Below are 70,371 nucleotides of genomic sequence, written 5' to 3' on the forward strand. Positions count from 1 at the left end.
TAGATAGCGCTTTTCAATTCCACTATTCATTCACTCTCACATTTACACACTGGTGTAGTTGTAGCCACAGCTGCCCCTCTGGCCATCACCAGTAGGCAAAGTGTCTTGCCCAAGGACACAACGACCAAAACTGTCCGAGCCGGGGCTCGAACCGGCAACCTTCCGATTACAAGACGAACTGCCAACTCTTGAGCCACGATCACCCCTTAATTCTTACCAATTTAAAAGCCATCTAATACATCACATTAGTCTTGATACAGCTTCTTCCACCACATTTGATCAATCCCTCTGGGCTCCTTTGATCGCCTTCATCGCCTAGTGGGGGTGGAAGGGGGGGGGGTGTCATGGTTTGGTCCTGCCTTCGCTATTGTGGTTGATATGGGGGTAGGGGCAGGCTTAGTGCGTCTGGGGATTCCCTAGGGAAATTTTTCCCTGGAGGGCCTAAAAAAGAGCTCTGGTGGCTCTTAGATGGTGTTTTCCTTGTGGCTGCGTATAGCGTAGATGGGGGAGGGTCTGTGCTAGCGGACGATGGTTACTGGCCTGGTAGCCTGGCTGCCCCTGGGTGGGTCTGGGACAGGCGTGGGGGCTTGGGGGTCTGGGGGTGCCCCGCCCCCGGGCCTTGGGGGCTTGGGTCCTGGTTATTGTGTCGCCAGGGTTGTGGGTGGGCGGGCGGTGCATGGGGACTGAGCCCTGATGTGGGGGACCTCTAGTGCATTGGCCCAACTGGAGGGCTCTCCAACCGGTGGGGAGGCGGTTACATCTTTGCAGGTGGTCTCCTCTCTCCAGGAGCTCACCCTGCAGGTGGGGGAGAGATATTGGAGAGTTGGAGAATGAACTCAGCCTGGGTGTCTATTGTCTTGTGTAGTCTGGGAGATGAGTAGATGATGGAGTGGGTGCAATTTTCTCTGCGGTGGGGTTGGGTGGGATGCTCCGGAATCTGTGGGGCTGGGTGGTACTGCTGCTGTGGGCTCAGGTCCAGATGGGCCTGGGGGCCCCCTTGCCCTGGTGGGTTCCAGGGTGTGGGGGTGCTTCTGGGGTCAGTAGGGGAGCTGTGGGGAACCACATGCCCCTCCCTTTTTTCCCTCCCCATCCTCAGCTGCCTCCCTCTTCCCGCTCCACCACACCCACCTACACATGCAGGGCTTGGGGTGCAGGTGTGTCACCAGGGTGCAGGGGAGGCACTCCCCCTCTGTCCCCTTCTTGCCCCCTTCCCCTGTGCCCCAATTTTATTCCACAACCTAGACATCCGCATTACTCATACATATAGGGCCTTGGGGGTGGGCACGTTATACAGCATCCAGAGGATGGTCTGTGTATTCAAACCCACCTCTGGCGCTGGTGCCCAACCCTCAATTTTAAATGCATATAGACACTGAGGGTTTTCGGGAGGAGCCGTGCTGCTCTCTGGCAGGAAGCACCATGCCCTCCTGTGTTTTAAATGCACTTTAGTACAACACGCAGCAACACTACATATGAGCGGGCGGAGGGAGGTTTGGGGTCTTCACTCACCCCCGTTCTCTGTTAACCATCTGGGCTGGGAGGCTGGGAGGAGGTGTTGGCCATCAGATTGGGGTCTGAGATGCGGGGCCTCCCTGCTACTGCAGATAAGGTGGCCGTCTGCTTGCCTCCACCCCAGGGAAAACGGTTACATCTCCTGGGTCTAGGTATGGTTTGCCCCTCTGGGAGCGAGGGTGCCTGAACCTGGGATATAGAGTATGTTTGGGGAGTGTGATTGTGTGTACAGTGTCTATTTCTGTCTGTCTCCACATCGGGTGAGTGCTGAATATTTGCTTATGTGTATATAGGGGTGGGAATACATGTTTGTGTCTGTGTGCGCCTGTTCGTCTGTGTCTATATGTGAGGTCGGGTCTTAGACTCCACCTCTCTGGGAACATCTTGGGCTCTCCAAGGTATGGAGACCTATCTCCCCTCACCACACTCCCTGGTGGCTGATGCCCTCAGACGTCGGTGCATTGGTGGTTCTTGGTGTCTGGGGCTGGGAGCTCATGTATGTACTGGCTCACTCCTGGTGGCCGATTGGCGGGGCCTGGCGCCTGTGGCCCGGCTTGGCCCCTTCTCGGGGGTGGGGCGCCCTCAGGCCTCTGGCCTCTGGGCCTGGGGCTCAGTCCTCTCTGGCACAGCTGGCTGCTGGCAGAGCCCGCGGGCACGTCACTGCAACCCCCTCTGGCCTCTGCTCCGTGGCTGCTGGGTGACCCCTCGTCTGGGGCTCTCCTCAGCTCTTCCCAGGAGGGTGTGTACAAATGTTATATTGTCTTTCAGGATGAAGATCTGTGTTTAACACGAGTTGTTTTCCTGTCTCAGGACGCACAAACACACCATGACAAAGAAGAAATAAATAACTAGCTTTGTCTTTAAGCTATATTTATAAGGTTTACAATCAAAAGTACACATTGTTTTTTTTCAATCTCTCATTTTTGGTAACTCTGTCACTGTGTTTTTGTCATCATTCCTGCAGTCATATATGTTCTTGGCTACTTCTTGATTAAAAAAATATATACACCGCGTTCCAAATTATTATGCAAATTATATTTTTCTCTGTTTTTCCTAAATAGTCAATTCAAATGACAGTCGGCATAATTTTCGAGTCATCGACCAATAGAGTATATTTCAAATGTTACTGAACAAAACTCCCAATGAAAACAGTATGTTTTTCAAAAATAAAAAACTTAAAATGCACTGTTCCAAATAATTACGCACACAGAGTTTCAAAAGATTTAATAGGTTGTAGACAATTGAAAATGGTCATTTGTTGAATTTGCAGCATTAGTAGATCAATTACACTGACATCAAAAGCTATTTCAATCAAAAACATCTTAACAGGTCAAGTTACATATTAACATAGGACCCCTTATTTGATAGCAGTTTTACAATTCTTGCATCCATGGAACTTGTACGTTTTGGGAAAATGTCTACTTGAATGTCTTTGCAGGATGTCAGAATAGCCTCCCAGAGCTGCTGTTCGGATGTGAACTGCCTCCCACCCTCATATTTCTTTGCTTGAGGATGCTCCAAAGGTTCCCAATAGGATTGAAGTCAGGGAAGAATGGGGACCACACCATGAGTTCCTCTCCTTTTACGCCGATAGCAGCCAATGATGCAGAGGTATTCTTTGTAGCATGAGATGGTGCATTGTCTTGCATGAAATGGTTGTGTTGCAGAAGGCACAGTTCTTCTGTTTCTACCATGGAAGAAAATGGTCAGTCAGAAACTCCACATACTTTGCAGAGGTCATTTTCACACCTTCAGGGACCCTAAAGGGGCCGACCAGCTCTCTCCCTGTGATTCCAGTTCAAAACATGCCTCCACCACCTCCTTGCTGACATTATACCCTTGTTGGGACATGGTGGCCATCCACCAACCATCCACCACTGCATCCATCTGTACCATCCAGGTGTGCACTGCACTCATCAGTGAACAAGACTGTTTGAAAATTAGTCTTCATGGAGTTCTGGGCCCACTGCAGCCATTTCTGCTTTTGAGCATTGGTTAGGGGTGGCCGAATAGAAGGTTTATGCACAACTGCAAGTCTCTGGAGGATCGTACACCTTGATGTATGCAGGGCTCCAGAGGCACCAGCAGCTTCAAATATGTGTTTGCTGCTTTGTAATGGCCTTTTAGCAGCTGCTCTCTTAATCTGATGTATTTGTCTGGCAGAAACCTTCATCATTGTGCCTGTGTGCTCTGACTCAGCCACAAATCTCTTAACATTATGGTGATCACGCTTAAATTTTCGTGAAATATCTAAGGTTTTCATTACATGTCCAAGGCATTCAACTATTTCATGCTTTTCAGCAGCAGAGAGATCATGTTTCTTTCCTATATTGCTTTAAAATGGTGGTCTGCTTAATAATGTGGAACATCCTTCTTTAGTAGGTTTTCCTTTAATTGGGCTCACCTGGCAAACTAATGATCATAGGTGTCCGAGATTGATTTCAGTGATACAAAGAGTCCTGAGACACTATTCCATCCATGGGCTTAATTGAAAAACAACTTATTTAATCTTTATGACACTTCAACACAATTTGTATAATAATTTGGAACGTGGTGTATATATAAATTTTGCATGTTGAATAAGCAATATACTTTACAAAGATTTCTGAAAACAATATTTTAAAAAACAACAACAAAGTTTTACAGGTGGACAGGTAATATGATAATCATATCACAGCACAAGGTTCCTGCTTTGCACCACCTGGAAAGCTTAAGCCTTTTCTGTGAGTAGCGTGTATATTTTATGGTGAGCGAGCAGGTAGGTCCTGACCCTGCAGAATATAACACTACCACTAAAAGTCATGGAAAATTAGCATGATAGCTTCAGGAAAGTCTGTGCTATTTTAATGCAATATATGATAGTCAATTACAAACTAAATAATGCATGTGTGGTTTATATTCTCCTTTGACACTGATCTCATCTTGCTGTTTGGTATAATTGCTTAAAGTATGACAAAAAATAAAACAGTCATTAAATATTAACAGATGCACTCTCTTACACCTAACAAAGGTAAAAACTAACTGCCATACAGTTTGCTACTATAATCAACTCTGGCTGCCTGACTGTTTAATATTTCATTTGTATCTTCTTTTAGTTGCTGTTTTTTATGACTTTGTTTTTGTGAGTTTAGTATCTGACCTGTTTACTCTTTGAGTAAGAGTTTGTGGACAGAAAGAACAATGCAGCATGTCAAATTAATCTTAATCTAATTAAACAAGCTAGAATTAGACAGTATTCAGAGCAGTAAGTTTGGAAGGTTTTACTGAGTAAAAGGAAGAGGGGAGTGGGAGAGGGAGGGTTTCTGATCCCTCAACATCATTCAGAAGCATCACATGCTGACCTAAACAATCCTGACATCTATTGGAGATGACAGGTAATGAACTAAAAACGTCTTAACAAACACTTCTCTCAACAGTCAAAGCTAAATTATATTGTTTTCTTGTCCTCAAGTGATTGCTGGAAGTTTGCATCATGATATATATTCTTCATTTTAATGAACCTGTAATGCACTGTAGGGAAATCCAGACTGTACAGTTTTATCTTTTTATGATTTTTAATGAGTTTCCGTGTAACTGTGTATGTAGGTTCCTCTCAAATGCAAGAGGAGTATGGCTGCTGCAGTGACAATCTTTACACTGACTGTGATTTTAGTGTAGTGTTTTTGAGCCATTGCAGTTGCTTCAGTTACAGAATTGACTGCTTTTATGTAGTGCTCTCCATGGAACCAGAGATTACAGCTTTTTAATAATGGTTTTAAGAGGTTTCAGTAAACATTTTATAATCATGATGTGTCCTGACCATGATATACTTTGATACCACAAAACGGAACTTGAGGATCTTTACATTATTCTGTTGAATTTTAATTGAATAAAATATTCAGGAGCCAGAAGTCTTGTTGGCTATCCTGAAACACTTAGTTTTCAAAAAAATAAACTCTAAAAATAAAAATTAGGAGGTCATTGTCTGCTTCCAAAAAGTTCATATCTGTGATTTTCTTCTTGACATCAAGGAAGTGCAGTTCACTTTAAAGGTAGGTCTGCTTATTATGCAAGTGGGGATTACCAATATTCTGCAATTTTGAAGTATTTTTTTCACAAATGACACATTTAAGATGCTGTAGTTATTTTCAGGATTTTATTTTAACACAATGGACAGCATTTTTAAATTTTACCAAATTTGTAACCTGAGTTATCATCAATTTCATGTAAATCAGTAAATAACAGCCCATTTATTCATGACACAGTTAATCAGTTTTTCTTTGCAAAGACAGGGGAAAACATTTTACACTCATGGTACTTCACACTGAAACAACTTACAAGCAAAAGTGCGGTTCTCTTTGTTGTAGCATCAATCTGAGTTATTTGTCCCTCGGGTTCTGGTGGTAAATACATTTTTGTTGTTCTTCTATACATGAACAGGTCAGCTGTTCCTGCATGATAATAATAATGCACCCCTCTCAATACATTCTATCTGAATCTTAGTCATCAGGACCTAACACAGTCCCTAGAAATTTCAGAAGAGTTATCTCTTATATCATAAACACATTGTTTCTCATTCAGCCTTCTGTTATTTATTTTCATTTCCACAGTTTTCAGAGAGAAACACATGTGTAAAACCTCAACTTATAGATTATTATTTTTCTTATGACATCACTGACCCCCTTCATCAGGTCTGCTCACTTTGAGCAAGTACTTTGGACTGCTCGTGGCATATGTTAGTTAGTGTACTGTTTGCATTTTTGTGAATGCATCATCAGGTAGCTTTCCTGATGCGAAAAGAGGGTTTTGCACTGTTGCACACCATTGCCAAATCTGGCTCTAAATATCATGATGACAGCTGTGACCACTCATTTTGTTATTAATGGCTTTCTTGCAAGAATTAGACCGAATTTCAACCAATTAATCCAACTGTGAATATTTTATTTCCTCATTTGGAAAAATAGCGGTGCAGTGTTGTTCCTTTGCACTCAGCAGCACTGCACCTCTAATTACAACTGGTATAAAAAATACTTAATTATTGAAGAAAAATCTTCATATCTGAAGCGCTTAAATAAAAAAACTAAGTTAAAACAAGAAAATGATTTAATGCCTGAAAACAATTAATGATCTTTAATCATTCAATAACATAAACAATTTAGAAATTAAATATGTGATTCTGTGATACATTAATTTCAGAAACTAAGACAGCTATAATATTTTTTTTACATTTGTTGTTTTACAAAAAATAAACTAATAAACTATGCTTGTAAGCTATCAAAGCAAAACAAACAAACAAAAAACATAAGGACAATTCTTAAAGAATAAAAACTATGATTGTCTACTTTGTGAATCCTGATCCATTTCAAATCTTGCTACTCACTTATCTACTTAATTTTTTCTGCCTAACACAGAAGTAGTCAAAAATCTTCCATATTAGCAGTGCAAACAGTCAGCAATTTCATTTGCGACAGTGCATCAGGGAATCATTTTGTCTACTTTGTTTAAATCTATCTGAAGGCCGTTGTTTAACCACACATCAAAAGTGCTGATGGCGACTGTAAATGCCATTTAATTGCAAAGGGGCTAAAGAAAATAATACTGAACCATCTACAAAAAAAGTATAGTATGAAACTATTACAAATATTTGTTGTATAATAAATGATTCTTTATTGTGCTGCATATTTTTAGTCCAGAGCTAGTCAGCTGTCAAACGTGTTTAAGGACTGTGGTAATTAAAATTTAAAAAGAAAAATAAATGGGTAAATAAAAACTGTCTCTATTTTAATGATAATTTAAAAGCATGGAGTTTGACCCTAACCCCCTAAACCCTACACAAAATTCAATTCCAGTTCCTTTAAATTGTCCTTTAATTTTGATATGTGCATTATGCAGCTGTACTAAAAATTTCTCAAAAATTTCTAACTAGTAAATTTGGATAAGTTTAGGAAGGTAAATTTAATTCGGACATCACAAAGTTGAACTCAGTTTCTTTTGCACAAGAAAGTGTTAACTTTAGCACTGTATTAAACAGTTTTGATTGAGTTTCTAACGTTTAAAATGAATTTAAGAATTACCACTGTCATACTGGAAAGCAGCATGTGTTAAAACATTTAATCCTTCAACCACAGATAACTATAAAAAAAAATCTAAACTACTATATCAACCATGTGTCTATAAGACTTAGTTTAGAAAGTAAAACCAATTACTAGTTAGTTTGTTTTTTGTCATTTTGACTCTGTAGGAGTTTAGATAAAAGAAGATGGGGTTGGCTTTGAGTCTTCTTTTAAGGAATAACAGCTATTCTATAAACAAGATGGTCAAAAGTAACTGGATACATGTCCGATATACAGCTTCAGAAAACATATAAAAGAGCTTAAACAGTTTTGGTACATATGTATATATATATATATAGAAAGACCCACAAACAAACAGAAACCTAAGGTGGTTGCAGTAAATGCTTGGCAGAGCATCTCAAAAGATTAAATGTAAAATGTGGTGAAATCCATGTGTTTTACATTTCATTGCAAGTCATTAACTAAAAAGGACTTTCATCCAGGGATTAAAAACAGCCCTTATCTTAATCTTAACTTTAACCTTAACTACTTTTGATTACCCCTAAAATTGGGATAGCGTGTATAATAATATAATGACTCCAGTTCCTTAACAACTAATGCAACACTATAGCTGAACCCCTTGAGCAAAAAGATTTGTAAAACCTTGACTACTGAATGTCATCAAAGACAATTCGAAACTCAGTTTCTATAAATTGTTCAAAAGAAAGAAAGAAAAAAATCAGCTGATTGCCAGAGTTTCCAAAGAGCACTTTAAAGCTTCTCTGGACTTGACTCATTTTTCTTTTTAAAGAGATTTTTGAGCTTTAAAGGTTTCTTGCTCTTTTCCTTTTCCTTGTTCCTGTCATCTGTGGCCTCCGAAGGCAATGAGGGAGCAGGGAGGACAACCCTTGGTTTTGGCAGAGATGGCTCCATCTCTGCTCGCAGCCTGCCAGCAGAGAGGTTTGTTGCTGAAGACATGGAGCTGCATGATTTTTCAAGGATTCCATCATAAACAAGCTGGCTCAGTGGCCCAACAGTAAAAAAGTCTGATGAAGACTTCCATGGCACCTGGGAAGTTAACATGAGATCAGGCTGCACATTGTGAGCTGCCAATGAACTTGATTCTGATAACTCTTCCCTCAAGATGAATTGTTTAGGCATTTCCCTTGGGATATCAACTCTATCCCAAGAGATTTTTCCAGTAGGAGTGTCTATGGTGCTTTCAGCATCCTCTCTCGGCATTCTTGGCATTCTCCTTCTGAGAGAACCAGCAGACATTTCAAGTTCATTTCTCAGTAAACCTTTACTTGTTGATGGCTCTAAACAAAACTCTTGCATCTCTGTAGAGGATGAGGTGTCCACAAGTGCTTCGAGTCTCTCTCTGGGCAGTATCTTCATTGAAGCAACATCTGTATAATACTCCAGCTCATCTCTAGATAATTTTCTTGTTGGTATTCTGGTTGTCTCAACTATCTTGTCTTTTGCTGATCCCCTCACAGAGGAATCAAATTGATTTTCCCCTTTATGGAACGCATGTTTCCTTGAACCTGTGTCTTGGGAAACTCCCATTGAATCTCTAGTAATCCTTCTGGAGTCAAATAGATGCTCAGGATCATCCCTTGTCATCTTTCCTGAGGAAGTGTCAGTTGAAGCGCCCATCATATCTTTTGATATCTTCCTTTTTGCTAGATCCACTGATGCTTCTACTTCATCCCATATCATCTTCCTCACATCTATTCCATAATCACTTCTTTCTCTGAATGTATTCTTTGAGGGAACTTCTGTCAAATCCCCCACTGTGTCCTTCTCTACTCTCCTGGGTGAAAACTCTGCATCTGTCTCATTTGAAATTCCCTTTTTAAGCGCAACATCAGTGGAAAGTCCAGTCCTGTTGCGTGACATCTTCCTTGATGTTGAATCTATACATGACTCTTCTGCAGACATTTTTAAAGAAGATGTTTCCAACGAAGTATCCAAGGCTTTGTCTCTAACCATCTTGCTACAGGCAATATCAACAGAAGTTTCAAGGTCTTCCACTGACATTTTGTGAGCTGGCAATTCAACAAGAGCCTCTATTTCTTTAGTTAAAGTTTTTGTAACAGGGCTCTCAGCAAGCAGCTCAGTGTCATCGTGATAGAGCTTTCGAGAGGAGATGTCAACAGCAGAACTAGGGAACAGTTTGCTGAGAGGAGGAGAAGTCATATACTCTGAATCTGAGAACCTTTCTTGGGAATCTCTATTAGTGAGAGAAAGGAAAAGAAGCATAAGCAAAGAAAACAGGAAAGGAAAAAAAATCAAAGGACAGCTAAGGCTGGTATAAAGTTAGGGTAAGAAAGTTGGGAACAGGCAGACATACTGTTTTTTTAGTGTTTTTCGGAAATGTTCCTCTTCCTCGTCATAGGGAGAGTAGGGAGTTCGGATGGGGATAAGAAGGTCAGGGTCTGGGGAGATCATGGCGGCTGATGGTTGAGGAATGATTCCGGAGCGGCGTGACCGACGTATGGATACCCGTGCTCGAGGAGACCGTTTAAGTGGTGCAACTGCAACTGGTGAGAAACAATTATTAAAAATGAAGAATCTATGCAGAGCAGATCCTGTAAGAGCAGAAATTAATATGTACCCTAATTTTCATTCCAGAACACTACTAATTAAACTTTGTCTGTGAAGCTGCAGTAAACGTACGGTTAGAGAAGTTTGGAGATGTAGGAACAAGGATGGTATGTACATATATGTGTACGTATACTAATAACACCCATTAACAATATAGTTAACAATTTATTTTACCTCTTTAGTATTTCTGTTATTTGTGAAGCGTTATTAAGGAAGGAACCTGAGCACCTGTTATGAGCGCTTGTTTTTCTTTTTCAGTCAATGAGTTTGTGTATTCTTAGCAAAACACAAACTTATCAGCTACTTAACAAATCCTTCACTTTGGAAATATTTCAGTTTTGAGGTTGAACACTGCATACACTATTGTACTTTGATTCTGATCACAAATTGATTTACTAGAGTTATTTATCTTTCATTCTAAAAAGTTTTAAATGTGCTGTAACTGGGATCCATTTAATATTGGAATATTTTTTGAGACAGAGGATAGTTTTGTCATATATCAGGTTGTCATTAAACTCATATTTGCAGGCAATACAAACCATATAACTTAATCCGAAATATTAAATTCAACACCTATTTGCATACTTCTGAATGCATTGATTGGAAGTGTGCAAATCACATATCATGTTCCAGATTCCAATCAAATCTAACGCTGTGTGACACTGACAATAACAAGGACTCAACTAAAGCCTTAAAAGCTCCTCCTTCCTGTTTCTTACCTGGTATCTGAGGTAAAATAGGAGAGGTAGGCTCATCTAAAAGATCCTCTATGGAGCCATGAATGGAGCTGTGGCACGAACAAGATGACTGGCACACTCTAGGCAACCCCAGGGCAATTGAGTCGGAGTAGAGTTGAGCAGTGAGTTTTGCTAAACCCGGATTCCTGATGATGGGAAAGCCACAGAGGAGCTCAATATGTTGCCAGCGATGAAGACGCTCCCGCAGGCAGGCTGTTACTTCAGACAAGGCATTCCTTTAAGAGATCCAAAAAGCTTTGTGATGTAATTTGTTGAATCTTTATATTGACAGACACAAATACCTGCACAGAGGTAACTTTGTGACTCACTTGGCCTCCAAAATCTTGTGGTCTACTTGGTCTAGAGAGGAGCTGTGGGCCACGTGGAGTGTCCCCAGCACAGAGCTTCTCTTCTTCTTAATCTTCTCTGCCTAGAAAAAAGCATACATATGAGTCTGGGCACTTACATATGAAGGATAGTCACTATAAACATTATTACTCTTATGTTGCTATGCATTACCTCCTCCTTGGCAGTGGCAAGCTGTAGTTCTGCACTCTGCTTTTTAACATTGTAGTACTGCACCTCTACCTCATGTGTCAGCTGCAGCCACTGCTGAAGCACCTCTGTGACAGTCCAGCTGGCTTGCATGTCCTTCTCGGCCTGCTTCAGCGCTCCACGGACCTGAAGAGGTGGCAAATGTTAAAAATCATCAGTATGCAGAAAATAATTTAGGGTAAAATCTTCAGGCCTGCCAAACTAGGATGATGAGTGTCTTGCATTTGTGAAGCTGCTTGCTCTCGCTGCAGCATTTCTACCTGTTCCAGCTCCTCCTCTGCATATCTGAGGCGGCTCAGCTCACTAACAGCTCCCTGCCTCAGCTCATGCAGACGGTGAGCCTCTTCCTGTGCCCCCATGATCTCATCTCTCATCTTCTCCTCTAGGCTCTGTTTTTCTTCTGCCACATTACGCTTTTCTTCCTGGGCTCGCTCCAGTCTGAGTAAATCAAAGCGTGTTTAGTTCAATCACACAAAGCAAAGGCAATCCGGTAACTTACAGTAGCTAAGAGACTGACAGAGAGAAGAAGAAAAAAATCACAGTTCTTACTGTTCTTGTAGTTCTATGAGGCTCTGTTCAGCCCTCTGGAGACTTTCTAAATCTTTCATCATTTTGGATATGTGGACTTTGCTGGCTTTGTTCTGAGCCTGGGCAAACCAGCAGCCGCCGACTCCCATCACAACCGACACAATGAGCAGCAGGTCTTTCATGTAGTTATGAGGGGGCCCTATGATTGAATGGACATCAGATCACTTTAAATAATAATCACATCAAAATGTGTTTCTATAGCACATAATAATACAACAAAGTTGAGCAAAGTGCTTCACACTCAGTCAGAGCAATAGCATAAGACAGAATAAAAGAAACAGTTAAAAGGAGGGCAGGATACAATATGAACACTATGGGTAAAAAAAAACACATAACTAGCCACAAAATAGCGTACTAATTTGAATCAAAAGCCAGACTAAAATAATAAGTTTTAAGACGCAATTTAAAAGACTGGACTCTGAGGAACGAATATAAGGAGGGAGGTTATTCCAGAGTCTGGAAGCTATGACAGCAAAGGCCTGATCACCTCTGGACTTCAGACGAGACCTCAGTTGCATCAGGACCATTTGATTGGAAGATCTAAGTGCCTTATTAGGGATAGACAAATGGAGGAGTTCGCATAGATAGCTGGAAGCCAAATTGTTTAAAATTTAAGGTAAATTAAAAGGTAAGCAAGAGAATTTTGAAATTGATGCGATATTCAACAGGGAGCCAATGTAGGTTGGCTAAAACTGATGTGATGTGGGCATAATTTCTAGTACCAGCTAAGAGACGTGCAGCTGTGTTTTGAAATAACAATATGAACATTAAGTAAGTAGAAACGAAAACCGATTTAGCAACTTTGCTGCCTGATCCATCATTTAATGCTGATTTTAGATTAAAGGTTAAGAGGAAAAGTAATACAAAAGTAGTTATGCAATGTAAAGAATGGCAACAGGACATGAATGTATCTTTCCTGCTTCAAAGACATCAAAGATACTGTCTGAGGGAATAAAGTGAGGATTTCTTCTTACGTGTAGGTGGTCCGAACAGAACAACATCCAGAGCTTTGATGGTGAGCTTCTGTTTGTCTCTCTGGTCCTGAACTCTTAGCTGGCCACTCAGGAATGAAGGCTCATTAGCTGCAATCCTACAAATGGATTTTATGTTTTTTATTTTAATGGCTTATTTGGGCTTACCAAAATATGCATACATGTGTGTTTTTAGGGTTTCCAGGGTGACGAGCCCTGCCTTGTATAATATATGTATGGTTGCCAGAAGAGAGTTAACAGTAGCAAAAGAAGAAGAACAATGGCGATACATGTTGACTACAGATATCACTGTGAATCAAACAAACGAGAGAGAATGTGGTTCCTTCAAAACTTAATCTGAGAATATAGTTTCTAGAAGACCAACTTGTTTATGTGGCGAATTGCCTGTACACCCTCTTCAGTTATTCTCACCTGGGGAGTGTGTTTCCATTGACCTTAAACTCTTTAAAATTTCTCTCATACTGTGGCAATTCAACAAAATCCTTCAGCCAGCGGAGCACGTCATCCTGAGTCCAATTATGTACTAAAACAAAACAAGATAAAGTTTCAGATAAAACATGATACTGGACACAAACACACACACACACACACTCTGTTACACCCGGATACCTTCGGATGACTTCCAGCTTCTCCAGAGCTCCTCAACTGTGATGTGCTGGTCTTCTCTGTGCAGGTTGCTGTGTTTGTTAGTCTGTTGCTGCTTCATGTCTTCAATAATGAACTGCGACATTGGAGAAAAACAGTACAACAGAGTGAAAATAGGACTTTTTAAAATTTTATTATGAGGTACAACACTAAAATGCGAAGATAAGTGTCACAAGGACATCATATTGTTTGAACTTTATGTCCAGGATAAATAGAGTGAGTGCTGGTGTGAGTCATGTGCTTAGATTTCAATCTAGGAATAAGGAGCGGTTGTTTTTAGTTTGCATTTATTTAGAATGGTTGCAGAACCATAAGTGTGTGTTGCAAACTTCAGGGATTGCGTGTGTGTGTTGGTGCTGTCTTGGAATGTGTGCTTGGCTCTAGACGAAGGCTTCATATGATGGCTAGAGGAATTTTGGGACTTTGATGAGCCCAGACCCCTCCTCTGACATCTCTATGGTAACTGCAACCTGAGCCCCTGGATACTGTATCCCTGAGCTGCATTCTGGAAGGCAAAGGCATTAGAGAAGTCTAGGTTGATTACCTGACGCACATACAAACAGTATAGCAGCATATTAACGTTGAGGTAGTTTACTATTCAAAGAAATCTGAGGGGGAAATAAATTGTCATGACACACTGCTTACTGTTACGAATGACTACAAAGGTCACCAGTGTAGCGGTTTTCTATTTGTGCAAACCAATTTTTGTCACTGAGCCAAAGGCAAAGTTATACTGCTATCCTTGAAGGAGCATTTGACTCTAGCAGCAGTGATGACACCTGTTGTTGCACTGCTAAACACTGTGTGCATCAATCATGCAAAAACTTACAAGCACATGGATTAAGTAAAATAATTCAATAAATAAATAAAATAAGAAAATGGGTTACATATTTCATGAAGAGCAAGGTGTCTACCTCCACACTCTCTTCCACCTCAATCCCCCCATCTTGGTCATCGTCCATCATCTGATGGATGCTCCGAAGGGCCTCCAAGCTGAAGCGATCAGCCTCGCTCATGCATGGTGGAGACACTACGGCGCAGGGGTCTGCATGGGTGGGAAAGGCAATAATAATACATCTCATTATTTTGCTGAGTTTATTCCAAAATAACTTTAATTTGCCAACTTTACATCGTTATTTAAGCTGATCTATAAGAGCTTTTCATTATTTTGGCTCACATAGCATCATCTATAATGTCCACAAGATCAACATGGAGAGCCTGGGATATCTTACTGTCTCTTTTGTGCATTTGGTAGTTATCACTATATCTCAAAAAAAAAAAATCCCATGTAATAGCTTTCTAAATTGCATGATCATCCGCTGGGAATTACACTGTTCTGTTTAAAAATGGCTAAGAGTCCTGAAGTAAAGTACAATAAATCTCAGTGTCCTCTGTCTCATTCTGGAGAGGTACATTACTTGCATCCTTTTCACTCTTAATGTTTGCTTTGTTTTGTGTATGTATCCCTTTTTTCCTATCAATATACTTAAAATACAATCCTATCAACCTATTAAAATAAAACCAAAGTAAAAGCAACACCCATTTCAACCCAGATAAATTAGAATAAAATGGAAGACAAAATGGAAATTAAACCAAGTGCCCATACATTAGCTGAGAGTTAACAGTTTCCCTTTAAAATCTACTTATTAGTTAAACAGACTGCGGAGGTGGTTTTGTCACTGGCTGCATTCAATGTCAAGAATCATTGAATTTAATCGTTATGTGGTGTTTCTAATATAAATAATCTCATAAATACTGTACTCAAATTATTTTTTGGTACTTTTAGTACTTTTTTATGACATTAGGAAACTACCCAAAGTCTAAAGTTCCAGTTTTCTGAATGAATTTATTAGAGTTAAATGGGCTTAAAACAGCTTTAACAAATTTTAGCAAACAAATAAGGTTTTAGGATCAAGCCTTCACTCCATGAAGCAACACACTATGAGAAAATGTGCAGGAAATACATTTCATTGAATCATAATGATGACTCAGTGGAGTCATTATAATCAAATCGACCGTTGTAATTTGGTTTAAATCGTACAGTGAGTTCCTGCTTGAGTACAAGTACACTGATGCATTAGAAGATGACGCATAGCTTTCCGTCATCTGTCAGTCTGCTGAGTCACAGCCCATTTTCGCCTCAGTGACTCTCAAGTCTCAGTGTTTCAAGGGGCAAGAGGCTGAGAGTCAAAGGTCTGCTAGCTGAGCCCACCTTGAGCCACCTCCAGTTATGCTAACCACTCTGTGCCAAAAACGTAATGAAGAAATGATCCATGAGTAAAGAGAGAGAGGTGGGAGAAAGCAAGAGGCAGAGAGACTTCTATGGAAAAAAACAAACAAACAGAGGATTCCCATTTTGCTGCATCCTGCCCTTAATCTTCTTACAAAAATATCGGCATTTATCTCTGAAGGTTCTTGTTTTGTTTTTTCCTATGAAGCAAATCCTCTGGGAATTTTTTCATTTTTAGACAGTTACAACCACATGAGCCATATGTTTTCTTCATGTGCAAGATTCTTAAAACATACACAGGTACATAAACACAGGGTGTGTTTTCAGAAGGTTTCTCAAGTAAGGAAGAACAGCAGAAAGTAGGAGTAAAATGATTTCAGATTATTAACTGTTTGAATGATGTAGGCATCTCTTACTCAACACAAGTGATGCGCTCTTTTCGTGATAAGTAGGAGGGAAAACTCATTTAAAATGTTATAGCAGAACATTTGGTAACCCGATGTTTCACTTGCTGCTGTCATAACAGAAATCTATGACAGTTACAGGCTATATGTTTTTTTTTTCTCTTATCATCACCACAGGCAGGAGAATCTACAGTAACAACATTTTTTTTAAAGCAAAGATATTTATCCCTGTTTGCTGATGAAACCTGAATTCCAGAATAACGAGAAGCTGCTTCGATGATGGAGCTTCTTCTGCCTCACAAGGTGGTGTAAACAAAGGGACCTAAAACAGTGTTTGTGCCTTTACTGCTCACTTTGTGTGAGAATTGATGTGTGGTGCTGTTAGAAATCACTTATATTTAGGGACAACAATTAAAATTAATTAATTACTGCCAGGGTTAAGGTTGGGGCAGCAACGAGTAGAAAAGGACTCCAGGAAATAACTGTAGGACGACGTAAATGTCCTCTGTAGCGATGGGAAACACAACTGTGAGTTTGTGCGCAGGGGATTGTGTGGGTTTAACGATGTCCCTGTAGGACCTCCACATAAAAACTTTCCACAGGTGAGCGGAAGCTGCTGGAATCCTGTGAGAGTGGAGCACATTGTGGCACATGTATATTTAGATTAAATTGTCACAACGCTATTATTAACCCTGTAACAAGTTTGTGCCCGATTAATGGGCACGTGTTTGTTTGCTTTTAACAGATAAACAAAAACAACAAACAAAAAGTTCCTGTTTCCTAAATATATTTTTGGCAGCTTGTGCAGGTTGCACAAGCTGCTTCCCAAAACGGAATTCTACTAACAGATGCTCTGATAACCTGATGGTTTTCTTTTAAAATAAACAAACAAATAAATGATAAAGGTTACATTTTCAGGTTAAATTTTAAAAAATGAGTCTTTCCTTAAGTTTAAGTGTCAAACATCCGACTATCACCGCTATAATCGGCGCAACATCAACAGTGATAGTGCAGATTTAAGATCCAGTTTAAATACTTAGTCATGCTTCACTTTCTTTCGTGTTTTCTCTTTTGTTGGCGCCATGCATCGTTCAGTACATACGAAACTTGCGCTCTCACCGGGGATGGTAACACCCTCGAGGTCCCCGGCAACTTGTGCGGCCCAGAAGAGCGCAGCGGGGAAAACGAGCAGTAGCGGGGACGGAGGGAACATTTCACACGGATGGCAATGTTGTCGTCCAAAGCTGAGAAAGTTCTCAAAATAAACGAATAAAGAACGTATACATAACCAAACCCCCGTTTCGGAGGCACCAGCGACAGTCTGCGAAAAAGTGTTAAGCGATCTGCGTTGCTATTATGGGTACATCCAGAAGGGAGATGTGATAGGCTGCTGATGTTCACTGGAGAAATCTGGCAGAGGCACTGGTGTGCAGATTGAAACGTAAAGTTTAGGTGGGTAAAAATGATATATGAAAAAGTTTTAATAAAAGCGTAATTCAAACACAAAAAGGATTAATCAAAGTTTTTCAAACTTGCGCATGATATTCCAGGAAAAAGACAAAAACAACATCAAAACATCTGATTCTGATATAACAAATCCATATTCAGTGTGATATAATCATCAGAATAAATGGTCCTGGGTGAGATACAATTTTTTTTTAAACAATCCAGTTACAACTTAAAGGCACAGCAGTTTAAATGGTGGTTGATCTGTTTTTCTGATTTTTATAATCCAACTAGTTGTACAAAAGGTTCCCCGGCCTCTCTCTCCCTGCAGTCCTTTCCCAGAGATGTCATGTTCCTCCTCAGAACTCCACCCCCTCACTCCATTTGCAGCATGGGGACCTCTTAATTAGTTTTCCTAACATATTTCCCACCCATACAAACGGGGGTCAGAGTTCGTTTCCTTTTCGTTAAGGTAGGGACAACCGCTATAATACACTGTACACTGTCGAGTGTAACCCTTAATGTTTGGATGAGGATCAATTAAATCCCATAGATCTCACTATTGGAAGTATTTCCTGAGATCAGCTAATGATTGGCTGTCCTGATATCATCGCCTGACTGTCTGGGTGAGGGAGTCGTATCTGTGATTGGAATTCTTCAAGCTATGTGAAAGGGTTTTGCCAATGTTTGCACAGCTGTTCATTAATGATGTCTATATGTAGCTATGCCATTTATTACATGCTTACAGGAATGCTCAGATGCACACTCTTGTTAAAGTAAAAGTATTGCTAGAAGCATAAAGAGAGATGGACTAAAGCAGACCACACAGATACACAGGCATACACACCAAACACACAAACATTAACAGCAACAAGGTGTCAGGTTTCATTCCAGCAATATGGCTCCCAGTTTAAAAATAAGTCAGACAGATTTGACCTCTATCCTGGGTAGCATGCTTCAGTGAGTAGTGTCTAAGCAGGTCCCAGCAGGAAGTGAGTATACTGCATGTCTGGTTTACATGATAGACAGAAACAGGAAAAGAGTGCATACATATTCATCAAGATTATGCACAGACACTGATATTATCAATTCACCAAGACATGGACACTGGAGGAAAACTGAGTCAGGATATTGTGACTTGGTGATGCAGTAATTCACAATTAAATATTTCATCAGGGAGGTATATTTCCAAATATTTTAAATACCTCTGCTCCTGCAGACCAAGACAAGGATCAAAGACATCAGTTTTTTGGGGCAATTGAAGTTGGAGCTTCTGATTTCATCATTGGTGTTAAAAAAAAAAAAGAAAAGAAAAGAAAAAGAAATTAAGAGATGATTCACCTATTTTACATACCAGATGAGTCCAGTTGTTGTATGCTTAGAGGATGGTCACAGAAGGAACATTTACACTTTGTTTTTACAGTCTAGCCCTTTACTAGAAGCACCTTTTGTCACATCAACAGCTATTTTGAAATAAGTAATAATTCAATTTAAGCTAACATGTCTTTGAAACAGAGCACCAAGTAAAAAAAGAATCATGCATATACAGACAGAACAAAGCCCACATAGAACAGTCTCAGGAAGGTTTGACTCAAGACTGTTCACGCAGGGCTTGAAACAAATAATTCACACTGGGAATTCTCCTACCCATACCCTTCTCTTCATCGTCTCACTCTTCTTATCTCTTATTCTTGGTATAACTGATACTAAACTAGTTGTTATTGCCATGAAAACGCATTTACAACTTATACAGCATAACAGCATAATGCAATAATATCTTGTCAGCTTGTACAAAATTAAGCAAGTCAGATCCTGTAGGACTAGGATGTTACCACCTTGGTATGATTGTTCAAACGTTTATCCTGTACCTCATCACTTAATGACCCAAAGGGCGGCCAAAGATGACTATTAGCTCTGCTGAACTTTTGTTCAGGCATTGTTTGAAAAAACTAAATTCAACATAAGGTCAGCAGCAGTATGACACTAATGATAAATTGGTTTACTGGGAAGAGATAGTATTTCTTTCCCCCAGTACATAAGCTCACTTTAAAACCCTTTAAATCTCAGCTCAAACTAAAGATCAGCTCTTCAAGAAAGCAAGACATTTTTGACATTCCTCCTTTGCTTCTTGACTTTCTCTGAAAATATGCAAGAGATAAGACACTTTTTATAAAAGGCTTCACTTATATGTGGGAGAAAAAATGACTGCTGCTGTATGCATTGCTATGGTAACAGGAGGAAGTGCTTGTTTAGATTTGAGACCCAGTACAGAGAGTACAAAAAGAGCAAAATCATTAAAGAGAGAACACTGACAGTGTATTACAGGCTGGCCTCTCCCTCTCTCTCTCTCACACACACACACACTCTCTACATTCATTAAAATTTCATCTTTGATATAAAAGAGAAACCAAAACTGTTCAGTGGCCTGGAAAACATAAAACAGCCAAGCCAATAACTGCAAGCAGACATAGAGATATCTTCATTTTCTAAAGTGCTTCCAAAGACTGACTGACTCTTTTTCATTGCAACACACTGAACTGTTAACGACAGCAAGTAAGCTTTAAAAAAAAAAGAAAAAGGTGAGAAGCTGTTGTCTGACTATTACACACATGAAAAGCAATTTTCATCTTGACTCAACTGAGAGAAAACAGGAATGGGAGGCAACAATATGAAAAACTATCTTGGTAACAAACTGATCTTACTATGCAGTGTATCATACAAAAATGTACCTCAGAAAAAACGTATAAAATACAATATGAATAAAATAATATAATAATATTCCTTGGTCCATAAAACTATGTTATTCTTACAAATTTTCCCTTGCTCGATGCAATTACAAGTTTGTGTTCATCTGCAAACATAATGCTGGTAGTAAGAAAGCAGTTAAAGTAGCTTCCAAACCTGCCAAGTATATAAAAACAAAACAAAAAGGTTATTTTACAAATGATGTTGCTATGGGAGTTAGATAGTTCACCTTCTTTTAGATGAAGAGCATGGATATCACGTTACTCTGAGTGGAGCTTATGATATGTCCACAACAATCCACAAGAGGGTGATACAGTACAGTCAGAAATCACAACTCTTGCTTTTGAAGTTGTCTTTTTCTTCCTCCTCATAGTTTCACAGTTCCTCTAACAAAGAACTTCTTAGCTTCTGTGCAATTCTTCACAGGTCCATGAGCCTCTTTGGAGAACATGCTCACATTTTCTCACTCAGTCACTGAGAGCACAATCACAAAACATGTTTTACTATGACAGCACCGACATAGCTGAAGTCCCAGACGACATGCCCGAGTCACTACTGCTGTAGGCTCCGTGGCCATCCCCGAGCCCACCCATCAAAGATGAAGGTGAGGATGAAGATGCGGGTGATGATGAAGAGGTGCTGTGTGACCGCAGAATAGCTCCAGCAGCACTGCAGTGAGGTCTTGGCCCTGGTTCGGGGGTATACGTGAAGGTCAAGGCAGTGGCGTAGATGATTCCATCACTGCGAACCAGCGTGACAGGGACCTGAACTGGCTGTCTCACCCAGCGCCAACCCTCCCTAAAGGCAGAGATGTCTGGCACCACGCAAAGGATGCTCTCCCCACATCTAAGGAAGCAAGCGGATGGGACAAGGCTTAAAAAAAATGAAATGAAAACACGCGGGCACAAAGTTAACACTCGCAGACATATTTACCTGTACATGGTGTCTGCCTCCACATCTCCAAACCAAACTCTGAGGTTAGGGGTGAAGTTCTGTCCTGTCAGCTCCAACATAGCAACATCTCCTCCACCATTTAACTGGACAGAGACAAACATAAAATCAATCAAGTCTTAGAAGATTCATAATAGTTGAATAAAAACAAAAGAGACGTATACTTGGGTATCAAGAGTGTCACTCGTGTTTGCTGGTAACTAGAGCATATCTTCACCGGAAAAGGCTGTATGTGTACCTGCAGGCTTTCAACCACAGGGACAGGTGTTACTGGTGTGGGCACGGGGCCCATGCCCTCATAAAAGGTGTACTCTGCTTTGTCAGTACTAATGATAGTCCATGAAGCACCATCATTAATCATCTCCTTGTTGGTCTCTTTGGAGCACGGTGTAGCCTGAAAAACAAAACAAAAGAAACACAATTAATTTTAATTCCGTACAGTTATGTCCAACTAAGCAAAAAAATAAAAAAAAATCTCAAGCAAGCCATCATGGTGGCTGATAGAGGCTCGGACTGTTTTGTTTAACTCTAGAAACTGGTGCTCAAATCATACAAATGACTGCTGTAAGTATTGCTCTAAAACAGCTCTATTAATATTTATCCGTGACAAACAGATTCTTCTAATTATTGGTTTGTTTCAAACACACCAACACTGTTTATATTTATACGACCAAATCTGTCTTTGCAAGAAAAACAAAACCAAAAAAAAACTAAAACCAAAATGTTTCTAATAACAAACTCTTAGGTAGCCCCATGCCAAATAAAATCATACATAGTTTTTATTTTTAAATTACAATTTCTCTGGATAAGAAAATAAAAATGTCCAACTCTTATCTGTAAAGAAAAAAAACCTTCAGTAATAATTACCTATATTTTTAACTGAACTATATACTGATTCTTTGCAGGAGTATATAGATACATTAAAAAAAAAGTAGGAAAAGCCACATATGCCACATATAACACAAAGCAGGTCATCTATGGTTTGATTTCTCTGCATGTGTCAGACTGGATGGGTTGTTACCAACATCTGGTGAAAATATCATGTCAACAGCACTTTTAGAAATATATTTACTTTGAAAACTGATGACGTGTTCAGTTCTCATTTTACCTGCTGTATACAAAATATATGAAGGAAAACGTGGCAGTTAAATATTATTCACACAGTCATTAAAACATTTGTCAAAATCTTTGACAACATTTGGTATTCACGGTCCTGGTCAAAAAGGTAATGCAAGTTCAACATTACATTATAAAATTCAGTCTTAGGTTGTGCTTTTCCTGATGCCTTAATACAGTATGATACAACTCTGCTTTATGTAGCGACATTACCAAAAAACCAAAGGGCTTGGAGAGGAGTTGGTAAACAGTTAGGACTTTCTCTTAAGTACTAAAAATATGTTACTCAGCTCATAAAACATTTTACTGACTATTCTATTGGCTGCATTTCACAACCCAAATATTTACAGGTAGTGAAATGCTCAAAAATTTTTTAGCACGAGGTGAAAATCTGCAGGTTGAAGTCTGTGAAAAGCAAAACCAAATATGTTTTCTTAAGTCATTATACTGTTAGAAATAATAAAAAATAAAAAATAATAATAACAACAAAAACAAGTCGCTTGTTTCTATTATTTAATCAGTTTTTAGAGTCAGAATAGCAGTAACATACTCACCAAGCCTTAGCATGAATCCTGCCCCAAACCTAAGACTTATAAATGCTACAGGGGATAAGCATCAGTAGTCTTCCTGTATCTGAAGTTGCTACACCTTCAGCTTTCAAAACCTTTACTGCAGCTGCTTTTCCTTGGATTGCAGAATTTGCAAAATAGTTCAGCCTACTTTTTTAAACTTCCTAAGAATGACGAACTAAAGAAGGGATTTATTTTAAGGAGATCCACACTGACAAAGACCTGATGATCAACACCAACACTAACCTTTGCAGTTATCATTTTACACCAGAAAACTTTATATTTATTGAAATAGGCTAGGACACATGACTAACTTTCTCTGAGGAATGAATCATCCTGACCCACTGACATCAGCACTACTGGTCACAGAATACAGACTGCAGTTGGCAATTCAGCCCATAGTAACTGTTCCTTAAGAACATCAATACAATTATTATGTATAAATTGTGATTTTATGTTAATGTAAGTAGCACAGCACACTCCAGTGGAGCTGGCAAGTCAGCACTACAGATATGCCTTAAACATTTCAGAGCACAGAATGCTGATTATTTCTTCTTGATTTCCAATCCTAATTTTAATATCAAGACCTCATTTTGTGCGCTTCTCTCTTTTTTTAATAATTCATATTTACTAGCTGCATTTACCAGCTGAATAATTCATGTGGTTATTGCATTTTTCTTTAGTGATACAAACTCAAAATTATGTTTACTTCTGCTTTAGACATACTTCAAACCTGTTTAATTCTGGATCAGTCTGGATTTTGAGTCATTCCATAGTCACCCTTCAACAAGAAAATACTCCAAACGGCACTACTGGCAGATTTCCTCTCCTTAGCAACAGCAGCAATTTATTACTGTTTTGATACCTGCTCATCACAAAAAATCTAATATAACTTGATTTCACAAAAAACAAAGTTGAAATAATTGAATATATACATGTCTGTGTGTGTCAGACTTTGCACACCTGGAACTGGATGATCCTCTCCTGTGATAGACAGAGATACATCCTGTCTGTATCTTTCAGGTAAAAGGCACACTTGTGAAGCTGGGACACCGGGTCATCAGCATCCAGTAAAGCTGCTTGCTTGTCCACTTTTCGAATGATCTGGGGATCATAACACACTTATTGTAAGTAGTGGTCACTAGGGGTGGGTTTTGATAATCGATTTATCAATTAAAATCGATTCTGGCTTGGATAACGTGATATCGATTCATTAAAATCTTGAATCGATTTTTTAAATATTAATTTATTTTGCCCGAAACGCCAGAATCTCAGGTTAAACCTCACAAAATTTCAAGAACCACCAAACAGCTAAAACAGTAAATGAGAGCAGGTACACAGATTCTGCACAAAGACAGACCAGAATCAGTGAAATGTCGCCTTTCTCACCCGACGGCACGGAGACGGTCGGGGCTGAAAGCCGACAGCTCGCTGATACCGATGTTTCGGCGGGTCCGCGCTTTGTATTTGCGCCCTTTTTGCGCTGATTCTAAAGCTGTTAGCTTCATCTCTCTCCAAACATTATTGACCGAACCAGCAGCAAAAGAGTTACGCTTCACAAAAACATCGTCATGAATTCCCTCTGACTTTTGCTGTTTTGCTTCCACCACACTTCATGCACATCTCTCTCTCTCTCTCTCTCACTTTCTCTCTGTACTTCAAGAACAGTTTCCCGTCTAAAAATCTGTTTTCTGCATTATTCGCTTACTTGTTACGCACAAGTCTACCGTTGTTTACAGTGCTGTCGGCCGCTGTTTTTTTCCCTTTTACTTACTTCCGAAAATAAAGCCTCATTTCTGCTGTTCAATAGGCTTCTGAACAAATGTAAACTTTTTAAAATTATGCAAAATGCAAAACGCTTAGTTGTGTCTGTAATAAAACCGCTGTAACTTCAGAGGTAATGTTCATAAGTTGATTAATGGTTTTCTTTTGTTTTTGATGTACTGCAGAATATTTTTATAAAATTCCAGGCCAGGAAAATCACCTTCATGTTTTTCTGTGTTTTATCTTCAGCTACTTTGACACAAAGGCATCTGCTGTGATGCTCACACCTTTGATGTCTTGTGAGTGTCAGCTTCCTTTTTATAGATACAAAAATATGTAGATGTACTGATCTGAATTATAATATTTCTGACTGTCTGAGGCAAAATTTCCCAGATTTAAATAGATTCGAATCGAATCGATTCGGGACCTTGTGAATCGGAATCGAATTGACTTCTTCAGTCTCAGAAGACAGTCTTCTGAGACTGAAGAAGTCACTTGGATGAGTGACGAAACGTTTGACCCTGAAAACGCTACGTCCAGATGAACAGAATCAACTTTTGGAGATTTATTTTCCTGGATGATTGAGAATGCATCAAGACCTTGATTTAGACTGTGTGGGCTTTTACTGCTATTATTAATCTCTTTGTCATTTCTGCTTTCCCACGCTGTCAAACTTGCATCATTCTTCATTTTATCATCACCTCTCTGATCCTTGCTCTCTTTCCCCCCAAGCCAATCAATCTCAAATCCCCACTGCCAATATAGAAATGCAGTTCCTTGACTGGCCACTTGAGGCTTTGCTCTACAGGTGAGTCAACAGACTCTGATGTGAATTTGGCCAGCTGTCCAGCAAAATTAAATTTGTTTACAGTTTTGGAGTCTATATTTAATTTTGTAATTTATAGCAAGGCTACAGGGAATACCCTTTTTTGTGGGTTTTCTTTTATAGAAATCACTCATTTGCATGATACAGTGACACCTGGACGCTACTACAAGCAGCTCATTTTCTCACAAACAGACAACAGAAATAAAAAAGTGCCACATACCAGTCTTGGCAGGGCCATGCCAGTCACAGAACAAACCAATTTGACTGTCTGGCCATAGTGAATATAGCCATCTCTTACAGCAAACTCCTCCCCTTCAGACTCATCATCGTCCACTAAATAAAAGAAAATAACAATTAAAAAAAAAAAAGACTAAATGTCTCTTATTTAAAATCTTACATGATATAAAAGAAAAAAGTGTAGCTCACAGAGGTGAATGTAGAAGGCACCCCACTGTTGAGAGCTGGCATGAAAGTTTCCCCCCTCCACATGGAGATACCTGGTACTGACCGTCTGGGAACGCAGGCGGTTAAACAAGGCCACCTTTGTCCCAGATGCTATACATACTGGAGGGGAATAAAAAACAGAAAGTGAAACTGGAAAAAGAAAATCATTTTCAAATCCAACTTAAACATCAAGCTGTTGTGAAACCATTCAGCACTCTTCGATTTATGCGTGTCCAGCAACTCACAATCAGCATTTTTCAAGGACTGTTTCTTCTTGGAGGGCTTGGAGATGACCTTGATCCTCTTGCTGAAGAAGACTCCAATGTTGGCACTGTTTCCATACAACATCTTTACAGATAGCATGAAGTGCTTCCTTTTATCTGAGTCACTGATATACAGCGTCTTAGCTGTGCAGAAGTGCTACCCGGGGAGAAGACAAAGGTTAGGGGACTTTTATTTTTGCTTTGCTTTTTGTTTCTCTCATATCTCCTACTGGAGAACAGGCTCATTAGCAGCATCTGTGCAATGCGAAAACATGCCAATGTGCAGTAATATCAGCTACAGCGTGAACACGGTTAATAAGGTTGGTTTCTGGTTTTCATGGTTTCTGCAGCAGCAAACAAGGGAAATTGCACAGCAAAGCATCTGTATATCTGACCCCTGTGGTTACTTCTGTTACTTTGCTTAGCATAGCACTTATGGAGCACTGAGAAAAAGCAGGCAACCTGCTTATTCATCGGCTGAGAAAATAATCAAAAGCTGATCTAAAGAGATAACATCTCTTTCTTCTCTATCTTAAAGATCCAAAGTGAAGAGTGTTGTCAGGGAGACAATAAATCTTCACTTAAAAGAACCATTTTAACATCTGTCAACCTCTTATCACAAACTGAACACAAATTTAATCATACAAATTGTAACTGGATCCCACACAGGAAAATTAATAAGACAGCAGACAAACATCAGGCACTGCCATCGATGGAAGTCATCTTATCTCAGAAAAAGCAAACTCCTGATGGTGCCATTATAATTACCCACCTTGCCCTCCAGATTGAGCTGCTGCATCTCCTGCTCACTGTTGCCAATTCCAATGAAGGCACAAGGCTGGGCCTCCTGCTCTGTACAGCCCTCCTTCTCCATTTTTTCCAACTTCTTTTGCCAACCGGTGCCCATCAGATACACACACGGTGGAGGACAGAAAAACCTAAGTGGCACAAGAAGAAGTAAAGTGAGACATTTTTCTTTAAACACAATGCAACTTAGCAGTGCCACACAAACCTTTTTTCATTGCCATATGACTTTTGTGCGACTTTTGCATGTAGAATGAGCACCGTTTGATCATCTTTGTCCTTCAAGTAGTTCCTCATGGCTTCCCTGCAATGTGGAGAAACGCATTAAACCTTTTAGAGCACTTTTTAATGACATGATCATTTTTCCCCTATATTATAAAGTCTAAGATTGCACGGGGAACAGCTGGCTGTGTTTCTCACACTCCACCTTGTTAATCGCTGTGGCTGAGGTCGCTCACCAAACTTCCTGCAAAACAAAAACATCAGGGGAAAAGTCTTTTACACGTGGTTTTAGTGCTGGGGTTAGTGCAGCAGAAACATAAAACAAGCTTGAGGGAGAGTATGTAAGAAAACAGATTTAACAGAGGCGATGTGATTTTCTTTAGACATTTTTTGGATTAGAAGAAAATTAGGCAAAACGCTGAAGAAAGAAAGCCTTTGAACAATATGGGGATCGTTTGTTTTAATTAGCTAAGCCAAATTGTATTTCTTTCTTCAGTATCTGACAAAGTTGCAGTTTTCTCTGAGGGTGTTATGCTGATGTAGTCAATTCTTAAAAAATATTAAGCCAAAATAAAAAACTTAAACTGGCAAAAAAAGTTTCTGAAATTGTTTGAAACTTTCTTGATAGGGCAGCTCAATAAACTGTATAGAAAGCAGGCGATACTTCGAAGAATAGTTTTGCACAACTGAGCCCGCACCGAGCCACAAGGTAGTACTATTATGTGTGATATGCCTACTAACAACACCGAAAAACATCGCTCCCCCACCAAAAAAGTAGTACCAACTGCCAATATCTTCCCCAAATAAAAAGTCAGGTGTTGAAAACATGCAGCTTTAAATTTCTGCACTTACCCCGTTACAACGGGCGCCATCTTCCGAATAACTCTCCCCCCCGGAAAAAAAAATTAAAAAAAAAAAAAAGTCCCAACAATCGCGAGATCCCTCCCCCCAGTTTCCCTGACCAAAGCCAACGGCACAACAGAAGAAGAAGCAGACTGGAAGGAAAAGAAGGGAAAGAAACAGAGAGGGAAGGGAGGGAGGGGAGCGTGACGGGGCAAAAGGGGGTGAGAAGAGGGCGAGGGAGGGGCGACGGGCAGAGGGCAGACGCCACAACAACAGGCGTGGGAAAGTTGCAACATCGCGCGAGAACGGAAAAACTCTCATAATACACACGCATGAAGGAAGGGTAGTTTTATCGCGAGATCTAGCGCCTTCACAACTCGCTGTTTTTTTTCCCACAGGGCGCGCGCGCTGTAACTCGATTCCCACGCTTATTGAGCAACGAAGCAGGCTGCACCTTTCTGTGCTGAGGAGCTAGAAACACGGCCACGGGATAGATATGTGTTATATGAACTACAGCACTGGAAATATATGGGAGAGTGGAAGATTAAAGCACAGACCTTAATTGGGAAGAGTGGAGAATCAGAGTGAATGCAGATGCTTCCACAGAGCCTGTTACAAGTAAAAGAGGCCAAGAGGGAATATCTACAATAACGTAGTCTAGGGTCAAAGATTGCTTAACCGGCTTGTGTTGTAATAGCGAGTAAGGCAGCTGGATTTAGATATATGGGATACATCACCACATTTAAATTATGATTCTCAGGCACACTGTGTAAAGTGTCAGGAAAAACGGAAGAGTAGCTCTTCCTCAGTTACATCTTAATGCAGGATCATTAATAGAATAATATAGATTTTAGTAGATTGGCAGCGCATCATTACAAAAGATGAGTTCACATGTGGGAGATCAGTGGTGGATGTGGAAAAAGGAGAGCAAATGCATTTGAGAATCAGAATACTGTATTAACCCCTAAGGAAATTATGTGGTTAGTGTTGCTCCAAGACAACAAGAACAGTAACAGACTGAACTAAATTAAATAATGCAATATATTACAAAGTTACAAAATATAAGAAATAGCTGTAATATATACAAAGAGCTCAATAATAAATATCCAGAATATTACACAGATAAAATATAGATGACTGACATTTTACTCTAAATTGTAAAACCGTGTTGTTTTCAATGTAGAGGATATGTAAAAGGTTGTAACTATTGCAGTGTGTACTGTGCAGGTTGTACAGGGAGGAATGATTTGTCGTGCAGTGGTGCATTGGGGTAATCCCAGTCTCTCACTGAACGTGCTCTTGTGACTGCCCAGCACATCATGCCCTGGGTGGGAGGTCCTCATGATGTTGTCCTTATCTTGGACAACATCCGCCTCTCTGATACCACCTTAAGGGAATACAGCTCCACCATGGAAACATTACTGGCCTTGTGGATTAGTTTATTGAATCTGTTAGCATCTGCAACCCTCAACCTGCTGCCCCAGTATGCAACAGCATAGAGGATGGCACTGGCCACAACAGACTCACAGAAAATCCCGAGCATTGTCCTGACAGATATTGAAAGACCTCAGCCACCTCAGAAAATAGAGAAGACTCTGGCGCTTTCTGTAGAGTGCAGTGGTGTTTTAACCTAGTCCAATTTATTATCTATGTGTTTCATAGATCAAGACAACCACACAGGCCTCAGTGCTGAACCCATTCAATGACAACATCTGTTGGCTCCGTTACACTGTTACTGCCCTTGTTTGGGTCTACTTCTTCTCTTAGAAAGAGGGCACACTTCAAATAAATACATCACTGTACCAATTACTTGACTTTTTGCCACTATTGAAATAAAGAGAATCAGGTATTAAAACAAATACTGGCACCCTCATCCTCCTATTAGATGCACATGTGGTATAAATTTGAAAATCCCAAATGATTTTCAAAAAAGATGACCTCTGAATTTGAGGTCAATGTCACTGGGATTCAAACCTATCCAAGATTTAATCTGTTTAAAAGTCCTACGTTCACTTGGTTATTGAGTTGTTGCATTCAGAAACTTGGGTGTCCATGTCACATGCCTGCTTGCCCAATGACATCAGCCTTTTACAGCTGAGGGGTAAAAATGACCATCTGAGAGAAATTTCATCTCCTCCTCATCACCACTGTAACACCAAATGAGGGAATATCTTTCAGAAGAATGGCTCCCAAGTAGAGTTTTAGGACCTGTAGCATTAAAGCTGCTCTAGTGCCATGTGGTGGATACCCACTGTTGTTTTTTCTTTTGTGACATGTCACTGTGTTGCTACACAAATCCCCCATGACATTTTTTTGTTTAGAATGCTTTCACATATAGAAAAGAATTTACCACATTATAGGAAATGAATCTCAAACTATTTTTTATTTAAAATATAGATTTTATTATATAAATGTATTTTCAAATAGTGTATATAAAAAAATTAGATAAAAGTTTATTGAAGTAAATGTCATGAAATAGAAATGGTGACAGTACTACATGAGCAGCCCCCCCCCAAAAAATAATATCCACAGCATCTGTATATTCTATAGACTGAACAGATGATTCTGCAAAAACAGGTGGTAAATGTTTTATCAACTACCAATCGTAACAGCGAGCACATTTACCCAGTACGGTGGGAGTAATGGGAACAGTGTTATGATAAGACTCCATCAAATATATTTATGGTGCTTTTTCAGATTACTGTGTAAGGAAAAAAAAGCACATTTGGCAAAACAACAGCAAAAAATTTGGGGAGCATTAAACTAAAGATGATAAAAAAAAAAATGCACATGTAACACTAACACACAAAAAATAGCAGCACTGTGACTTCTGTTTTTTGAAGACCATAAAAAACAAACAACAAAAAAAAAAAACGTGCTGCTTCCACATGAAACCAAATACATAACATTGCTAACATGCCCTCCTTTAACTCCCCTGAACATTTGCATCTTATTTAATCTGACAGGTTATCTTAAATGTAATAGAGAAATGGAAATCAGAACAGTTTGGAGGTTTTTCTCGTGTCTTTCTTATGTTTGGTTGGTTGGTTGCTCAGTTACCCACATCGATTGTGAGATGTACATAAAATAGGAGCACAGTGAAGCCAGCAGTTATTCATTATATTCGCAAAACAGAATGGAGCGATGAACATGAGCATTTCCATTTTAGCTAGTGCTACGCTCTGAGCAGCACAGACACTACGTGCTGGGTGGGGGTATGGGATATATGAAGCATCTACTTATGATATCCCCCTCATTTGAACACCAATTCCATCTTAAAATGTAGAGCAGAAAAAAAAATATTGAAAGATTACAGTGAATTGTTGATAAATTTTTTGCCTTTAGCGTCCACCTGATAAAAAGCAAAAAACCCAAAAACCTAACGTCAGCCTTCAGGGTAACACCACAGCACTTCACATGACAACAGAGAAGTCAATAGGGCCTGTTAAAGAAATACTGCAACACCCTGCCATTTAAGATGTGCTGGTATAACAAAAATAGTTTATTTAAAGCTACTTTGGGCTGCTTCCTTATTCACAAGAGGTTACCATAGTGGTAGCTCCGCATATTTGATTTGGCACATTTTTACACTGGATGCCCTTCCTTATGCAACCCCCATTATACTTGTGTCTCCTGCTGGGATTCAACCAGGGATCTTTTGCTTTGTAGGTGGATGTGTAAACTACTACACATTAAAGATAGTGTATTTACAATCCAAACTATTCTTCAACTCTTTTCTTTCCTGAATCACTAAGGATAACTTTGCTGGTGCATAACTGAACAAACTGTTTATGGTAGGGCTGTGCGATATGACCAAAATCTCATATCCCGATATAAGACATCTATCGTCCCGATAATGATATAAATCACAAAAAAAAAAAAAGAAAAGAAAAAAAGAATCACAAAAATTTAACATTTTCTGTAAATTCTGTGAATCTCGACTTGCGTGAAGTGTTTCCGGCTGGGCGTCGTGTACCTGGAGTCGAGTGTTTTAACCGATGCATGAAACGATACATTTTTAGACATAAGTTGTAACGGCCGCCGTTTTCTTTGTGAGTATTTCTTACACAGCGTGCTGCAGGGAAAAGCCTGTTCTAACGTTTGAGTCTAAGCTTTATTTTTTAGCACCTGACGGCTCTTTTTTGCTTCTCATCCGTAAACACTCTGCATACTTTCACGTAATTCAGTTTAAGTCTCAACAGGATCTTGAGCTTTATTGTGAAAGGTTTATGTGGAAAATAAACAAGCTGCTAACAACAACGCATAAAAACAGGTGCTTGTCCGTCTGTAGTGTGGTTATATTAAATATAAGATAAAGAAAGAACTTTAAGAAATTAATATAGCCACTACAGTGACCATCAAAACCATAAAAAAAATATTGCCGTAAGCAGTTTATTTTGTGACACCACGAAACAAACGATAGCGTAAAATGAAACGATAGACGTTTTTATATCGTCAATCGATATATATCGTTATATCGAACAGCCCTAGTTTATGGTGCCATAAGGTCATAACAGAAATTTTTAAAAAAATGTAAAAAGAAAGAAAGGGTAAATAACCTAACAGAATAGCTATGTGATGAAAGAAACCCCATACATGATCAGAGACAGAGATTCATATAATTATAATATAACCTTGACATAATTAATCTGCATTCTGTGTCCAACCAAATGCATTCTTGTTGTGTCTCCAGCATCTATGATGTAAACAATGTCCTGTGCTTTTGCTGTCCTGTGTTTAAATTTTCCAGAAAATCTTCTTTTTGTAAAGCAAATAGGAGATGATGACCCAACAGGAAGTGGCCACAAGGTTCTGAATGAGATGCTCAGCATGGGATTGGCTGTTGGACATGCGCCAGCGGAAGGGAAAGTAGTCTTCAAACACTTCGTGGCCTACGTACACAAGTATGGAGTTCATACCTTAATGAAACACACAAGAGAGAGTGAAGTAGAGGACACAATGACTACACAGAAATTCACAAGGAAAATAAATATTTGGCAGATTATATTTCCAGTTACAAGACGGACCATACTAATTCACACTGTGACAAAGCAGACTTCCACAGTCACATCAAACCCCAAAAGTACAACTGTAACAATCAAAAGCTGTCTTAGGCAAAAACTGTCTATTAAGCTTTTGTGTGATTCTAATGCTCACCAGGATAGTAGAAAGGTGCCCCTGACCACCACTTATTTACATCCACTATGTAGTAGATCAGCATTAGGAGCACAAAGGCAAAGCAGGCCAGTGTTGTCACGTAAGACAGAGACCTAGAAGTGAAACATTAAGACATTTTTTAAAAAAAACATTTATATGCTGTTCAGCATCGGGGTGCTTGTGTCAATGTCAATGTCCATCTCTGTCTGCCTCTGGCTCCTGGGGGTCGTTATTGCAGCTTTCCACCCTCATTTTATGACAAAGACTATTTGTACTCCATCCTTTTATTATGTCTCCCCCCATTCGTTTCCCACCTGCCTGTCCAGCCTTAGTCATTGTCATACTGTATACCACATATAATGTAATAAATGAAATAATCGTGGCTCAAGAGTTGGGAGTTTGCCTTGTAACCGGAAGGTTGCCGGTTCGAGCTCCGGCTTGGACAGTCTCGGTTGTTGTGTCCTTGGGCAAGACACTTCACGTTCCGCCTACTGGTGTTGGCCAGAAGGGCCGATGGCACGATATGGCAGCCTCGCTTCTGTCAGTCTGCCCCAGGGCAGCTGTGGCTACAACTGTAGCTTGCCTCCACCAGTGTGTGAATGTGTGTGTGAATGGGTGGATGACTGGGTGTGTAAAGTGCTTTGAGGTCCCTAGGCGGGACTAGTAAAAGCGCTATACAAATACAGGCCATTTACCATTTACCATTTATAACACGAATACAAAGGCAGAAATAAACAGATAAACCCTGAACAAGAGGATCATGTAGATGATTTATAGAGCTGATCCGGGAAAAACAAAATGTTCTTGGCGCAACAGTGGATTCAGATCATAATTCTGATTGCAAAATTGGCCAGACAGGACAGGACTTAAAAAAAGGGGGGGAAAAAAGATATTTATCAGCACTGCACCAGCTGAAGGTCTGCCAATTTTTTTAACTTAAAATCACATCTAAAAACATGCCGTTTTTCATTCAGTTTATGCACTCCTGGATACCTTTAATGTTTAACTCTCTAATGTAACTATGCATGTCAGAGAGTGTGTAATCTCGATGTTTATAACTATTTATGCATGAGTTTTACTAGTACAGCCCGTTATGTCTAAGGTGATTTTGGGCTATGTAAATAAACTCTATATTGGCTTGATAGACCACTTTAAATATTTGCCAAGGGGATTGCTGTATATTTGATTGGTTTCCATTTTTTATGAGATATTCTACGACTTCTCTTTTGTCTGATTTCACAATCCTGTGGCCACAAAGTTGTGAGAACGTAAGATGCTGGAGTGGAGAGCAAATGTGGAAAACCTAGTCATAACACAAATTATGTGACATTAGGTATTCTATTATATCTGTATAAAATATTTTACGCATTTTAAGTGGGAAAAGACTATAAAATCTAACGTTTGTCAAACTTAAAAATATTACTAGTGCTGCTTATTTTGCAGCAGTTTCCAAAATATTCAATTAGAATTTCCCAAAGTGCCCATTGCTTGAGTAAATGTAGTTCTAACTGTAGATATAAATAAAACATGGCCCTTACCACAAGTTTTTGTTGACAGGAATGAAACCCTGGTCTGTGGAACATTTGGTTAGAAATGCTGATACGACACCCTGAATGACAGAAGACATTTTATTATTCAATCATGGACGCAAAAATCACCATGTATGTGTGTGTGTGTGTGTATATATATATATATATATATATATATATATATATATCATGAAACTTATTTGTAGTTGTGGTTGCTTGTTTTCCTTTTTTTTGCTTTGTTTGTCTCTTTTTAATTCTATGTTGTTGTACTTTTTCAACATGTTCAAAATAAAGATTCAATTAATCAATCAAAACAATGTGCTTACCAGTAAAAGACCCCATATGAGGAACCTCGACATAATACTTTTGGGGCGTTCTCTGTAGTGCAAGATTATTTTCCCTGCCTGAGGACAATTAAAATACAAAAAGAATGAAAGCCAACCATTTACTTCCTTTAACCTTTCCAACAGTTTTATATCTTTATTTGAATAAACAAGAAACAAAAGGAGGCCAACACCAGACAAATATAAATTACAAACCTGTAATCCCAGAAAGGCCATGAGGATAGAGTTGATGCTGCCAAGAACACCTTCTGGATCATACGGTATACGAGTTGCATAAATCACCTGAAATAAAATGTAAACTGATTGATTTTTATCAACATCAGATGCAATCTATCAGTGTTTGCATTATTGGGGTTAACAAGTGTGTACGTGCCCATCGGAGAGAAATCTGACACATTAAAATAACCTTAACATTTCAAGTTACAAAAGACTATCATGAAGCTATAATTTGGGATGTTTTGGTGGTTACAAACCCTTGATGATGGATTCTGGTACATGTGCTTTTCTCCCAGAAGCAAGCGGTCAATGAAACCAGCAGCTCCACCGGTGCAGTTCAAATACAGCCCCATGTCCCCAATCCCACCTGGACCCAGATAACCTCTGTACCAAAGAAATGAGTGTAATCAGTGTTGTTAATGTAGCACTGCACCAAGAGGAAGGTTAGAAATTCCAGTTTATTAGCGCTTACTGCTAAAAGTTAAATTACTGCAAAAACTTACGCAACATAATGAAGCACTACACTTCACTGTCTTTGACTTACGTTGGGCAGTCTGGCACAGGAAGTTGAAATGTGAGGAAGAGCCAGAGTACTTCTAGAAGAATCACACACAGCCAGGCTGGCCAATACAGCAAGAAATCAATAGCTGGGGACCACCACGCATCCTGGAAAATAAAACCCACTCCATTAAACACATCTCCTTTCCTTAAACACAAATTTAACATAAACCTATTTAGCATAAAACAACACAGACTGTTAAACAATGCAGATGAAAAAAAACAAAAAAAAAAAAAGGCTGACCAGTGTGAGGACGTCAAGTTGTCCTCTGGCCACCAGTAAATCCAAGCAAGCTACGACCAGATATGACCAGGCGAGGCGCTGCAACACACCCGGGATCCGCAGGTTTTCCCAAGCCACTGTGGAGAAGATGTAAACACGCAATAAAAATGCAAATAAAAATAAATAACCACATAAGTTCAAAGTTTGAAACAGTATTATAGTATATGGTTTAATCATCCACCTAAAGAGCTTGGAATACTGCTGTAAAGATGGAGTTCATACTTACACGCTCCCTGGCAGTAGTTTGGGTTGATGACTAGGACACCAATGATGAAGAGCTGCAAGCTCCGCCACACAGCTTTTCTGAGCAATGAGCAACGGGTCGCGCCTGCACGCAGCAAGGCATTGATGGAGAGTGCGATGGATGTGCCCATTATGAACACAAACCTGGTGGAAGAAGGGACAAAATGAGTGCTGGTTCTACACTTAAAAGATTTGCTGAGGGAACAAATGGAACTTTATTATTTCTATTTTTTTATTCATTCTGTTTGATTTTTAAGCCCCTTTTAGTCCAGTGACCACTTTAAAGAAAACACCCTTTATTTCTTGTGCACATTCAACTATGTAACTGGACCAGAATTTGTTAATGGTCCCTGTAATCCTTCTGAAGATAATTCTGTCACTATTACAAAATAAAAATACACATTAATATAAATACTGCACATTTATATTAACATGTGAGTACAAATAAAGACAATCCAACTGCATATAAGACAACTTTTTATAAGAATCTTTAAATTAAGCTTACCAAGGGAAGACTAGGTCAGCAACAGTAAGGCCTGCAAGATGAGAAATGGGGAAGGCCTGGTTTAAAATCAACAACATTGCAAATACCAAGGAGAGCTGCAAAGATATGTAAATAATGAGGAAACTGCAACATGGCTAAAAAAAAAAAGCTAAACAAAGAAACCACACTGGGCTTACCATTCCAGCTTTCATGTCTGAAGAACCAGTATCGCCCCCCTCCATAGTTCACAAACACCATAATGACCAAGGAGATACTGACAGAAACACAGAAAATGCCACATTTACTGAAAAGCATCAAGCTAGGAGTACATGTTTATTTATATTAATTGATGAATAAAAATAGGCAAAAATATAAAAACATCAAAGCACTGGATCTAGATTTAATACTGCCGGTGGTGGTTGATTAATAAGGGACAAATTCAGTGTCACCTACCACACTGTAATAAAAAAAACAAACAAACATATGATACAGTATAATAATAAATAAGACAATGAGGACACTAAGCTGGAGGCACAAGAGTGAGGGTGGGGTCAGGAAGCTACCCTCTGAATGTATCCAAAGATCGAAGCCTCTTGCTGCTCGTTAGCGGGGGAGGGAGGATGTTATCAGTGACTGGCGGCACTACCCGAGTGGGGCCCAGTTCCTGGATGATGAAGTCAAAGCTGGATATTAACATAATTCTACTGGAAGTATAGATTTATCACCTGATTTATTATTAAGACAAAAACACACAGGATAGAAGCAGATCAGTAACTGTAAATCTGCTATATTAAAACTATCTGGGTTCTTATTTCATTGTCACTAAAGCATTCATAATTAAACAAGGCCAAACGATTGCAGAACACTCACAGAATTGATGAGTCTCTCTGTTTCCATGGAACTCCCAAGTCGGAGGACCAGACCTCTTACTGCATCAAGCCTGGACAAGAAACAATCAAGATCTTGATTGAGGGTTTTTTTGGAGTACAAACAAGCTCAGTTGACTCTCGAGACTGTGTGCTTCAGAGAGAGACAAGACTGGAAAAATGTTCTTCTTCTTCCTCTTTCAGCTGCTCCCTTTAGAGGTCGCCAGAGTAGATCATCTCACCCTGTTCCTAGCATGCTCCTCTGCATCTCCTCTTTCACTACATCCATGAACCTTCTCTTCCTGCCTGGAAGCATCATTCAGCATCACAAATATCCACAATTCCTCCTCTGCACAAACACTCTCAGCCTTGCCTCTCTAACTTTGTTTTTAAAACACTCAGCCTGAGCTTTCCCTCTGATTTAATCATTTCTAATCATCGTGTCCATCACGGTCGCTTCCACTGAAAATCTGATCATCTTCATTTCTGTCTTTTTGTCAGTGTCACTCTCTCCAAACCATACATCATAGCAGGTCTCACTGTCATCTTGTAAATCTTCCCTTTCACTCTTGTTGCTATGTTTCAGTTAGCAATCATTCCTGACACTTGTCTCTGCCCACTCCACCCTGTCCGTACTCTCTTCTTCACCTCTCTTATGCAGTTTCTAATTGCTAGGTGGTTGATTCCAGATATTTAAACTCATCTACCCTCACTATCTCTGCTTGTAATGGCTCAACAATGGAAAACACATATTTTCTGTCTCGCTTCTACTGACTTCCTCCTCTTTCCAGAGGATACTTCCACAAAAGCACAGAGCATCTCTTTCTGATGCATCTGCAGTGCTTACTCTCAACATTTTCAAATGATTCAAAAAATATCCACTTCTTTATATTGAAATTTACTGAATGAACATCAAAACAAAAATCAGGCTTACCCCCAAACCTTTTTTCCAATGGCAAACACCAAGGCCAGGAGAGCATAGATGAGAAAAGCAACCAAGATCGCTGTGTGGAGAGATATTAATTAAATGTATATTAATTATTAGTTAAAATAAAATATTTTTCTCTGTGTGAGACACTCACGTATGTAGCTATTCACAGGGTCCTTATCAGTAACCACAGAGCAGTTGACTCCAAAAGATGCGTTCAGGGTTTTCACCCACAGAGAGTAGTTACCATGCTCGCCAAAGTGGAAAGGAATTCTGTGAATTTAAAAAAAAAACAAAGGAAAAAGATTTATGTCATCAACAAATAAGCCAAACACTGATCCTTAATTTTATATAACCAGAATGTTGTTCTTTTTGTAAGTTGGAAGCACGACCGTATTCGTAAACGTACTTGCAGAGCTCCAGCTCGATAGGTGTGCTGTTGATCTGCAGTGTTATTTCATGCTGTGTGCTTACAACAAAGTTTACTGAACTGGGCTGACCAGGGTCAAGCCCTGCAGGTACCACCCCTAGCTGCTGGTACAAACACTAACAGGCGAGAGAGCAGAAGCCAAGATTAGAACATTATTGAACTTAAACCACACAGAAACAGAATCAAATGAGGGGAAATATCTGGCACGTGTGAGCCCACCTGGTAGCAGCGCTGTGACTTCCAAGACACCTGCACCTCATATGACAACTCATTGTTGACCGTCAGCTGTGCCTCATCCATCTTCAGGGACAGGTGCTTATGATGATGTATATCAGCTAGAGTGAGTAAGAAAGCGCAGCAGGCATTGTGCAGATCAGTTGAAACCCAGCAACACATCAATTTTCTGCATATGAAGGTACGACGATGCTACAGTCTACGGTTTTCTATTGGTGACCCCACCCAAGCCGCTGTTCATGTAATTAAAATCATCAGAAAACCATAACAGTGTGCATGCCATTACGCTGGTTATTATTCGATCAAAATGCACAAACGTGCAAAATAATCTCATCTTTCCCGGCTGCACAAATGTTATCAAACAAGTCAGAGAACTAATAACGGGTGGACGTGATGCTTTTCGTTTTAATACGCGACACAAGAAGCCATCTTTCTGTAATTTGTCTCAAATCTATCGACCACAGCCGATGGTAAGGACCACAAACCTACTCCATACCGGTGTGCGGTAGCGAAGAAGCCCAGTTTGACAGCAAGCTACAGCCAGAAAGCTAAAGCTAGCGTCTGGAGGGAGAAAGCATGTGATAGAGCCAGTGGTCACATGCTGCATTAATCCCTAATTTACCACCGAGAGGGAAGTTCAAACCGCTGAAGCTCACTTTTCCATTATCAGCTGTTCTCGGTTGATACCGTTTTACAGTTAGCCGCTCGATAGCAGGTTAATAATTAAACATTTAAACCGCTTGTTTGTTGGAGTAAACCTTCAGCTATCGTCAAAAAACCCATAACCACTGCTGCTGTAATATAATTTCAACAAATACGGGAGTTGGTGTAAAACACTGCTAAACATTAGCTTGCTCGCTAGCTTGCTAACTTGGTAGCAGTAGTTTCCTGCTTTTACTTTTTTCAGTTCAGGATACTTACATGAAGATATTTCAGCTGCTAGTGGTGCCACGCAAACAGCCACGACCAAAGCAACAACACCAAGGGCAAAAGTAGCACTTTTCTCCGTTTGTGCCATTTCTTTCTGGCTCTTTGGTTTCACCGGTGCTACTGAAGACGAGTGATATGTATTGTTTTTCTTAAGCTTCCTTGCCATGGCAAAGGTTACTTCCGATCCGTGTACTTGTTTTGGCACTCTAGTGGGAGCGAGAAGGGCCAAAGTACCATACCTGTTCTACTACCCCAATAATTGTTAGGTAATGGAATGGTTATTGCACATATTCATGTTTGCGATCGGCACTAAAGTCGAATATGACACAGTATTCCCAATAAAACTGTGGTACTGGATGAGGAAGTCAGGAGTGCCAGAGATAAATATGTGAGGGTGGTGCAGGACATGTATGAGGACAGCGAGATAGTAGTGAGGTATGCCGTAGGAATGACAGGTGGCTTCCAGGTGGGGGTGGGACTACATGAAGGATCGGCTCTGAACCCCTTTTTGTTTGCAGTGGTGATGGGCTGATAGATCAGGCCAAGCTGGAGTCTGTGGACTATGGTGTTTGGAGATGATATTGTGATCTATGTGAGCAGGTAGCATGGTGTATGTTTGGAGACGGTGGCACTGACAAAAACACAGGAGGCTGAGATGGAGGTGGAAGAGCTAAAGATGCTGAGATTTTCGTTGGCAATAACCAAGAAGGACAAGATAAGAATTTTTTTTTGTAATAAATGTGAATAAAATGTGATCAAATCATTTAATTGTGTGAAAAAAGAAAAGTAAAGCTGTAACAAGAAACATTGAAATTGTTCCTACATTTTATGTTTAAATATGAAAATTAGATATTGTCTGTCTAAATATATGGAGATCTGTACACATTTCCACAATCTGAAAACTCCATAAGCCAGGAAACACTTTCAACAGAGAGAAAAAATAAGCTATATAAAAAATTACACATAAATAAGTTTGGGTTATATTGTTCTTTTTTCCCCCCTTTACGCATGTACGTACGCTGAAACGTCAAGGACTCTAAATCGATGATCGAGTGGATCAACGGTGCCTCCCATCGGACTTCGTCGTTCACAATGGCAGACAAACAAAATGCTCAGAAGAGGTAATGTGTACATTATTGTGAACATGACTTTTAGCGGCGTAGCTAAGCATAAAACCCATTAGAATAAATAATAGAAGTAAAGAAGAATTAGTTACAGCGAACTGAAGATGCTGATGTGGGCAGTTAAGACAGCTCAATGAAGTAGCTAGCTAGCAGCGTTAGCTAGCATGTACAAAAACATTTCTCGTTTCTGTTGCAGTGTCAAGATAGCAGCTGGAGCCGTGGTTTGTGTTGAAAGCGAAATCCGAGGAGACGTTACCATAGGTAAGACTATGCCCAGTAATCGGAGTTCAGAAAACTTGCTTTTCTCTCACAACAGATCAGTCCCAAGGCAGGAGTTGAATGGCTGTCATCACTTTGCTTGATTACTTGCTGCGCCTCTGTTTCTCCAGGCGCCAGGACCGTGGTCCACCCAAAAGCTCGCATCATTGCTGAGGCAGGACCCATAGTTATCGGAGAAGGCAACTTGATTGAAGAGCAAGCTCTGATCATTAACAGGTTATCTAAAGCCTCGGTGTACCATGTTTTCCACTAGGTTAACCATCGTTGAGCATCTCTGGTGATCTGTCACTGTTCTTACATGCAAGCTTGTGTGATCTTCCCCACAGTTACCCAGAAAATATTACACCTGATTCTGAGGTGGAACCAAAAACAATGACCATCGGTATCAACAATGTCTTTGAAGTTGGCTGTGGTATCCTTTTGTCTAATCTGGCCAGTACTGCTCCATATGATTTTTAAATTGTAACATAATAAATCTTTGTAAAAACAAACAAACATGTTTTGCCTCAACTGACAATAAACAGTATCGCAAGCTTTAAAAATTGGAGACAACAATGTGATTGAATCTAAAGGTGGGATATTGCCTTCCGTTTCTTTGGCTTTCAGTGAGTGTTCAAGTCTGTATAATTTCGATGAAGTCACTCACGTTACCAAATATCTTTTTTTGTTGACTAGCGGATGTTGGCAGGAATGTAATCCTCACCAGTGGCTGTATAATTGGAGCCTTCTGTCAGGTCAACACTTGTGAGGTCATACCCGAGAACACTGTCATCTACGGCTCTGGATGTATGAGGAGGGTGCAGACTGAGAGACCCCAGGTATGGAGATCTGTAACTGGAAAACATCGTCAGTGTAGACAAATAACCTAGATGTAGCATTAGCATTGTAAATTGAATATCAAAGCATTATATTTTGAGCTTCCAAGTGGGCTAATCACATGTATGTTTTCCTGATGAAACTAAAAATCTGATGTTTTATTAGATTCAGATTTTTAAAACTAATTCTCCCTCTAACTTGTATCTGGGATCTATATGGAAAGTTTTTAATGTTTTACAACTCTGAGCATTTCGTACAAGTGCAAGACAAATGCTACATTAGCCACACTTGAGTTTCATATGGATTTGGGTCACATTTATGATGCAAATAATTGTTTTTAAGCATTCAGCATTTGAGCTGAGAAACACAGTAACACTATGGGCAAAAACTCAGCAACAACAGACTGTCTGAAAATGTGTAAAATATTCAGTTTCTCTCATTTCCGTCACATTCACCAAGAAAACACTGAAGTGATATTTCATATTTAATGTTTTTATGTAAGATATTCATACATGCCCACTTGTTTAAAAGTTTGTGCAGCGAAAACTTTGGTGCATTGTGCTCATCATCATGTCTGTTATCTCATTTCAGCCACAGACTCTTCAGCTCGATTTTCTGATGAAGATCTTGCCAAACTACCACCATTTGAAGAAAACTGTTAAAGCAGGCCATGCTGCTAGCTAAAATTATACTTTATACCTTTTGAAATGCAGAGAATATCAATGTTTAACTAGATCCTGCTGGAAGAAAGCATGAATGTATATAGTTATGTACCTACCCTGTTTTTGCTCTTCAATTACTGATATTTTCTACTCTGATCTGCAACAGAAGATTAAGCTTCTCATCTTTCTCCTGCTATGCCGATGTACCTTTTGTTTTTTACGATTAACTTATAAGGTACACAAGTTGTACTAGATTTGCTCATTTCTTATGATGGCAGTTACCAGTATTTTTATCATTAAGTTGTAGAAGGTAATTTCTGCCATTCTGATAAAGAATTTACACTAACAATAAATGAAACATTTTAAATATTTAGATGGATTCAAATGTTGACTTTTTTTTTAAACACATAATGTTGACACTTAAAATGGCAACTTATTGATCTAATCAAAGCAGTTTTGTGTAGCAGTATAATTTATTTGAGTTGGTTCAAAAATGCTAATATTTCTTAAACCACTATATCACGGTGTTGCAAAGTAAAACGCATTTAAATATTTTAAGTTCGACAAAGCTGAAGACATTTCCTGCTGGATGAGTTTTCAGTGTGATGCGATACACTGCACAACACAAGGCTGTTTTTTGCAGTTATTACAAAAGCATAACCGTTGCTAACCATTCAAATAAAAACCTTCCACACACTATACTAAATATATACAAACACACAAACAATATGAAAGAAAGCTACACAATTCAACCTTATTTACTTTAACAGTAAAGTTGTGGTTTCCCCTTTAATTGGTGAGGGCGCCGGCTATCCTAATGATCCAAGTATTCATGTCCTTCACTGACTTATACTCAAAAGGTTTCCACAACACAGCAACTACTGACTCCATGTAACGTAAAACCAGAGATTGTTGAGAGGAATGCAAAGAAAGGGGGGGAAAAACAGCAAATTTTTTGAAATAACATTCATCAGCAGTTTTTATGTTATAGTGAGTCTAGAATAACCATCTCCATGCATTTCTGTGTTACATATGGGACTGAATTAATATATTTCACTTCTTTACAGGCACGCCATCTGAGTAATCCTCCAGTAATCCAGCCAAATGGTTGTTGTGCGTCTTGAAGTTTCTCTTCCTCTGTGTGGCTTGCTTCTTTCTCTTTTGAATTGGTAACTGTGAAGAGCACAGAAAGATAATCAGCTCTCATTCATTTCCTTGAACAGGTGTAACCGTAAGAACTGCATATTAAAGACTTTCTTATTTCTTTCTAACAAATCACAAACAAATCTCACACACACACACACACACACACATACATACATATGTGAATAAAAAAAAAGACACTGACCACTTTCTTTGGTCCCGTTTCTTGCATGGAGGAAATGCCTTGTTTCTTCAGGTACTCTTCAATCTTGTCCTCATCTATAGAGTCAACTGGAACACTCCTCCACAGCTTCTGAAATTCTGACATTGAAAGCAGCTACACTTGAAGAGCCGGACACATAATCTTAACTAACCAAACAAGTCACAGACCTGAATGAAATGCAAAATACATGAGTTTTACAAAACACTTCTGATATAGATCTAATACAACAAACATTTCATTTCACAGCTGAAGTAAAGTTGTCTGAATCTTCGTCAAAGCCAAATTGGTTTTGACTTTGCACATGCTCCACCTCTCCAAATAGCACTGAAATTTGGCAAAAATGTTATTGCTTAATTTGCAAAGGTAATATAAAACATGCTGTACCCCCAACATGGACCACAAGTAACATCAGAGGACAGAAATTCAGATCATTATGAATGTTCCAGTTCTAACTCGCGAAAATGTATGACGAAGACTTCCTTGATGTTGATGTTAATTCTAACAACTTACCCAAGTCAAAATTGATAGCATAAACGTAGCTATTGTGAGATTGCCCATCGGTTTGAAGCATGTAGCTTTGAGAATTTCTGGACCTTGGTTGTTGGTCACTCAAGTAGTTAGCCAATGAGTCTGGGGTTTTGTACCAAGGATAATCCTCCGTTTTGAAATACAGTTTGACCAGGATTTACAAAATATACTTTTTTGATTTAATATGATTAAAATTCAGTCATAGTATGACTGAATCCATAAAAAACAAGAAAATGTTCACAGAGTTTTAGCTGATTTCAGTTCGACTTCTATAGGACTGATAGTCTTTTTGCAACCACAGCTATCGCCATCTGGTGGCATTCAGTTAGAATGCAGGTTTTCAGACAATTCACTAGCTTATGACTTATAAGCTACATCCATTTTTTTTTTTTTTATCTCTATGGTGATAATTTCACACTTGGAAAATTCTTACATGAAATAAATGCAGAGTGAGGGCCAACTGGGTATGCATAGCATGCATAATAGTCAGTTTAGGTCAAAGATGGATACACAGAGAAAGAGGAAGCCATGTCACCGTACACTTTACGGATAGACCAATACCGATATACCAATACTCACCTTCATCTACCGCAAACTGGCAATGCTTGTCGTTGTAGAACAAGATCTTTTTCTTGTCTGGTCTTGTGACAAAGATGATCTGATCCCCCAAAGCCTGTGAACGATCACACAAGAAGTCTTTTCCATGCTTTAATTGTTTAGTTGCCACAGTGTTCACTCATCACCGAGTGGCATCTTAGTGGTGATACATGCTTCACTAAAAACTGAATAATGTTTAATACCTTGATGGCCTTGGCTGAATTGGGTAGCCCTTCCTCTACATCTTCTAGTAAGACTCCTCCCAGGCCCAGTTGGTCATGCTTATCCAGCAGCCTCAGTAAGGCTTTCTTGTCCTTCAGGTTGTATTTAGGCTTGAAGCCATAGGTTCCATCCCGGACTTCAATTTTTGGATTGCTGACCAAGGCCTGAGATTGGTAGGTGAAAGTAAAGCACAAGATTATGTAAAACCCCCCTCCGATAAAAAACTAAATATAATAAAAACTGACACCTTGAAAAGACTAAACAAATAGTACAGTAGCTTTTTCTCCTTCGGTAAGTGTAGCCTTCCAATGTAAAAAGAGGCATACGATGTATTGTCAGCTTAATTTCTCATCACTTACTTTCAATGGCTTTTTTCTTTTGCAACATACCAAATATGTTTGGATAAGAATAACTTACAAATTAGCTTGAGGGGAAAAAACAAGTATTGTGTAGATTTAAGGTGAGACTCGTAAAAGAAATTGCTCAGAGAAAACGCAATTGACCATAGTACTACTGACAATAAAAGATAGAGGTATGGCATTAAAAATAGCACAAAAGCACCTCATTCATGAGCCATTGTTTCTGCTTCATGCTTATGTCAAGAAGTTTGGTCTCATCAAGAATCTCATCTAAGGTCAGGAAGTGCGTGTCCCCATTCTGATGCCTCGTCTGAGAGATTAAGGACAGAAAAGCAGACATTAGGTAAACACACACACAAAAATATTCACAGCCCTCTTATTTTCTGCACTATGGAGAAGATTTTAGGCAAACATCTACAGTAATTTTACAGGATTTAGAACTGTGCATTCAGCAGGTGGCACAAATGCACACATTTAACAGGAAAATCTGTCAATCTGAGTGTGAGTTCTTCACCGAGGAATGAGTCAAACAGCTAGTGTGACAAGGCCTGGCTGCCTGTTTGCAGAGCCACAGCATGATAAACAAGCTGTTAACATACCAAAAGAAAGACTGGGGACCAAATGTTAACCCAGCGGGCACAAATGACTCACTCATGTTTTACAACAGACAAATGTCAAGCTTTATTATTAAACAGTTTGGTGAAAAGATAAAATCTTAATATTTGTGTTGGTGCTGCTGGAAAAAAAGTTTTTAATGTCCCGCTCAAAATCCTCATTACCTTCATGTAATTTACTATCTTGGCCAGGCAACCAAACTTGTACCCAGAGCTCGTCTTAATGTTGAAACTGCCATTAGATTCTGTGGAAAAAAACAACAACATTTAAGTTTAACCAATTTATTATCGCAATACTGAATGTGCAGTGAGATTTGAGAACTACATGGACTGACATATTTGTGCAAGAACACTTTGCTGAAAATGTATTTCAGATAATTGACTACTGTCATGTCAGCTCCTGTCAAATGAGCAGCGAGTGTTTAATGAGGTCATTAAAATCCTAACGGCATTCATTATTTGACATTTTCTTATTGTCAATATTCAGTGAAAAGACAGAAGCAAACAATGCATTTGTTTGCCACTCTCTATTTTGCCTGTCAGCCTTCATTTGTTCCTATTGAAGATGCTATCATCTGAAACAGGTCAAAGGAACACAATGACATTGAGGCTAATTCAGGTTTTAAGCAAACCTGACTACTACGAGAGTTAATGCTGGGGACTACTTCCAGATACAAAGTAACACTCCAGGAAGCTAGTGAGTAATTACAGCTGCAGGGTATGTATTTTGGGTAACACAGAAACACGTCACGCAGTGCAAAAATGTGGCAGATTTAAATGTTTGCAACATTAAAATACTACACAAGTCATATATCAAGCCAATCTGATTTAGTTTGACTTGAAGTCCGGCCAGCTGGTCTTATTCTCTGCTGGAGTCCAATAATGCTGCTCCCCTCAGAGACTGACTGAGGTCTGGACTCGGCATTCACCAATCAAAGCTGAAAACAGACACTGATTCATGAATGATTCATCGTGTAGGCGGGAGCTTCTGTTGCTTTGAGCTGCACAGTAGGCAGGACGGTGAAACTGTGACAGACCAGCTAACGAATGGTGCAGAGGCAGGGCTAATAGAAAGGAGCCAATGATGTAGACAATCCTGTGCTGTTCAGCTGAGACATGAAGAGCTGCAAGGAGTGGCGGTGGAGGAGAGCGACTGAAAGTGCACGGGAGCACTGAGGGGGAAAGCAGGTTGAAGAGTGAATGTGGAGGAGGGAAAGAGTGTAAACGAAAGAGATAGGTGGAGCACCAAAAAGAGGAGAGACATTTGTCGGCTTACATCTTCTAAAACCTGAGCCAGACACACAGGTGAGTCTGCATGTTTTTCTGAACACCATTCTCTGAATAATGTCCGTGACATCAACAGATCATAATAATCCACAATATAAATTTAGGCTACAGGCTGCACTGGGTTTTCACTATGAAGATATGAATATGAGGATTTTTTTTAAGCATTCTAATATTTGCAGGATGAAGTCTTGCATCTTTAAATGCAGTGGATGTATTTACAAAGCCAGGTCCTTTTGCGTAGGAATTACAACATTTAGACTGCATAAGCAAGCAGTGGATTAAATATACATGGATCTGTCTGCTTTCTACCCACTTGAATACCAAGCATCAGAACCTGTCTGTGTGTACTTATGGATATCATGTATGTGTTTGTTTAAATGCATGACTCAAGACAAATCAATGAGGGGACTTAGTGCTGTGAGGAGCCAGTCAGGGGCATTAGGAGTGTGTGTGTGTGTGTGTGTGTGTACGTGTGTGTGTGAGAGACAGCCACTGTGTAGAGAGGAACCTCCAGTTCTACAACACCTTCAGAGCCTGGCTGGGGTGGGGCTGTTTTGGTGACTGATAACAGATACAGGAGTCAATCTGTCCCTGTCTGTATAATTGCTCTGACAAAAGAAAGGAGGGTGACGGGGGGGGGGGGTATAAATTAGTAACAGAGGTTGTTGTAAAGCCATGAGTTGAGGTGAAACTGATATTAGGAGCTGGGTTTGTAACAACAGGATCAAAACAGTTGATTCAACCCGAAAGAAAACAACACAAAACCCATACTGTACACACAACTTCCAGACAAAGTGGGGAGAATCTGGTGAGGGCAATGTTCAAAGCTGCCCTTCCTCACATGTAGAGCATAATAAAGGAGACAGCCTGTCCAGCAGTCACGTGCCCCCTGTGATCTCAAATGACAATTACCTTGACTACTCTCAATTGCACACTGATGCACACTGCATGGACTTTGAATGTCCAATTTCTATTCTTACATGCACTTCCATCAGGTGTCAAGAGAATTTCAGACTAAGATGAAGCAACCAATGAAAATGTCTCACCAGGACAAGCCAGTAAGCTTTTTCACATTTAAGTTTACTAATTTACTAAGTGACTAATTTAAGTCACCTGAAACTCAAGTTACAAACCCACTAAATTAAACACACAAACAAGTCATATTAAAACAACACAAGTCTATGCATGAAGGCATGTGTGTGCACACATTTAGCCTTATTAAATCTCTAAAGGAAGAGATGGTGGAAAGAGATGCACTTACGCCCCTCTCCTACAACTGGGTCATCTGCCTTCGCCTCAATATTTCATGCACAAATGTCTGTGATTGTCTGCATACAAATGTGTGTTAAGAGCATGTATGTGCACTTTTGTGCATGGCTGTGTGGGCAGAGACACTCCACAGTGTGCCCTGAGGATTTTAAAATGGTAGGTGTTGGCTAAAAATGGGAAAGAACAGCTGAAGTGAGGCGAATGTGCACTTGAAGGATCTCTTAAGTTCATTATTTTATTACAGTTCCGTTACTACATTTGTATAAGGCATTGTGGCCAAAGAGCTGCACACCAAGCATAGATGGCACAGTTCTCTACAGAGCCATCCTTTATTACCAGCCTTTTAAGGCTATTTTTGTTCTGAGCAGATGGCCTCAGTAGGGTTTCTGGTGTTTTGCAATATAACCTGTGCTCTAATAATACACCATCTTCTCATTTCAAACAAAAAAATATGTCTGTAATGACAGATGTAGACTAGGTTTTGTTTACATACATACAAAGCAATTTATCTTTTTACAACATGATCCCCTTCGAGACTGATAACAAACCGTTACATTCATTACAACAAATTACCTATAGGAGTATTTGATAGTTTTATCAGAGTAAATGAGTTTCCATGTCTGCCTGCTGTCTCGAGTGGAACAAATTCCTTTTTCAATATCAGTATCACAAAGATAATTAGTTTTAGTTTTGTTTTTAATTATCATAATAATCAGGAGCAAATGCTTCAAAAAAAAATCCTGGAATAGAGCCAGGCACATCTGGTTAAAAGCATTGCATCACAATGTGTTATGCCCTGAAGACAAATTCTCCCATTACTGTCATTTTTTAATCAGCCTCACACCATGAAAACACAAATTTAACAACCGCTGCTTTCATTTTGAAATTTGATCTGCAGTAAAACCAAGACCCAAACACTGTCATAAGCATTAACCATCTTTTTTTCCTTGTGTCTTATTGTTTCCAACCAGAAATCATGACCAACATCACAGCTACTGTTCATCCAAACAATCTCCCACTGCGAGAAGAGGGAGTCCCTCTGTCCCTCGTCTCCTTTCAGGTCCAGGAAGTCTACCCATTTCATGATGGCTGGAATGTGGCCTGTTTTGTCATCCTTCTTCTTTTTATTCTCACCGTCCTGTCCTTGGCAGCGTTGGCTGTGCTCTATGAGCTGCTGGACTGTGGGTGCTGCGCCAAAGGGAAAACACACCACCAGCTACAGGAGGAAGGGCCGGGAAGCTGCAGCAAGCTTATGAGTAGCATGTGCAAGGAGCCAGAATCACACACTGAGGTGGTATAGTGGCAACAAGGACGAAGAAAAGAATAATAGAAATTTGGATATTGTTGCTCATTTGAACAGGACCACACAACTGACTAAGATGTTTGCAAAAATGAACTCCCAAAAATCCCCCAAAACACCCAAAGTAATTCAGTTGTTCACAATTAGAGGTGAAAGCTGGTGACTGAACGATATAAATGTATCTTCCCACATCTACCGCAGACCCCGAAAGCCATATTTCACTTCTGAAATACTCCCAGAAGAAAAGAAGATCCCCTGAGTATTTATAACATGGCTTAAAAACACAAATTTCCACTACTTAAAGTGCCCATATTATGCCCTTTGAATTATTCCCTACAACTTTACTATTTTGTGGATGTAAAAGCTTTGCTAAATTACAGTTCGAAGCCCTTTTCAAATAACTTAATAGTGAGAAAACATTGCCTTTATTTTTATGGGAATGTTGCCAGAACAACAGAAAATCCCCTATGTTTAGTGCTAATACAGCTAGCGCTTCTGTACTCATCTCTTGCTCACAGAAATTGTATTCTAATACTGCAGAATTTCCAATAAAGCAGTTCTCATTTACATAATATTCTTTTTCAGGTGTAAGCAAATAATCTCGATAAAATAGTCATAAACAGCCTGTTACCATAAACCAAATACTATTTTTAAGCCATTTTCCACCCACTCCTCTGCATAGCTTAGGTCCTCACAAAAGCAACACTGGCTGACAAAAACAAGCTAAAGACTACGGCTCTACTTTACATTACACTGAAAGAGACATGAGCAAAACAAAGGGTAAAAGAGGTGCTGCAGCAGTGTACAGTATAACAAAACTAATGCATGCATGTCCGTGTGTTTTACAAGCATGGGACACACAAAGTCTAAGCTGATGACTCAGCTAGTCCTAAGCACCAAGACAATAGTTAGCTGATGCATCTCTTAAGGTTACTCTTCATCATATATTAATGAGGCAAATTGTTATTCAATTATTTTCTGCTGATATACACGTGAAATAAACTCCTCGTGTCTCCAAATCTGCCTCTTCTGCCTGCCAGTGTACGGTGCTACACAAGCAGCTCAGCTCTTTTATCCATGTCAAATAGTGGGTGGCTAGTGCTACATCAATAAAGTGTAATGCTTAATTGTTATGAACACTCTGCCTTTGGGTCGAACAGTTTTCCTGGAGGAAACCCTGTAAATAATCTTATCCTGGTACACCACTAAAATACATTCATGGGCTTGTTAAGGGGCATGACATGGGGACTTTAATATAGGCTGTGGCAGAATGTGTTGCATTAAATGGGCATTTTCTTAGTTTGATTATTTTGGAAACTGATTATTAAGCTGCATGGGAAAAAAAAAACACTTAAAAAAATGTTGGGGAAAAAAGCATTTTTTTTACCCTGCTATATGGGTGTTAAAAAAAACCTGTTCAGAAAAAACAACTACTGTGTGAGTGCTTTTTTTGTGACCTACTGGATGCAGTGAGCTTCTTCGAGACATGCTGTTTCTGAAATTGCCGTCCAAATCTTATTACAACAATATCTGTTGATCAAGCCTAGTCAGATGAAATCATTGCTTAGGATAAAGCTGGTGTTCTTCAGTAAATTGTAAGCCAGTGTTGTCAACATGTTTAGCACTGCAACATTATCTCATGACGAGTTCGCATGCTGCACAGTGATGTACGGTAAAATGTTATATTGAGCACTATGTGTAATTTCATGCCTTACCACAAAATGCCTAATAAAAGCTGACTCACTTTTCTGTTAACAGAAGTAGCTTTTTCATTAAGAGTATATGGAGTGACGTTGCAATTTCGAAGGGATGCCAGGAGGCCACTGCTCACAATTCTTATGTTGTATATATATTTATGCGTGTTGCTTTAATTCATCTGAAAGAACATTTTAAATGCAAAAGTGTCATAAGTATCACTTGTAATCCAATTTTCGTTTAACAAAATTTGACTGAGCAGTAAGAACTCTAGTTTTTTGGGTTAAGCTAAGGATTTAGAATGAGAAAAGATCGTCACCTGATCAATTTAACCTGCGAAGTAAGGTTCTTTCTTATTAGAAATAACAACCAGGAGAGTGTATTATTCCAGTGTCTTGGTTGTCTTGTTGATTCACAGTAAACTGACATGCACAACTTTAATTACATGGATCCTCAATTTACTATCAAGTCTTTAGGGCAGATTAATTTTGAGTATCGACCCAGTTGAAAGTTCCTTCATCCACTCTAAAATGTCTTTTGGTTCAGTTCTCTTGGATGTTAGACTTTCATAATATAAAAAGCTATATACTGATGAGATGAAATTATTTTATTCAAAACTAAAGCAACTAGCATTGGTGCATATTTAGGCCTTTGATTAGATATTACCCAGCTAGATGTGTGAAAATTGTTTTGGTGTCCAAATATGAGCAATCCAATTGTACAGAATAAGCCTCTTATGTTGCGAATAGATTTTGATTTTCAAAGAACTATAATTAATGGCACAGATAAACAAAAATCAACTTTTCTTCATTTAAAAATATGTTTTACATTAAAGAAATTATTAATGTTTATTTCCCCAAACTGTATTAAGTTACATGATTTTCTGAAACAACGGAAAATAAGGTGATCTTCAAATAATCAATAGAAAACGTTTTTTGTTTTTTTTTTATTCACTCGTCTCCATAATTTTCCCTCATAGTTGCTTTGAGCCATACTGAGGGTGCTCATTTGTGTCTGGCTCTGAGCTTTGTGAAACTTTAGCGTTAGCCACATTCCCTTTTCATATTTAAATGTCTAATTAGATTTCTTGTTTATCAATGTTTTCTCGCTGGTACCCCTACAGTGTACTTTGGTGAACTTTGCCTCTTCACTCACAGTGAAAAGCTTTCACACTAACACCATGTCAGGCTGTGAGAGTGCAAGTGAATATCTGCCTACACCGCTATACAATCCGTTATATGGGAGACTGACTGGCCAGTCACTGGGCAGAGCTAAGCACCGGAAATCTGCAGAATCCAGTCCCTGGCCAGTCAGTCGATGCATCTCCTACTTGCAGACATATATCTACAGATGCTAGCCTTTTCAGCATCACTAGCTGAAAAGGCTAGTGGTGATGTGAAACTATAGAGACATTAAAACACTAATAAACAAGAATAAGTAGTTTACAGCAACAAACATCATCCTTTTAAAGAAAATATTCTTCACCTACCACTACTGAGTTTGGAACTAGAGGAGCTCTCCTTGTCAACTTTGGGTTTCTTCTTTTTGTGTGATCCAGAGTCTGACGTAGCCTGTCTCTTCTCTACAGTTGGGGTGGAAAGTGCCCTTTTCTTAAAAAGCTCCCTTTCTCTCAGTAGAGCAGGATCCATCCTGTTTGAAAGATTAAAAAAAAAAAAAAGATTCATTTAACAAAAGGCAAAGCAACAAAGCTCATTTTGATGGATTCAAGGAATCACATTCTTAATATATGTAAGTGTACGTGTAAGTAGCAAGAACCTTTGGTGGCCTTTAGCTTCAAGGATTTATGAGCTGTCACCTTTTTATCTTTTTGTAATAAAGTCATCAAGGAACGTTTTTTTTCCGATACCAACAAAACAACTGATATATTTAAAAAAAACCACAAAGCTGAAAAGTCATACAGCCAAATACTGTTCGGAAACGAACCATAGTTCTTAAATTTTTTTAGAATTAAATGGCGTTAGAGGGAAAACAGTCATTACCCCAGAGCCACAAATATAAAGCTAGTTAAACTAGCTAACAATAGCTAGTTTATTTTCAATTCCGATTGTAAACGGCTTTCAGTTGACTTTGTGATCATGTAAATTCCATAATAACTACAACTAACGTTATGTTCATAAGCGAACGTTACTGAGTATTATGGGGAAACCAGGATAAATAAACAAACGTGGCGAAACACTGTACCAGAAGCTTAGTAGTTAACCTAGCGTTAGCATCCCGATTAATTCAACATTACCTGACACTTTGTTCCTGTTCTCACTCAGAGAAAGAAGAGGGTTAGTCCAAGAGCACTAACTATATGTTGTAGATGTAAAACAGAATGCGTCCTCCACCGAATCACTGTTTTTTGTCGTTGCTTCGGAGACAACACAAGAAAACTTCATACACAATTTTACTCATGCTGCACTTCCGTTTCTAGTTCGATTTTTCCGGTATTGACAGCGAAGCCTGTATGACGTCATTACGTACGTACGACAAAACGATGATTTACGGTGAATAAAAAACTGCACGATTAGAAAATATTGATGACAAAAATTTTCGAAATATAACTTCTATTTGTTTGGGTCCCTCTCGACAGATTAAATGTTTTTTTTTTAATCCACCACAAAATCACATCAATTTACACGTTTTTTAATAAAATATAAAAGAAAAAATATAAACGAAAAAAAGATCACGCAGTAATTTTATGCTATTTTGCTATAGTATTACTCGGGATTTATACTAATTGTCACATCCATATTCTTATTAACTACTGAAACGCTAAACAGGACAAGCCATAAAAATATATATCAACATAAAGTATTTCTAGCTCACAGATTCCACTGCATGATAGTTCAATAAAAATGGGAGTTAAATAAACTTTCATATAAAGCTGCTAGTCTATTCGTGAATTGGGTTCATATAACCAATACGCTATCGCCTAATATGCACCAAATCTAAATTTATGTGTCACAAATAATTTTTTAGTTTTACATGGACAAATTAAAGTCTTCTTTCATTTTACTTCTTCTGTTCTTCAGTTCTGAGTAAAAAATAAAAAGCAACAAAACAGGATATTATTACTTTAATTTATTTTTGAGTGTGTTTTGTGTAATTTATTTATTTATTTATTTATTTTAAATCATTGGACTTCTTGTTATTTTGGGAAGAGATTATTGGCTCAGCATTGCCACTTAGAGGTTGTTTTAAACTCCTGCTTCTCATACTTAAGATCCTGCCTTTATACGTTATTCAGTGTGAATGACTCAAGTAATTAATAATTTCCCCCAGGGATCAGTATTCTGATTTAAGTATTCTGATTCTGATTCTGATAATTAGTAAGAAAAATAGTATCAAACCGAAAGAAAAATGCTGCCTACCTTTTAATGGCATTACCTACATGTTAAAACAAACAAGCTACAGAGGATGTTTTATGATCCCGTCATGGCCATCCTCTGTGCTGTGGTGTGATGGGGTACAGATAACAACAGACTCGATAAACCGATTTAAAAGGCCAGTGATAATGTGGGTCCAGAACTGACTCTGTGACAGATGTTTTAGAAAGGAGGATGCTTTCTGAGTTATGGTGAATATTAGACCGCACTTTGTACCATCTTCTGTTGTGCTGGGGAATCACAGGAACAGGTTCAACCATAATGCACCACAGAACACCACAGGAAGTCATTCCTACGTGTGACCATCAAACTTTAGGGCACCTCCTTATGACACCTGTATTGTTTACACTTGCAATATCTTGTATATACTGTATGATTCATTGTTTTAACTTCGGAGTATTTAACTTTAATTTAATATAACACTTTAAGTGAATGTCTGTAACAAAACCATTTCCACCTGGTGTAAATAAAATATTCTGATCACAATTCTTTAATTCAGTATGGAGAAAATGTTACGCAAAACATAAGACAAGTGACAAAATGTCCGAGTGCATAAAAACTGGAATGCAATAAAAGATTGAATGATTTTTAGTTTTCCAAGGATTAATTTAAAGAGAAAAACAATCCAGGAATTAAAAACAAATGACTGTTTGCAGCACTTTACCTCCATTTTTATTGCAACAAAGCAGACTATTTTTTATGCCAGTGGCCACAATTTGTCTTGCACCCTGATGAATAAAACATGATTTGGCCTTAGTTGTCACCACTCATTGTATTTAGAGAGAAAATTTGAATCGGTTCAAGCTTAAAAAGGCCACATGTCCCCCCCCTGCTTTTTTTGTTGGTTTTGTTATTAAATAAAACTCAGTATATCGGTTCATATGACTGAAGCCAGACTGCTGACTGAGGAAGGAAGGGGACTCCACTAGTGGGTAATCAGTTGTGAGAAGAGGTGAGATAAGGCTGCAGTATGCTGTACAACCAAGTCACCAAAGAAAATGAGAGAGCTAAGCACCCAGGAGCAGCAGAGTGTGGAAGCCATAAAACAGAGCTGGGCCACAGTGTTCAGCTCAAACTGAAGCAGTCGAATAAAAGATGGTATTTCTGAGTCTGTGCTCATTTGCTTCGCATGCATTAGCTTTATACATAGACACAATGTCAAAGGAAGGGTGCCTCCTTGTTTTATTCAAGAGTTAAGCAGGAGCTTGTCTAAATTGAAAAGTTCCTTGGATGTTAAAATCAAGCACTTCATAGCTTTCTTTTTTAGTTTGATTGGCTTGAAAATAGTGTCAGAGAGCTTTCTTTGTAAGTTCAGCTGCTTTGTGCAGCACAGTGCATCGAGATCTTTGTTCCACAGCATTACTGTGTCACTTGTGTTTCACACTGTCTGTCAGCTTGAAGCCTCTATAAAGATCTGGTTTCAGATCTTACAACATTTTATCAAGTTAAAAAACACAGCTTATCCTCTGCATTGGGACTGTGTGGGTTGTTTGGTTTAAATCGACTAAAACATGCTTTTAAAAGACAAACACAGCCAGAAGAAAGAAATGCAGTGAACTCTCATGTGAATTAACCAATTCTAAAGTAAATATAGTCACTTAGATTAAAAGCTGATGATTACAATCAAAGGAGATCTTGTGGGGAATAGTATCGTTTTCACAAGACTCTGTGCAGTCCTGTGGAAAAGGAAGTACACTCCACGATTCAGTAGCTTGTAGAATTAGCACTAACTTAAAGTAATTGTTTCCTTTACAACTCTCACATCATTGTGGAGGATTTTGGCCCACTCTTCTTTGGATCATTGTTTCAGTTTATTAACATTTGCACTTTGTTTATGTAAAGCTCCCTTAAGGTCCTGCATCAGCATTTCAGTTAGGTTAATATCTGGACTTTGACTGGGTCATTGCAACTTCAAGCCATACTTGTTGAGCCTTTTTCTAACAGCTCGCCTTGTAATCGGAAGGTTGCCGGTTCAAGCCCTGGCTTGGACAGTCTGGTCCTTGGGCAAGACACTTCACCCGTTGCCTACTGGTGGTGGTCAGAGGGCCCGGTGGCGCCAGTGTCCAGCAGCCTCACCTCTGGCTGTGGCTACAATGTAGCTTGCAGTGTGTGAATGGGTGGATGACTGGATGTGTAAAGCTTTGAGGTCCTTAGTGCTATACAAATACAGGCCATTTAGCATTCCTGTAAGTCATGCTGAATTTGAGAAAAATAAAAATCAACTAAAAAGGTGAAAAAAATAAGAACCCATTCCGATTCATTTGTGTATTGCACTGACATACTGTATACAGCTTATTGACTGTTGGTATTCTAACCCCTGAGTGAGAGAAAATGCACAATACTGAGACTCGGTTTGCCTTCCTCTTGGCAAACTGCATGCTGTATTGTTATCTCATGTGTTTGTTATCAGAATGCATGTAAAGTAAGCAGGGATCAACAGCTCTGTCAGATTGATGTCTTTTAACAGAAAAGATGCTTTAATATGCTGAAAAAAAATACAAGATATAAAAAGTGTATTACTAGCAGCTACATGGAGATAGGGAAATATGAATAGGTGTACTGTATGTGTGTATGTGTCTGTGAACTTTGTGTTGGTGGACATTTACAGGTAAAAAAAATCGTATCCTCCATCTGTTCCTGCATAATATTGAAAACCTGAGTTGTTGATATCAAAATCTCAACATAGTCCTTGATTGGTGTGTCATTACCGCCCCCCCCCCCCCCCCCCCCCCCGCCCCCGCCCCCGGCCCCCCACCCCCTCTCGGTCCTTACAAACAATATCTGCACGTACATCAGCTCATCAAAACTTTCAGTTGTCCAATGCCGATCATAGAACAAATTAGCATCTCCGAAACTCCTACTTAATGATTTAGTGGGCCAGTCAAAGAAGTGAGTCCACATAAATGATTAAAGATGCGCTAACCTAATTTAGGCCCTAATCCATAATTAATGAATTACGCCATATAGTCGTAGCAGAGACAGAATGGCAATGCGAGGGATACGATTTAGACGTCTGGGAATATTAAGGATGGTGAAGTCACACGCGTAAACTATTCTGCAGTTGCTCTCCAGCCTACAACCTGGGCAAATATGTGCAGTCAGTCAGTCAGTCAGTCTGTCAATATTCTCTCCTTATAGAGGATCAGTAGTTGGTTGTTTTTGCTTCTTCTTTGTTTTTTGTTTTAGGCAGATTTTGGTTGAGTGAGTGTATATGGGAAGGAAACAGCAAAGGGGGTTGTGTATTATGTACTACAGTGGCAGAAAGAGGGAGAGAGTGGGTCTAAAGGTGAGGAGTAATAGCAAAAAGAGGAGATGAGTGAAGTCCCAGAGCCGCAGCCAAGTGCAAATCCCTGTGGAGGAGAAAATCTCAAAGTGACAGCTTTCAATTACAACAGTGTGAACAAAGTTTGTGTGTGCGTGTGTGTGTGTGTGTGTGCGCGTGTGTGTGTGTGCGTGTGTGTATGTGTGTGTGTGTGTGTGTGTTACCTGTCAGCACTTCTAGGCTTCACTGACAGTTCCATGTCACAGCTTCTGAATTGAAAGTAGCTCTTGTACACACAAAAAACCCCACACACATACACAAACACACAGACTGTGTTTCTCTCTCATCTTCTTTTTCTATCTATCTGTGTCCTTCTCACATTTGTCTGCACTGAATTCTCAGGTGTCTGGGTCGAACTGTTGTTGGACACTTAAAAAACCAAAAGAAGAAAAGGCAGGTGCAAACTGGCATGTACTACTGCAAAACATGTGTAATGTAGGTGTATAACATCTGTGCCTATAACTACACATACAGCATGTAACAAGATGGAACCCTGCAGCCTTTACTCAGGAAGCAGTGACAGCAAGGGATGATATCAGATTTAGTTATTTGTTTATCCAATAATGACTCTGTTGAAAAAAGAAATATTACTTTGGGAATAAGAAAAGAAATTCAATAGGCACAGTCAATATACTCAGTGTCATCTAGCTGAAGTTAATTTCCAGTCCTGGTTCAGTAAGTGTGCAGCTACCTGAACAGGCACTATATATTGACCTCACTGACAATGGCAAGAGTACTCTGACACCTGAATAAATATGTGTACAAACCCCATCCTTACCCACTAGTAACTTTTTCTAATCTCTTCCCAAACTCATTCAGTGTCAGCATCTTTGCTACCACCTGTAGTAAAATGTACTTAAGGGATTTGCTTTCCTTAAGTGAGGTCTTACTTACCTTAACTGATAAGGGCAAGTTCCATTCTGAACTCTGAACATGATTCTTTATGGACCAGGCAGTACACGCATATCCTGTTAAAAATGGCTGAAGCAGCAGATTGTGTCCCCTGCTTTTAGTACTGTATGCTGTGGCATTAAGATTTAGCTCAACAGGACCTAAAGCTTAACCCATTTAAAACAGCACGGGACAAAAAAAGCACAAAAAGCCACACAGCATACATTGTATTACAACAGTAAAATTTCTCTCTCTCTCTCTCTCTCTGTGTGTGTCTGTGTGTGTGTGTATGTGTGTGTGTGTGTGTGTGTGTGTGGAGGGGGGATTGGAGTGACCACAAGGTGGCAGTAGAACAGCATTCATTTCTTCTGCAGTCGAGCGAGTGACTCATCGAAGGAGAGAAGCTGCAGCCTCTCCGACAGACAGAGGAGATGAAAACAACCAAACCTGCTGTATTGACCCCAGTCTTAGAGCAATATCTTATCTGCTAACCTTTCAGAATGGAAAGCACACAGTGGCTGCAGAGGCATCCAGATTTACTTGTTAAATATAAATAGAAGAGATCATGGGACAAAGCATCTCTAATAGAGGAGACGTAGAGGTCTGACATGCTGTCATGCTCTAAACCAGGCCAGCGGTCTATATCTTTGTTCAGACACTTTTTAGCTTGCCCTTGCTTCAAACCTTGCATCAAAGAAATCAATGATCTGATTTTGACTGACTTGTGAGAAGTGCACTGGTCAAGCCAGGCAATCCTTTGCTATAGCTGACAATTTTAAAAGCGGAAGAGATGCCCCCTTAACGATTTTGAACAAGCTCACTTGCTGTGAGGTGGCTGGTGAGGTATAGTTATGTAAGACTGCACATTCAAGGATGGGACAGAGTTGTGTTTTAGAGGCAGTTTTTCAACTGCCTGTTCACAGTAGCAGAAATAATGTTCCACAAAGGGTCTTATAGGCTTATGAATGTCAGTAAATAAACAGACTTATTGCATTATTTATTTCTGCTTTTATTAACTGGAAAAGCTATATTTTGATGAATATGAATCAAAGGTTGAAACTCATGCCCACTGCTATAAATGTGAGGTCCCTAAATTACTATATTTATTCCCATGTTGCCAAAGCAGTTTTTTATATTAACCTTTATCAGCAAATGTCAAACAATAACTCTTAATCTGTCCGTGTATGTGCACATGCTATATATCTGTGTGTCTGACTACCATGCGTGTGTATGTGTGTGTGTGTGTTTGTGTGTGTGGGGTTATGTGGGTGGCACCTGAGAGCAATAGGACAGCCAGGTGAAACGAGTGTGTGCTGTCCAAACCCTGCAGGGGCAAGCTAATCCTGATTCCTGATGTTAATCTGAGTATTGAGCTTCTGTACGGGGGGCCATGCTGACACCTGATGGCGTGGAGGTCAAAGCAGTGTGTGTGTGTGTGTGTGTGCGTGAGTAATGCTCCTCCTGCCCTTTCCAAATGTCACAGAAGGGCCAACTCCTGAGGAGCGGACCCATAATGTGTACCCACACCTTATGGGTTTGTGTGTGTGTCATGATAATCTCCACTATTAAGCCCTTCAAACGTATCACTGCCACTGAAGTTTGCGTATATCTGTAGACTAAAAAGGCCCGCGAACATGTTTGCTTTCCGCTTGTGTGTAACTCTTTCTTCTGCAGCCCATTCTCTATTCTCTTATTGCATCTTTAATACCCATCGTCCACAGCACAGTGCAATTCACAAACAAAGTCTTCAAAACAACATCTGCTTACCACAACATTTCAAATAGATTTTCATATATCTTTCCCCAGTGGTTTAGAGTTAACCATTGATTTATATTCATGAGCCACTCCTAAAGTTAGAAAAAAAAAGTCAAAATATATTCGGTCTGGCTTTCAAGTACTTACTTTATCAAGTGAATTGACTTTTTCTTACAGTGCTGTGTAACCCTAACTGATTTTTTTTTCAATGTTTTATGATGCAGAAGTGAGGCTGTTATGAAAAATTCAGTTTATACATGTGGAGTATTAAACACCGTCAGGTACTCAGAAATCCACAAGCCTGGCAAAGCATCATGAATTCCCATTAATGTTTTGATTAAGATGTATGCCTTCCCCATGTGACTAATGTGGGTGAAAAACAAAAATGAACGCTTCATGTTGGTGGATCCGGGCTAGCATTGTCCGCCTACAGTCTGTCACCAGTTGGTCCTCATTTATTTCTTGCTGCATTAAAAAAAAGGAAAGGAAGAAAAAAATAATAATTAACAGAGCTGCAGAGCTTTCTTGAGAATTGCTGACCATCACTGCCAATAAGAAACAGAAAATGTATGTGTCAAACTTTGCTTTACAATACTAACGTTTGACTTGGACTTCTCAGCAGCATACCAATTTCGCCATCTGGGAGTGTTGAGACACAAACAATGAAAAACTGCAAGCAAACACTGGTTGACACATTCCTTCTTTGCTCTTCGTTGCTTTTTCTCATTTTTGTTCCTTCCCTTTATTTTTGCCTGTGCGAGAGAGAGAAAGAGTAAGAGTCATTACAATCATTAAGCTGTCCAGATTTACAGGTATAATACAAGATTGATTTTTCCATTAGCTACCACACTAAAATACAGCTTTCACAAAATTGTCAGCGTCTCAAACTGAGCAGGACCTGAGGTGGGTTTTTGCAAAACAAAACAATTTGTACAATTTGGAAAACATTAGATAAAAAAGAAAACAATTTAAATGTCTCTAATGCTTCTACGGCACATGCCGTGTATGGGACATCCTGATAAAAGGTTCATATTTACAGCTTTTAGAGTCAAACTCTGTGTGAGACTGTGACTGGCAGTGGCATTGATGGTAGGGGGCTGCACAAATAAAGCCAAAGTGCAGTTTATAAAACTTTTTCCATGACAATCACAACACGGCGGGCTGCCTTACCCTTTGAATTCCCACAATGACACAATACTGTAATTATTACAGCAACAAAAGTTCCACCTCAGGCAATTGCTATATTAGTATAAAAGAGGCTAAAACTTTTAGGCTTTACCAAGGGAGTAAAATACCTTCAGAGTTATAATGTTACATAACCTAATGTGGTACTAATGGTTTATAAGTGCAGGTGGAAAGCAAATGGACTATGTTTCACTTGTAATATTCCAATGGTGGAACTGTTAAAGGATAAGGCTGGTGATGTTCTTTGTTTGTAGTAAATTAACACATTTAAAATAAACTATAACAAACTGATCCCGGCAACGTTTGCAAACATATAAAGTTGAAACCTTTTTTTGTGCTATATCTTCTTTCTTTGTACCAGAGACATTTTTACATGTCACAGTCAAATTAGCTGTAAATAGATGTAAGTGATTAAAGAAAACCCTCTTCCATCCATTTTCTTAACTGTTTATCCTGTTCAGAGTTGCTGAGCTATCGACTGAACCTATCCCAGCTGACTTCATGTAAGTGGCAGGGTACACCCTAGAGAGGTTGTCATTCAATCACAGGGGTAACACAGAGAGACAGTCAGATCTATGGCTAGTTTGGAATCACCAGTTAAGAATCACCAATTAACCTAACATGCATGACGCTTGACTGTCGGAGGAAGTCAGATTAAGCTGAAAACACAGAAAGACCCCACCCAACCAGCAGGTTCAGAAAATAGATGGTGTAAAAGATGGCCATTGCTACTGCGACATCCTCCGTTGGTTTTCACCACAGCCATCCATCCATCCTCTTTCACTTATCCAATTCAGGGTCGTAGGGCCATCGCCAGCTTGGTTTAAAAAAAAAAAAATCCATCCATCCATCATCTTCCACTTATCCAATTCCGAGTTGTGGGGTCACTGCCATCTTGCTTAAAAAAACCTGTATGTTTAGAGAGCGTTTGCCTGAAATGATACCATCACTGGTTGCTAGGGAAATATGTGTATTCTCTGACTGGCTGGCAGAGGTTCCTGGAATTTGCTGGGTCATGCAGCACCAAAAAACTTCCTAGTGATTACTTTGGTTGGTAGCAGATTGCCACACTTGCATGTTGTTTTTCTGCAAATACTAGCTAAGCAGTTGAACAACTTCAGAGAGGCATGTCACAATTTGCAAACAGAGAAGTTTAGCCTTCCAAGTAAAAGTTGTGCCTCAGAGCTGCAGCCAGCAAGTTTCACAAGGCGCAACTTTACTTTGAAGGCAAACGGTCTCCATTTCCTGTCTGCACTAGACTTTTCACTGTTTCTCTACTCTACAGAGAATAGCTGGACATTTTCTCAGACAAGGTCTTCACTTCCATTCAAACTGCGATGTAGTTTCTGTATGCAAATGTCTCTCAGTAGAATCTACCCTTTTGAATGAATTGACTTATACGTGATCCATGTTTTGAGGATCTCAGATGCAGGCTGAGGAGAAATGTTGATGTGCAAGCTGTTTGGTTTGTTTTTTTGATAGATTCCCCTTTTTCCTGGTGTTTTCCCACTGCTTCTCCCTCACTTTTTGGCATTCAGTCAGTGAAGGTAAACCATCAGGGAACATTCCAGACAGTTTTTAAGCTTGACCATCATCCTGAGAAGCAAGTTGGTCCAAAATCACACACCAATCAACTTTGTCACACATTTTTAGCAATATGCTACTGATCAAAGCAATCCCAAAGAGGTTTTTGCCAACCAGTTGAGAAATGCATGCTTCTTCCTAGCCACCAGTGGTTGGCCTGTGGGACTGGGACTCCAACAACCACTCACATCTGGTTTGGGAATATGCATTTTTCCCTCATAACCAACAGCTACCAGATGGTTGCAGACTGCTCTCTACGCCTGTGGGAGTGGGACCTTATTGACTTGATTCTATATTATTACTCTTATTGTTATATGTTCAAAATAATGATTTATTTCAAGTTTAACAGCTTCTGGGTTGGTGTGATTTTACTGATCTGGAAGTTGTGTTCATCGTTATACTATTTGTTGCTCAAACCCACAACATTTTTCTTTGTGATCTTAGTGCTAACCACAGCACCACTGAGCCACCCACTAAGACTTTCTTAATTGTATTGAGCTGCTTCAGTTTCAGGGCTGTTAGACTCTGTAGGCTGCTTCAATGTCACAGAGTTGTGGGAGACAACACTGTGGCACTAGCAGAAATGAGAGGTTGTGGTCAAATAGTTAAAATTACCTTTCTAACTTTTCTTAACCTCCATGGAAAACACCATAAGGTCATAGAAAGATGTGAAGGAGAATTCAGATGGATTGATGAAAAAAAAAAAGCCTGTGGTGCACAGAGAAATCCAACTGCACTTGCACTAGACTACTTAATTATGCAACAGCAGATGTTGTTTACGTGGGGCTGCTGTGGAAAAATAATGTTTCAAAGATGGACTACAAAAAATCACATCTTAGCGGTTTGCCCTGCGTGCACTTACTGTGTCGTTTTGTGTAATTTATACAAAGTGGACAAGCATAGTTTCTCTATTTTCTCTTCCCGCTGACGAGATGATCCAGTTTGACATGTGCTTTTATTATAGCAACTAAAGCTTGTCAAACTTAAGTTGGACTACATTTTACAGTCAAAGGAGCTTGCAAAGAAAAGCGTCTGGACTTCTTTAAGTTACTTGAAGACGTTTCACCTCTCATCCGAGAGGCTTCTTCAGTTCTAAGGTCAAATGGTGGAGAGGCGGTGGTTTACGACACCAACTCTCTGCCATCTATAATCCAGTTTTGAGATCCCTTCCCAGACGCCTTAACGCCCACTCACACCCTGGGCCATCTGACCTCAGGAATTCGCATGATAAGGTGGGGCCAGGTTTCACAATGAACTCACCCGAAACTCTGGCTGATTGGGACCCACACCCAGTTCCACACCTTGGCTCAGGCGATTAGAGGATCATCAGGGGGTCCTTTTGTCCCTTTGTGGGGGGACACTCCCACTAGGGTTATATCTGGGACTCTCCACCATTTGACCTTAGAACTGAAGAAGCCTCTCGGATGAGAGGTGAAACGTCTTCAAGTAACTTAAAGAAGTCCAGACGCTTTTCTTTGCAAGCTCCTTTGACTACGATGACCTGGATGACTGAGAACCTTCACAGACACTACATTTTACAAGTGATAAATAGAACAGTAATTATCACAATGATATATATAACCCGTTAGCAATGACGATCATTTGGGTTTGTTTATGGTTGGGTTGTGTGTCACTTTGAATTTTATGAGATAACATTACACAGATACACTGGATAGGTGGTCCATTCATGTGTCACAGCTGTGGTTGCATACCTTCTCCTCTCACCATTTGCTTTCCCTTTCCTTGTGACTCTTGTTTTCTTTACTTGTCTGTCTTGTCTGTTTGAATGTCATAGGTGTAGCAAACCCTTCATCTTCCCACAGCTCTGCTCCAATTAACATGCACAACTGTTGCCAATCAAACCAGCAGTATATCTATTGCTAGGCCTCCAGTCACTCTTATTCAGGTGTGTCTGTTTTGTGTTTTCTGCTTAGAAGTAATTTTATTTTCTTGTACTTGGACTACTCCACCTCCTCGACTCCCAGCCCAGCCAAGCTGCAACCTCTCTTCATCTGTCTGCCTGCTTCCTAGTCTTAACTTCTTCATTTGTGTACAGCTCTATTTACCTGCTTGCCATCAGCTACCAAATCAGTCCACCTGCAAGCTCTGCCAGCTGAGCCTACTGCTGTGCTTATTCACGCTCCAAAGAGCCATCTAATCTTCCTCTGATCTAACTTGAGTGTAATTACAATAAAAACGTTTCCTAATTGACAACTTGTGTCTGCATGTCTGGCTCGGTCCAGACGTTATCATTCAGTTGTCACTTTTAGGTTAACCTCACCTGCACCTAAAATGTGCTTGTTCACCTAATATTCAACTAAGGCAAAAAAAAAAAAAAAAGTAAACATATCCAACCCTCCCAAAAGCTTCCTGACAAAAGCTGGCTGCTATCTGTGATGTGCAGTTTTAAAGATGTACTGTACATCTTCATTACAACAACTAATGTGCTTCTTGCTGAGTGCCAAAAACTAGGTAGTGAAGTTGGCTTTTGGTTTTTATTGGATTTATTGATTATAGAGTAAAGGACACGAAGCAGCTGCAATATTAAAACCACCGACAGTTAAAGTGAATGACATTGATCGTCGTGTTACACCGCAATGCTCTTCTGGGAAAGATCGAGACCTGGCACTCATCTGGATGTTACTTTGACACGGACCATCCATGTAAACATTGCTAGAGACCACACACGTACGCGTTTATGCTTCGCGTGGCAACAGCACGCTCAGGCTTCCCCCATTAGGATCGCGTGCATCTTGGGAACAGCTTGAAGAACATGACAAGGTGACCCAGCCTCCGTAACACCCCAGATCACAGGTCAAACATCCACAAGACCTCAAAGATCTGTTGCCAATTTCCCTGTGTCAGAGGTCCAATGTTCATGCCCTGACAGGCCAGAGGTATTAGTGGAAGGTGACCTCCACAATATTGGAAAGGCTGTTTTAATGTTATGATGAACTCATGCGAATAGAGAAGACCCACCCTGTTTTTATATTTTAAATGAGAGAAATTGGTATTTTATAAGCTAAGAGTGCCTGAGTCATCCATGGTATTAGTACACTAAAAGTACTGCTAATCACTTGCTAATAAAATGACAAAAATGGTCCAGTCCCACTAAAGCCTCTCATATCCACTCATCTATTTCTGTTGCGTGCCAAACCACTACAATATTTTGTGAAGTCCTCTTATGTTCTGGGGTGGGTCACTTTGGCTTTTCTACAACAACTAGCTGAACTCTGTTGTAACAGATGTCGTGGGAACACTAAGGGTCAGCCATTTGTGTATTTGTGATTGTGTGCGTGCTCGCATGTGTTTCTGTGCCCGTATGTCTGTGAGAGAAAGAGAGATTGTGTGCTTAATTTATTCAGGAATTCCCTGGATATCAGCTGGCACACATTACTTTCCCAGCCTCTCTCATAATCCTCTTCCCTTTTTATAAGTGTTTCCCAGACCAAAATGGAAAACCAATTGAATAATGAAGTATAATCTCATACAATACATCACATATTTTCCCTTCGCAAATGAGACAAACAGAGCATCTTAACACACTGTTTAGTTGTGATATGAAGGTTAAAGAAAACAGTATAAAAACAGTAGAATAGGCACATTCATTTTCTAAACAATACCTTGCTATTTGCTTTATGCTTAAGAGTGGCTCTTCAGTTTAGTGGTTTACACATTCGCTTTACAAGCATTAGATCCCTTTCTGACACAGTCCCTTTGGGGTTGTGTCAGGGTAAAAACTGCCATATCAAAACATGCGGCTGTGGTGACCCCTTGTGAATAAGAAAGCAGCCAAAAGTAGCTTTCTGTGTGCTCGTTAATAATTTTTGCTAAGAGCATAAAATGACTATATTATATACTGAATGTACAATTTAAAGTCATTTGAAGATATTTTCCATCCACCTGGTAAATGTGGGTCCAACAGTCATTCTCCTTTTATCTGTTTCCACCCACAACTGAGAAAAAAATAAATACTATACGTGTCATTACCCTCGATGCTCTCCTAAGTGGTTGCTAACATCTTGTCTCCTTGCAAGTAGTATCCATGGCTTTATCAAACCTTTGCGTGTGCCTGTGTGTGTGTGTTTTTGTGTGTGTGCGAAGACAAGTGCTTGCTGCTGCTTGAAACAAGGTTGATAAGCATTGGTGGGCTAAACAATTAGCTTAAGGAGGCTAAAAAAAGAAGCAGTGAAAGGAGCAGGTGAAACATTGAGCTGGTGATAATTACTGTATCTGTGAGGTTGTCACTGTGAGCGGCAGCCTCACATTACAAATGGGGCTATTCATTTGGTCAACTGCAAAATAGACAAATAAATAATTCAACACACTCTCTGCTCATTTGTAGTCAGAGTCATTACTAGAACGTTTCTAAAAATACTGACTGAGTAGTACCTAAAGTTATTTACATGCTATAAAAAATATAAATTGCAGCCTGAGCAAAGCAATGAGATTTAGTTTATCTGATAGGTAGTTATAGAAACAAAGTTCATGCTGTTGCATAATGAATGCGATCCTCAAAGAAGCTGGTGCTCTGGCCTTGGAGGCTGAATGCAAAGGATCAAGCTATCTTTGATTCTGGGTTAGATTTAAGAGTCATCGTGAGATGATGATTGCATCTGTCCAGAGTTCCTAACTCCACCCACTCTCCCCTTCATCTGAGCACATGCAGCTGTAGATCATTCAGAAGACGATCCAGTAAATATTCATTTATACGCTCACAGCTGTGTATGCTTAAGCATCTAACCATGTCTCGATCTATGCATATATATGACGGATGACTTAGTGGCTTGGTGAAAGCAGTCCTTCCTCCATCTATCAAAAAAGTATCAAAAAAGATCTAAAAATCACCAAGATTGCTACAAACTGTTACCAAAGGTTTCGACCTTGACATTAAAATAATGAAAAGACAACACAAAAAATGAGCAATGTTGGGTATTGTTCATTCCCATGCTGATGCTACATTTAAGAAGTCAAGCAGTTAATTTTTTATGTAATGAATGAATGAATGTCTCTACTGCTTCACAGAATATCTGTTTTAAGATTTCATATCATTATTTTGCTTGATAATTATGAAAGTATAAAGCCATTAATATCAGACAGTGCTTAGGATAACTATTGACATATGAGGGTGCTTGAATCATCCACCCTATCGTGAGTGTGAGCTGTTGCCCTCAGGTCATGTTTTCAGGGCATGTCTCATCCTAAGTGCTGCACTTAATGGTTTCACACTTGCACTTTTGCTCTTATCTACTTTTCTTGCATTAGTTCTCTGATTTATTGTTGCTGTTGTTGATAATGTTGCCCCTGTGTCTATAGTCTTCTGTTATGCAAACTCTTGCTGCAGATCAACTATCACCAAGTAGGACACTAACAATAACCTTGAACCTTTCCTAATGACTTTGGTGTATTTGCCTCTTTGTTTTTCCCCTTTCCTTTACTAAATTCTTTTGTCCACCTACCTGCATTCTTGTGTTACTCCCTTCTCATCTCCTCTTTGCATCTTTCCTTCAGATGACTTTTTCAGATAATTTGCTTTTTTCCTTTTTTCTTTTGTATTATTGTTAGCTGTTTTGTTTCTTCACGTTCTGTATTTGGTCCTTCTTTGAAGCACACACAGCATAAAC

At 39.5% G+C, this 70,371-nt stretch overlaps 6 protein-coding genes across 10 annotated transcripts; 2 read left to right on the plus strand and 4 right to left on the minus strand.

Moving 5' to 3' along the window:
* Positions 1-5,633: 5,633 nt before the first annotated feature.
* stim2a (tromal interaction molecule 2a) lies at positions 5,634-18,330 on the minus strand. The gene is made up of 12 exons (XM_006787294.3): positions 17,425-18,330; positions 14,586-14,716; positions 13,636-13,747; positions 13,438-13,549; positions 13,009-13,124; positions 11,996-12,173; positions 11,707-11,884; positions 11,411-11,572; positions 11,221-11,321; positions 10,874-11,127; positions 9,901-10,090; positions 5,634-9,780 (listed from the first exon to the last, which is right to left on the minus strand). The coding sequence occupies exons 1-12, from the start codon at positions 17,516-17,518 to the stop codon at positions 8,316-8,318; spliced, it is 3,093 nt and encodes a 1,030-aa protein (XP_006787357.1). The 5' UTR covers positions 17,519-18,330; the 3' UTR covers positions 5,634-8,315.
* A 129-nt stretch (positions 18,331-18,459) lies between these two features.
* On the minus strand, positions 18,460-28,343 carry rbpja (recombination signal binding protein for immunoglobulin kappa J region a). Its single transcript, XM_006787295.3, has 11 exons — positions 28,308-28,343; positions 27,661-27,699; positions 27,442-27,537; positions 27,202-27,367; positions 26,412-26,586; positions 26,149-26,286; positions 25,943-26,055; positions 24,096-24,236; positions 21,686-21,841; positions 21,430-21,533; positions 18,460-21,342 (listed from the first exon to the last, which is right to left on the minus strand). The coding sequence occupies exons 1-11, from the start codon at positions 28,325-28,327 to the stop codon at positions 21,000-21,002; spliced, it is 1,491 nt and encodes a 496-aa protein (XP_006787358.1). The 5' UTR covers positions 28,328-28,343; the 3' UTR covers positions 18,460-20,999.
* Positions 28,344-30,719: 2,376 nt separating this feature from the next.
* Positions 30,720-40,719, minus strand: hgsnat (heparan-alpha-glucosaminide N-acetyltransferase). Of its 4 annotated transcripts, none has more exons than XM_006787296.3 (18): positions 40,492-40,716; positions 39,556-39,671; positions 39,316-39,452; positions 39,061-39,179; positions 38,913-38,982; positions 37,983-38,052; positions 37,676-37,776; positions 37,310-37,386; positions 37,134-37,164; positions 36,612-36,772; positions 36,347-36,462; positions 36,089-36,210; positions 35,802-35,928; positions 35,524-35,610; positions 35,311-35,388; positions 34,994-35,064; positions 33,456-33,568; positions 30,720-33,217 (listed from the first exon to the last, which is right to left on the minus strand). In XM_006787296.3, the coding sequence occupies exons 1-18, from the start codon at positions 40,664-40,666 to the stop codon at positions 33,036-33,038; spliced, it is 1,953 nt and encodes a 650-aa protein (XP_006787359.1). In that variant the 5' UTR covers positions 40,667-40,716; the 3' UTR covers positions 30,720-33,035. The 4 variants fall into 4 exon arrangements, with proteins under 4 accessions (XP_006787359.1, XP_087697925.1, XP_087697926.1 ...); XM_087841799.1 differs by lacking the exon at positions 40,492-40,716 and adding an exon at positions 40,060-40,378; XM_087841800.1 differs by lacking the exon at positions 40,492-40,716 and adding an exon at positions 40,067-40,161.
* A 383-nt stretch (positions 40,720-41,102) lies between these two features.
* Positions 41,103-43,754, plus strand: LOC102799503 (dynactin subunit 6-like). The gene is made up of 8 exons (XM_006787298.3): positions 41,103-41,215; positions 41,507-41,621; positions 41,821-41,885; positions 42,014-42,119; positions 42,230-42,315; positions 42,428-42,475; positions 42,579-42,721; positions 43,311-43,754. Exons 2-8 carry the CDS (start codon positions 41,545-41,547, stop codon positions 43,401-43,403), a joined length of 618 nt encoding a protein of 205 aa, XP_006787361.2. The 5' UTR covers positions 41,103-41,215; positions 41,507-41,544; the 3' UTR covers positions 43,404-43,754.
* Positions 43,196-55,076, minus strand: gtf2e2 (general transcription factor IIE, polypeptide 2, beta). 2 transcript variants are annotated; one of them, XM_006787300.3, is made up of 8 exons: positions 54,873-55,076; positions 54,108-54,268; positions 47,233-47,312; positions 46,656-46,763; positions 46,076-46,258; positions 45,855-45,948; positions 44,730-44,845; positions 43,196-44,554 (listed from the first exon to the last, which is right to left on the minus strand). In XM_006787300.3, the coding sequence occupies exons 2-8, from the start codon at positions 54,265-54,267 to the stop codon at positions 44,435-44,437; spliced, it is 861 nt and encodes a 286-aa protein (XP_006787363.1). In that variant the 5' UTR covers position 54,268; positions 54,873-55,076; the 3' UTR covers positions 43,196-44,434. The 2 variants fall into 2 exon arrangements, with proteins under 2 accessions (XP_006787363.1, XP_006787364.1); XM_006787301.3 differs by lacking the exon at positions 54,873-55,076 and adding an exon at positions 54,395-54,676.
* smim18 (small integral membrane protein 18) lies at positions 48,086-52,683 on the plus strand. The gene is made up of 2 exons (XM_006787299.2): positions 48,086-48,372; positions 50,595-52,683. Exon 2 carries the CDS (start codon positions 50,600-50,602, stop codon positions 50,921-50,923), a length of 324 nt encoding a protein of 107 aa, XP_006787362.1. The 5' UTR covers positions 48,086-48,372; positions 50,595-50,599; the 3' UTR covers positions 50,924-52,683.
* Positions 55,077-70,371: the final 15,295 nt, after the last annotated feature.

The sequence above is a fragment of the Neolamprologus brichardi genome, chromosome 6 (assembly GCF_056152115.1).
Source record: "Neolamprologus brichardi isolate AB-2024 chromosome 6, ASM5615211v1, whole genome shotgun sequence".
In the NCBI taxonomy this organism is placed as follows: domain Eukaryota; kingdom Metazoa; phylum Chordata; class Actinopteri; order Cichliformes; family Cichlidae; genus Neolamprologus; species Neolamprologus brichardi.

Excerpts from the sequence above, each read along its gene's own strand:
- stim2a (XM_006787294.3), bottom strand. The coding sequence starts at position 17,518 with ATGTTCCCTCCGTCCCCGCTACTGCTCGTTTTCCCCGCTGCGCTCTTC. Across the intron at positions 11,885-11,995 it reads CTCATAGAACTACAAGAACA|ACTGGAGCGAGCCCAGGAAG; the intron begins GTAAGAACTGTG and ends TGATTTACTCAG. Across the intron at positions 11,322-11,410 it reads TTGCCACTGCCAAGGAGGAG|GCAGAGAAGATTAAGAAGAA; the intron begins GTAATGCATAGC and ends GCTTTTTTCTAG.
- rbpja (XM_006787295.3), bottom strand. The coding sequence starts at position 28,327 with ATGGCGCCCGTTGTAACGGG. Across the intron at positions 26,587-27,201 it reads AGCTCAATCTGGAGGGCAAG|CACTTCTGCACAGCTAAGAC; the intron begins GTGGGTAATTAT and ends CTCCCCGGGTAG. Across the intron at positions 26,056-26,148 it reads TGCCTTCTACATTCACCTCT|TGGACGATGATGAGTCTGAA; the intron begins GTGAGCTACACT and ends TCTTTTATTTAG.
- hgsnat (XM_035906230.2), bottom strand. The coding sequence starts at position 40,666 with ATGGCAAGGAAGCTTAAGAAAAACAATACATATCACTCGTCTTCAGTA. Across the intron at positions 38,983-39,060 it reads CCCTGTGAATAGCTACATAC|CGATCTTGGTTGCTTTTCTC; the intron begins GTGAGTGTCTCA and ends CTCTCCACACAG. Across the intron at positions 37,165-37,309 it reads CAGACATGAAAGCTGGAATG|GCCTTACTGTTGCTGACCTA; the intron begins GTAAGCCCAGTG and ends CTCATCTTGCAG.
- LOC102799503 (XM_006787298.3), top strand. The coding sequence starts at position 41,545 with ATGATCGAGTGGATCAACGGTGCCTCCCATCGGACTTCGTCGTTCACA. Across the intron at positions 42,316-42,427 it reads TGTCTTTGAAGTTGGCTGTG|TATCGCAAGCTTTAAAAATT; the intron begins GTATCCTTTTGT and ends GACAATAAACAG. Across the intron at positions 42,476-42,578 it reads CAATGTGATTGAATCTAAAG|CGGATGTTGGCAGGAATGTA; the intron begins GTGGGATATTGC and ends TTTGTTGACTAG.
- smim18 (XM_006787299.2), top strand. The coding sequence starts at position 50,600 with ATGACCAACATCACAGCTACTGTTCATCCAAACAATCTCCCACTGCGA.
- gtf2e2 (XM_006787300.3), bottom strand. The coding sequence starts at position 54,267 with ATGGATCCTGCTCTACTGAGAGAAAGGGAGCTTTTTAAGAAAAGGGCA. Across the intron at positions 46,764-47,232 it reads AGATAGTAAATTACATGAAG|ACGAGGCATCAGAATGGGGA; the intron begins GTAATGAGGATT and ends TTAATCTCTCAG. Across the intron at positions 45,949-46,075 it reads ATTCAGCCAAGGCCATCAAG|GCTTTGGGGGATCAGATCAT; the intron begins GTATTAAACATT and ends GATCGTTCACAG.